Source organism: Elaeis guineensis, chromosome 4, assembly GCF_000442705.2.
Source record: "Elaeis guineensis isolate ETL-2024a chromosome 4, EG11, whole genome shotgun sequence".
Lineage (NCBI taxonomy): Eukaryota > Viridiplantae > Streptophyta > Magnoliopsida > Arecales > Arecaceae > Elaeis > Elaeis guineensis.
Genome location: NC_025996.2, coordinates 119,186,281 through 119,250,162, shown reverse-complemented (window position 1 = coordinate 119,250,162; position 63,882 = coordinate 119,186,281). Strand labels below are relative to the sequence as shown.

Below are 63,882 nucleotides of genomic sequence, written 5' to 3'. Positions count from 1 at the left end.
TCCAGATTATTGGAGTTGATGTATCACTGTATTTCAATTGAACAAAGCCTTGATCAGGGTAATCTATGAGATGAATTTGAAAGGTTGAAATATAATGCAGATCAAGTAATCTCAATTGACAGTTAACTTGAGATCATCTTAGAGCATTCAGGGTTAAAAAAATAAATTATATGGTAACCATATGTATAGATTCTAAAATATTCTTTTATGATAATTCAACCTATCTGGATGTCGGAAATCATTGCTAGATGGTATCTTGATTAGTGCAGGAATTGATTCCTGTGCTACTTAGTGTTTGAACCTATGGAGTCACGCACACAAATCAGACAAAGTAAGAAGAAATTGATCTATATTTATATGTCCAATTTAGAAGTACTTGACTTGATTGAATATATAAACTAACTTGATTAAGAATTAAGTTATGAGTCAAACGAGATTGAAGAGTTGACTATGTCTAGCTAGCACTACACGTAAGGTTCAGGTTCGATCCCGAAGATGAACAGTTTTTGATCTATAATCCATGAAGTATATGAAAGATTGAATTTAAGTTCTGATTAATTTTAGATTAAATCTGAATTAATTAGTCTTAATTGAGTTCAAAATTCAAGTTAGATTTGGTATAAAAGTTCTAAAGAGTTTGAATTGATAGTCTTTCAAAATTATTTCGAACCAGCTTCGAATTGGATTCGAATCGAATCTATTTTTGATGAGATATGAGTATTCCTACTTGCACTAAAATTTTTCTCTATTATGGGCTGACCAACATCTAGAGCTTTGCTGATTTGGGGCATCCCATGTGGGTGAGGGAGTGGGTGCAAATTGGTTGTCATATGTGATGGTAATTCTATCTCATATAGAAATTTTTTTTTATGAGTATTAGACTGATTCAAATCAAATTTAAGTTAAAACTCCTATACTTATTGGATCATAAAAATCATCTATAAATATAGAGAGACTCTACCAATGGATGCATAGAAAATAAATCAGATTGAGAGAAGAAAGAAGGAGAGAGAGGTGTGAGAAGAGAGAGAGAGGTCCTTTCTTCTCTTTTGCCCTCTCCTCTTGTTGCGGCCCCTCTTCCCTTGGATATGGAACCATCTTGGGTGTCCCACTTACTGGTGTGACACATCTCATCCCTCGATTGATTAAGTTGCAAAGGCAATTGGATTGGAGTTTATCCTACTTTTCTGTGGCATCTGACGTGCGTGCAAAGTAGAGAGTCTGCACATTCAGACCTCCATGAAGGTTTATATCAGATAATTTGAGATTTGATCTCTGATTTTACTATTAATTAGGTAAGGATTTGATCCTTAATCTTATGGATGAATAAAAAAAATTTTAGATGCAACCTGAGCTTTTCAAGGAGAAACAGTTTCTTTCCCTTCACTATCCTAGTCTTTTAAAATTTTTCATCATAAACCTTGAATGTTTACAATCAATTTGATAGGCCTAGCTCTATAGGTAAGCAGTTATTTGGATAAGATAGTATTGAGTCGAATACTTTATCCCTATATTTGTAGACTGAGGAGTGGGTCAGTGTTCACCGTACTTAAATCAATCTTTATAGAGATAAAGATTCTTCAACATGATCATCTATATATTTATAGAAAATTATATATAAAGATGTATCTATATGATTGATGTATATTCTATATCTATCGATATGTGTATTATATTTTGTTGAATTGATGTTGTTTGAATTATGATTAATTGATGCTTAACGATTACTAAGTAAGAAAAATATGATTTAACATAATTGATAGGGTGTAGGTGGCATCTGGATTGGTTGATCGTACAAGAAACATAGCGTGTATGTTGGGTCAATCTCAAACTGGGGTGCAACATTATTTTTTTCCTACCACGAGTTAGAGAATGGCTATGACTAATTTAATACCAAAAATCAGATTGTGAATTAATAATATAAATGAAGCATGGGCTATGTTTGGACTGATTGGCCATACAAGAAATGTGGTGTATGTGCTGGGTCAACTTTGAGCTAGGATGCAGCGTTGTGATTGGCATACCATGGACTAGAGCATGGTCTTAATAGTTCAATACAAAAAAGACAGACATAAATTTATATAATTATAAGAGTGGAAAAAGGAGAGCATATGGACTAGTCAGCCATGTGTGAAATATTGCGTATCTGCCATGGACTAAGATATGATTTATGGTTGTCGGATATGGGCAGAAGCATAGTGTGTATTTACCTACTATAGGCTGGAGCATAGTTGTGACTAGTCTAGTACTAAAATTAAATCAAGATGATGAATTATATCCAATTAAAAGATATTTAAACTAAATGGTATGTGTGAAATATGGTATTTGTAATATCAGCTATGGACTAAGATATGATTGCTAGCCATGGATGGAAATATGATGTGTGCTTAGCTTGCCACGAGCTGAAACATGAGTGCTCTAGTCTCATGTCAGAGTGTTAATATGGTCACGATCCAACTATATTATCATATAATAAAAAATAATTTTATTAGAATATTATTGAATAGAATTGTTGCTTAAATGATACATAAGTGGCATGTATCTTGAGATTCTATATGGTGATATATATGCAACTGAGTAGCTATACGATTAGACTTGATTTGTATATTGGCATAACTTATATGTGTGTTTATTAGCATACATATTAATATATTAAGCATTATTCAAATTATTGATGTATGAATCTTATTGTTTTCTTATCAGCTAAATATTATCGTATAGATGTTTCATCTTCATGCTAATGTGAGTGTGAGAATTCTTACTGGACTATAAAGTTTACACTCTCTTTTTTCTTTATAGTTATAGGATGCATAGCATCAGTTAGATTGGATATGGAGTTCAAACAACGGAGTCACTAATTAGTTAGTTAGTTGATTTTTTGATATCAAATAAATATTTCATTCTTATGAGTCTTACTCTATAATGATGGATTAGTTTGGTTTGATAAATATAGTTGAACTTGTATAATTCTTTCAGTATTCTTGTGAATTTATTTATTATTTAGGATTTGCATGATCTCGAGGATATTGTTCTAGGGTTCATGTGGCCGTGTCACATACTTGACCCGGATGTTGGGTTTGGAGCATGAAACCATTATTTTTTGGCAACATTCTAGTAATGAAAATCCTTGAAGATTCAAAGCAATAAAATTCATGCTATCTCATATCCATATTTAATTTCCATCCTTTCTAGGAATAGTGTCATGCATGCATACTTATCTAACTAGCTAATTCACCATTGTCCTCATTATCATTTTCAAGTAAAACAAAATGATTATACTTCAAGAAAAGTACAAACTTACCACAAATGTCTTGTAACCACCTTCATTGGTGGAAGTAGGAGGATGGAATAAAAGATAAACCAGACTCACTTCTCAATCAAGGCTTCTTATGGTCACCATCAGTTGTACCCTCAATCGAGGCTGCATCTTTCCACTTTTATAGTGTGCTAGGCCCATGAAGAGTTGGTAAATCATTCAAGTATCATACTCTACAAATATAATAAGAAGCAAGTAGTAGTTAGTGTTTAGATGAGAGAAAGGGGGAACTACATAAGGAGATCAATATAAAAGATTGGCTAGGGTCCTCCAAGAAGACTATGTCTCATGATAACTAGTAGAAGGGGAAGAGAGGAGGTTGATGTAGTGATTGGGTGGGTGGATGAAGACTAATTAAGGTATAGTGGGTGGATGACATGAGGATGAAGCTCTCTATCTACTATTGATATTACATCTTTAGATGCAATCAAGCTCCAACTCATACTAGAGGTCATGCTGGTCAATGTAGTCATACTTTAGATAGAGCATCTAGTAGATATCAATCCTCTAAGTGAGTCCAAGCTAGCATGCCCAATAGTTGGGTGCATAGATCTCCAATCCACACTTATGTAGGAGCCTGAAGGATCCAACATGGTGCCAAAGTATTGCTCCTAGCCAATGAAAAAGGTTGTCCACATTTCTTACACATGGCTTATTGTTGGAAGTAGGATTCAATGGGGAGAGCTCTTAGAAACACTTTAGGCTACAAAGTTGACATGAGAAGGGGAGGATGATTTCTATAAGATGGTTTTCCTCTAGTTTGACGAAAAGCAAGAGGCACTCCCCAAAGATCTTGGGTTCAATGGAGGAATAGGTTAGATCATGGCCAAGTCCTTGAAGGAGACAGACAAGATGGATTAAGATAAATCAGATGGATCATTAGACTTGATGTGGATCACTTAGACCATTATGGATATGCAGGAAGATCACCAAACTCAATGTGGATCATTTTCATTACTAATGAGAAATAGATATGGATTGCATCGGCCACTATGAGTAAAGCTAAATAGAATCTAAGAGGAAGATCTACTATATTAAAAAGTCAAATCGTGCATCAAACTTTAGGGGACAATAATTTGATCATATGATGCTCGATTGAAATAATTTTTTTTTTTTAAACTGGATATATTTTTAAGATCTAAAACTTTGGGATAGCCTCAAAAGGAGCTAAATCAAACTAAAATTTTATCGTTTGATCTTTAAAATGAGATAGTCGAATCAAAATTTTTCTTTTCAAAAAAGACTTTAAGTAGAAGTTATCTTCTAATTCATGAAGAATTAGACAAAATGATAAAAGATAAAGTTGATGTAAAAGTTGAGATCTATCTTTTATAAAATTTTAGTATCATTTCATGATTTTTTATCATTATCCTTTTTTTAGAGATCTAGTCCTATTTAAGCTAAGGAGAGGAGTCTAACCCAAATTGTTCAATGATGAACATTCTTCTAGAAGATAAGAAGAGAAATCCAATTCAAATTATCTAAGAATGGACCTTACTATTATAAATAGAGGCTATGTACTCAATTTATGTTATAAAGAATTAATCAACAAAAGAAGGAGGGATTTAAGTCCTACTTTCGTAATTCTTCCATCATCCTTTTTTTTTATAAAGAGATCCACGTTGAGTGGGATGAAAGAAATCTTTCTTCTCCCTAATCGAATCTTGAGATGCCAGCTATAGAGGTACCATCAAAATGATTGCCCGTCTTGCCAATGATCTTCATCTTATATTGATGATAGCAACTAAAGAAGAGGGAGGATGAAAGTGGCAAGTGCTATAGGCTTGCCCGAGGCCAAAGCTTAGCAGTATGGATGTACTCTAATTACAGCAATTCACCTAGCTATAGTATGGAAACTTAGGAGGAAGGAGCAATGCTCTCATATAGACATAGTTATATCCTAGGAAGGAGGGGTGCCATCTAAAAGAAATCATCAAAGCATGGGAGGCCTTGATGATTATCAGACCCATCATTCCATAATGAAAGTGAAAAGTGTTAGCTGATGTTGACTAGAAGAAGTATGCCACTGCTAGCAAGTACCATTAGCTAGGACCTCCTAGGGCCAAGCCTCGATAGCCTCAAAGATGAATATCCCACCATAGGCATCCTTGGCTTGCTTCACTCCAAAATATCACTTGATCCATTGGGTAGTGATGGTCGATCATGAAATAAAAAGATGATTGATCAGCTTCATGAGCTCTATTGAGCTGAGGCTCTCTACTTGCAGGAGTTTTTATTCCTTGGTAAAAAGCATAAGGAAGCAAACTTCTAAATAATAGTTGAGGCAAATAAGTCCCTGAGCATGTATAGTGGATCGAGGAGGATGACGAACTCTCCTTCACCACTGATAGGATGAAGATGTCTAGGTGGATTATGTTATGGTACTCATTGACTAGGCTCTTCAATTACTAATGAGCGGTTGAGGGTAATGAGAATCAAGCATCAGAAAAGAAGATAATTAGGAAATTATCCTTTGATAGATTAGAGGCCAATACCTTGCCTTCAACCATCAACTCATAAGAGTAGAAAGGGAGAGCTAGAGAAAGTTGAGAGTTTGAGTCATTAGGAACCTAAATATTAAGGAGCAAGGGCTCATGAAGATCAAAAGAGAAAGAGACTAGGAGAGCAGGGTTAATCTACGCCATCGAGAAGATCTTAAAAGGAAGGATGCCAAGTCAAAAATTATGTTGTATCTTGACCCATCAGAATGAGTCAGGTACATGACTAACAACCGCACTGTAGGAAAAATGTAGGGCATGTATGCTAGATCTTTAAAAAAATTTTATGCAGTGGAAGAAAACTAATCTAACATGCATCTTTTAGATCTCATCTCATGAGATTGGATCTATCATGTCCTTAAGATCTAAGCATTAAATTAATATATGAAAAGCATAAACATGAAGATCTCATCTTCATCTTTGCATGGGTAATTATTCACCATGATTTGATGATTGTGGATATCTTTTCAGATTTCTTGAAGAGCCACACAAGTGTCCGACCTCTACAGATATCCACGAAAATGATCTAAGAAGCTCCTCTTATGTTTCTTCTCCAAGAAACCAGCATGCACTTCTAAGTGAAGGAGGAAGAAGAAGAGAACTCCTTCTTTCTAATCAGTACCCCAACCCTTGGCATGTAGAAAGAGGACGCCTTGATGCCTTGAACATGGAAGCCAAAGAATGCCCAACCCTTGGGTGTGGAGGTGTGAGGAAGAGATGGAGAGAGGAGGCATGGAGAGCTTGGGAGAAGTGTGGGCTAAGGGCTTTTCATCATATTTAGAGATCACATCTCAAGACCCTTTTATAGACCTTAAAGTAGTCCTATTTGGTTTAGAACTTTGATCAAATCAAATCTTTATCTCATAAGGACTTTTGACCAAAACCAACTTCTACTCTGTTGCTCTTTAGATTGATTTTGATGATTACAAAGCAGTTGAAGGGGTACCAATGTTTTCTCACTTGAAAAAGCCTTATTGCTCTTCAGGGGTAAAATTATAATTTTATCAAAATCCTGATTTGATAGTATCAAATGATAGAATAAAAGATTTGTGATCCAATGGTGAAAATTTTATTAATTTTGGACTTGTATTTTGAAAGATATGCATGATTGAAAATCATGAGTCGACCCATGAGTCGACTCATAGCACATGAGATGACTGGCACGCTGATTTTTCTGGCCAGCACAGACTTGGTAAAACCTGTGAGTCGACCCATGAGTAGACCCCCAAGGCATGAGTCGACTCATGAGTCGACCTCTGCGGGTCTTTTTGCCAGTTTTACAGAACCATGGATCCCGTTCACTTCTGTGATGATTTTCCACAGAGGTCGACCCATGAGTCGACCCCCAGGCATGAGTCGACTCATGAGTCGACCCCTATGACGGGATTTTTCTGCAACGGCTAGTTTTTAACCCATTTTTAATACTTTTAATGCTCATTTAATGCAGTCTAATGGCTCTTTTTCAGTCTAGAATGATTTTCTCTATCTCTTAAAGCTATAAAAGGAACAAAAAGGTGGGAATCAAAGAGAAAATCCAAGAAGAGAGATTTTAAAAAAGAAATTTCAAGCCAACTTTTCAGCCCTAAGTAAGAGCTCATTCAAAGCTTTCAAGAAGCCTTCAATCCAAGCTCACCAACTCCTTAAGTGCACAATCAAGTCTCCATCCACCTTGAGGAAATCCAAAAAGGGTCTTCTTCTCTTAAGTAAAGTGTATTTAAAGTTATATTCGCTCATTGAAGGAGCTTTCTTTGTGCTTAATTGTACTATAAATTGTTATACTCAGTTTGAGTAATTGGTTTTGTTTTGGAGGGGTTCCAAAACAAGGGAAGGTTGATCCGAACCTAGAATCGGAGTGTATTGGGTCGGCTTGTACCTGAAAAATAAGTGGTCTAGCTTGGGATAGCTAGAGTCGGAGTTTTCGATGTTTGTATTCAGGTTGAATACAAGATTAGTGGATTGAAATTCTCAAGTAGGAGCTTGGGGAGTGGATGTAGGTGCAAGGTTGGCACGGAACCACTATAAATCCTTGTGTTTGGTGTGTGTCTAATTGCTCTTCTTTATCTCTTCATTATTTTCTTGCATTCTTGCTCTTGCTATTAGCCTTGAATTAATTCTACTCACTCTATCTATTTAGCTTTGTCAAATATTTCTCATAAGTCATTAGTTAAGCTTAAAATTTTTAGAAACCCAATTCACCCCCCCTCTTGGGTTGCATAGCTGGGCAACAAGTAGTATCAGAGCCCGGTGCTCTAACCCTTCTTTGATCTAAACAATCAAAGAGCAAAAGATCTATGGCAACTCATATCAGCACTTCTCTAGCCGAGGGGCAATCCACCAACCGACCTCCACTTTTCAATGGGTCTAACTACACCTATTGGAAGGCTCGGATGAAAATATTCATTCAAGCACTCGACTATGATATGTGGAGTATCATAGTGAACGGTCCTCACACATCCACTAAAATTATAGATGGTGAGGAATCAACCAAACCCGAGAAAGAATGGGATGAGGTTGATAAGAAGATGGCCCAATTAAATGCTAAAGCAATGAATGTTCTTTATTGTGCTCTTGATGCTAACGAATTTAATCGTATTTCTACTTGCTCATCTGCTAAAGAAATATGGGATAGATTAGAAGTAACCCATGAGGGAACCAATCAAGTAAAGGAGTCTAAAATCAACATGCTTGTGCATAAATATGAATTATTTAAAATGGAGCATGATGAGTCAATAACTGGAATGTTTACTCGCTTTACTGATATTATTAATGGTTTAAAGAGTCTTGGCAAGTCCTATACTAACAGTGAGCTTGTAAAAAAGATTCTCAGGTCCTTACCAAGAACTTGGGAAGCCAAAGTGACTGCCATTCAAGAAGCTAAGGACTTGAACATTCTATCCTTGGAAGAGCTTCTAGGATCATTGATGACTCATGAGCTGAGCATGAAGCAACATCAAGAGGAAGAAGTCAAAAAGAAAAGAACCATTGCCCTCAAATCCACAGCTCCACTAGATGAAGAAACTGATGACACTGAAGACGAAGAACAGGATGAAGAGATGGCACTCATTACCCGAAGATTCAAAAAATTTTTGAGAAAAAGAAAACAGGGGATGAGGAAGAGGCCATTCACAAAAGGAGAACAGAGCAAAGAAAAAGAGAAAGACCAACCCCTTATCTGTTACGAATGCAAGAAGCCGGGACACTTCAAATCTGAATGTCCTCAGCTAAAGAAGGGTTCCAAGAAGTACAAGAAGAAGGCCATGATGGCAACTTGGAGTGCGAGTGATGACTCAAGCTCCGATGAGGAAAACTCAACCGAACAAGCCAACCTGTGCCTTATGGCACACGAAAATGAGGTAATTTTTGAAACTTCTAGTGACTTTACATTTGAAGAATTACATGAAGCTTTCTATGATTTAGTTGATGAATTAAAGAAACTAGGAATGAAGAACAAAGAGCTGAAATTGAAAAATCAATCTTTATTGAAACAAACTGAAAACATTTCAATTGAGAAATCCACCCTGCTTCAAGAAAATCAAAGCTTAAAGAATGAAATTGCCAAGCTAAAACTAATAGTAGAAAAGTTAACCTTGAGTTCAAATAAACTCAATATGATTCTTGATAATCAAAAAGCCGTGTATGATAAGGCCGGACTTGGCTATAACCCCTTGAAGAAATAAAAATATCTGAAAAATATTTATGTAAACTCTTTAAGTAACAAGTCTTCTAATATTACTTGCTTCAAATGTGGTAGAGTAGGATATAAGTCATACACTTGCTTCTCTAACAAGTTTGCAAACTCAACTATAAAGAAAATATGGGTTCCAAAAGGAACCATTATGACTAACCAAAAAGGACCCAAGAAAGTTTGGGTACCTAAAACAAAAATTTGACTTTTGCTTGCAGGTGTGTCTAGCATCCCAAGGAGGAAACAGAAAATGGTATCTTGACAGTGGATGCTCGAGACACATGACTGGTGATGAATCCCAATTCATCACTCTTGATGCTAAGGATGGAGGGATGGTCACCTTTGGAGACAATGGCAAAGAGAAAATAATCGGTATAGGTAACATTGGTATCACTCCCTCCAAATACATTGAAAATATTTTGTTAGTTGATGGTTTAAAGCATAATTTACTAAGCATTAGTCAATTTTGTGATAAAGGATATAAGGTTGTTTTTGAATCATCTGTTTGCATCGTAACTAGTCCTATTAATGATGGCATTAAATTTATTGGACATAGACATGGTAATATTTATATGGTAGATTTGAATGATTTAGCCAAAATAAACATGCAATGCCTAGTATCCTTGAATGCTAAAGTTAATGAGACTAGTTGGCTTTGGCATCGCAGACTTGCACACATTAGCATGCATTCTCTTTCAAAATTAATTAAGAAAGAATTAGTTCTTGGTTTGCCAAAACTGAATTTTGAAAAGGATAGAATTTGTGATGCATGTCAACTAGGTAAACAAACAAGAGTTTCATTTAAATCCAAAAATATTGTTTCAACCTCTAGACCTTTAGAGCTTTTGCATATGGACTTATTTGGACCTACTAGAACCACTAGTCTAGGAGGAAAACGATATGATTTTGTAATTATAGATGATTACTCTCGTTTTACTTGGGTTTTCTTTTTAGCACACAAAGATGAAACTTTTCATGTTTTCACTAAATTTTATCGAAAAGTCACTAATGAGAAAGGACTTTCAATTCAAAATATTCGAAGCGATCATAGAACTGAATTTGAAAATCAAGACTTTGAAAACTTTTGTGATGAAAAGGGAATTGGCCATAACTTCTCTGCTCCTAGGACACCCCAACAAAATGGGGTAGTAGAAAGGAAAAACAGAACTTTAGAAGAAATGGCCCGTACCATGCTTTGTGAAAGCAACCTTCCAAGATATTTTTGGACGGAAGCAATTAACACAGCATGTTATATTTTAAATTGTGCTTTGATTAGATAAATTTTAAAGAAAACCCTCTATGAGCTTTGGAAAGAAAGAAAACCTAATATTGCATATTTTCATATTTTTGGTTGCCGGTGTTTTGTATTAAATAATAGTAAAGAAAGACTTGAAAAATTTGATGCAAAATCAGATGAAGCAATCTTTCTTGGTTACTCCTCCACTAGTAAAGCTTTTAGAGTTTTTAACAAAAGAACCTTAGTAGTAGAGGAGTCCATACATGTTGTCTTTGATGAATCTAACGATCTTCCTTCAAGGAAGAATGAAAGTGTTGATGATGCAGATCCTCTTATAGAAGGAATGAAGGAGATCACTCTGAAAGATTCAAAAATTCAAGAGGATAAGGAACATGAAGACAAACAAAATGAAGGAAGTGAAGAACATCAAGAACAACCTCAAGGTACAAATGACCTACCCAAAGAATGGAGGTATGTTCACAATCACCCTAAGGAGCTAATTATTGGTGATCCTATGCATGGGGTAAAAACTCATTCTTCACTTAGAGGTATATTTAATCATGGTGCTTTTGTATCTCATCTTGAACTAAAAACTATTGAAGAAGCTGAAAATGATTATAACTGGATCAATGCAATGCAAGAGGAACTTAATCAATTTGAAAGAAATAATGTTTGGACTTTAGTATCAAGACCTAAAAATTATTCAATAATTGGCACAAAATGGGTCTTTAGAAACAAATTAGATAAACATGGAAATGTAATAAGAAATAAAGTAAGATTGGTTGCTAAAGGTTATAATCAAGAAGAAGGAATTGATTTTGATGAGACCTTTGCACCTGTTGCTAGATTAAAGGCCATTAGACTTCTACTTGCATATGCTTGCTTTATGAAATTTAAATTATTTCAAATGGATGTCAAAAGTGTATTTTTGAATGGTTATATTGCTGAAGAAGTCTATGTAGAACAACCCCAGGATTTGAAAATTATGCTTTTTCTAATCATGTTTTTAAATTAAATAAAGCTCTATATAGATTAAAACAAGCACCTAGGGCTTGGTATGATAGGCTAAGCAAATTCTTACTAAATAATAGTTTTTTAAGAGGTAATGTAGACACAACCCTCTTTATTAAAAGAAATCAAAATGATATGTTAGTTATACAAATTTATGTTGATGATATAATTTTTGGGTCTACTAATGAATCTCTTTGTCAAGACTTTGCTAAGCTCATGTAGGGAGAGTTCGAGATGAGCATGATGGGAGAACTTACTTTCTTCCTCGGACTCCAAATCAAACAAACAAAAGAGGGAATCTCCATCACCCAAAGCAAGTACACCAAGGAATTACTTAAAAGATTTGGAATGGAGAACTCCAAACCAATTGGTACACCCATGAGCCCCTCATGTAAGCTTGACAAGGATGATGAAGGTAAATGTGTAGACTTAAAGTATTATAGAGGTATGATTGGCTCACTATTATATTTAACTGCAAGTAGGCCTGATATCATGTTTAGTGTTTGTTTATGTGCTAGATTTCAATCTAATCCTAAAGAGTCTCACTTGAATGCTGTTAAAAGAATCCTTAGATATTTAAATGGTACTCAAACTCTAGGATTATAGTACTCTAAGGACTCACTAATTGACTTAATAGGATATTCAGATGCTGATTTTGCTAGATGTAGATTAGACAGAAAAAGCACTAGTAGAACTTGCCAATTTCTTGGAGTTAACATAATCTCCTGGTTTAGCAAGAAACAAAATTCGGTAGCACTGTCTATGGCTGAGGCCGAATATATTACAGCCGAAAGTTGTTGTGCTCAAATCTTGTGGATTAAGCAACAACTCGAAGACTTTGATATCAAACTTAATGAAACACCCATAAGATGTGACAACACTAGCGCCATAAATCTAACTAAAAATCCAATTCAACATTCAAGGTCTAAACATATCGAAATAAGACATCATTTTATAAGAGAACATGTTCAAAACAAAAATATAATTCTTGAATATGTTTGCACTGAAAATCAATTAGCTGATATCTTTACAAAGGCCCTTAGTGAGGATAGATTCTGTGAAATTAGGAGAAATCTAGGAATTCTTGATCCTTTTGCCTAAATGTTTCTCAAATTTCAAGAAATCGATGTCAAAATTTTTTGAGCTCAATTTTCATCATCTCTCTTGAACCTAAAAGCTCAAGATTATTATTCTCACAACTTGTCATTGAGCAAAATTTCTTCTCCCAAAATTTTAATTTTTTTCAAAATTTATTCATATTTTTTTGAATTTTTGTGATTCATGAGTCGACCCCCTAAGGTCGACCCAATGGCATACTTGAAATTCTTTGCCAACTTCCCACGGGTTCTTTTCTTTTTAACTAAAAGCCCGTTCATGAGCCGACTCATTCTTCTTCTTCGTCTTCCTCCCTCCAAGACTCTTCGTCCTCATCTTCGTTCTCTCCAAAACCAAGGATTTAGCCCAAGATCATTCCCCCTTCTCATCTCCACCTCAAATCACCCCTTGGGAAAGGAGCTTCTCGCATCTTTCTTCCTTGATTAAAGCGGTTGGAGCGTGCCCTAGCTTCCACCGTTCTTCTCAAAATCGTCATTTCTCTCTGCCAAAATTCCTTTCCATCCTCTAGTAACCCTCCTTCTCCTCACCCATTTGATCTTCCGAGTCTCCCTGCCTGCTCTTGTGGTGAAAATGGCACCAAAGATGAAACTCCCTCAAAGAAGGAAATCAGTCCGTGCGCTGGAAGAAGGCATCCGCAGAAAAAGGCAAGCTTCTCAGACCTTCTCTGCTCCCATTCCAGCTTCAGTGTCTGCACCAGCGTCTGCACCAGGTCCCTCTCAGTCTCCCCTTAGCCCTAGCAAAATCCCTCTCTCTGACAGAAAGGTAGAAACCGGCAAGAATGTGGATTTTAGATTTTTTGAAAAAGAAGGTTTCTCCTTTGGGACAAAGATCAAAAACCAAGGTTGGGGATTTTACTGTTCTCTCAAGGAAGTTACATATGTAGACTTGGTTAGAGAGTTTTATCTAAATCTGCACTATGGCAATGGAACAGTAACTTCTACTGTTAAGGGAATTGATATCTGCCTAGATCCTATTATTTTGGGAGAGATTCTACATTTGCCCTGTGAGGGATATTCATACATGGAACTCCCAGTGAAGGAAGAGGGGATCAATGTAATTTTAGGGGGAACCTACTCGGGAAGTCTAAATAAATTAGAAGTCAAAATCTTGTCAATTGAAATGAGAATTCTACATCAATTAGTGACAAAGCTTTTCTTTCCGAGGAGTGGTAGGCATGACCTCCTTTCTGGCTGAGACATTTGTATGATGTTTCATGTGATCACTCAAACCCCCTTAAACCTCCCTGCTTTAATGATTGAGGCCATAAGAGAAACACTGAATAGATTCAAGGCACATCTGCCTTTTGGTATGGCCCTCACACTGGTTTTCAGAAGGTTTGGAGTCAGTTTTGAGGGGGAGGCATCTGCTAAGCTTTCTCACGCAGACACCATCAACCAACACACTCTGCACCGCATGGGATTCACTAGGATTGATGGTGGTTGGATCAAAGGTACAGAAGAGAGAGAGCTGAGGATAGAGTTGAGGACAGAGCTGAGGAAGAAGGTCCCTCATCTCCTCTCCATGACTTCAGGGCAGCATCTCCAGATATCCAGTTTGTTTCAGACCCAGAGGTTGGCCCTTCTGAGTTCACCAGGAGGCACACACCAGTTCAGCAGCCAGACAGCAGAGCACCTTCTTCAGAGTACAGATTGGCTGATGATCAGATTGAGCAGATTTCTCAGCGTGTGGCTTCCTTGCTTTCTCGTCAGTGGAGCACTTCTACATTTGCACCGGGATCCACATCATTGGATACATCTGATCAAACCTTGATCCCCCATATCTCCACTGTATTTCAGATGATCACAGATCAGTCAGTTCGGATTCAGTAGCTCGAGGATTGCATTTTGAGACTGACTGGGAGAGTACTTGACTTGCAGGGGCAAGTCTTAGCTTTGGCCCATCCTCAGTTACAGGAGTCCACTATTGAGGTCACAGACCTTACTGCGGAGGCTGGCAGGCTCAGAGGTGCATTGGAGGGTGGTTATGAGTTCTTGAGGAGAGAAATCAGAGGCTCTAGTGAGCATGCTTCTACACAGTTCACTGCACTGCTTCAGTCTGTTTCGAGAGCTCTGAACGTTTTTGATTCCATCAGGCTCTCTCTTGCAGTCCAGTCTTTGACCTCTGAACGTTCTCAGCCTTCAGGATCATCTCGCCCACCTACTCGTGCCAGCACCTCCACTCGTGGCAGAGGCAGACGGGGTAGAGGACGAGCTCTTGGTCGTGATCCATCATCTCCCCACCCCATCTCTGATACATCTGATTCTGATCCATAGAGTCATGTGTTCTACTAGATCCTTGTTGTTAGTCATGTCTGTTGTTCTTTCTAGGATCTGTCTTTTGGGCCATGTAATGATGTTAACTAGTTGACTTTTATATTATGAAATATGTATTGAAACAATTATAGTTTTAATCATCTTTTAATTATATATCTACTCTTTGTAATGGTATCAATCATCTTTTGATTATATATCTTCTCTTTGGTATCATTAATGTTGCTAATTCATATCTATGGTACTCAATGGCATATTTTGTTTTATGATTGCTGTATTCAGGGGGAGTAAATATTAATGATTAGCACAAGAAGTTTGAAGAAACACTAAAGAGAGAATGTATTCAAAAAAAGAGGGGGAGTTAACAATGTTTGATGATGTCAAAAAGGGGGAGAAATTAAAGAAAAGTATCAAAAGCAAGATTATTAAATGACTTAAAAATACAATGAGTGAATTGCTAAGCAAAAGTATCAAAAGAGAGATAAATAAGAGAGATAAATATAAAACTTAATAATAAAATGAGTGAATTGGGAGAAATTAACAAGATTGCTAACAAAATGAATGAATTGCTCTGATACCAATTGCTAAGCAAAGCAAATGAGCAACCTTTAAAATTACTTCTTAGATATGCTCTGATATGCTTTAAAATTAGATATGCTCTGATACATCTTAAAATTTGACATGCTCTGATATACTTTACAATTAATTCATAGACATGCAATAATACACTTAATTGTTAAACTTGCTCTGATACTAAAATTAAATAATCAAATGAGAATGAGCAAATTTTTAAGATGCAACTTGCTCTGATACTAAAATTAAATAATCAAATGAGAATGAGCAAATTTTCAAGATGCTAAGAAATTTGAAAAACAAGCAAATGAACAAATGAGATATTTTCAAACACGTAATTCTCAAATCATAAGGTAAATTCTGCTTTGCTCTGAAAACAAAAATAAATTTTCTACTCTGATACCAAAATCACATAATCAAATGAGCAAATTTTTAAATCATTAAGCAATAGGCAAATTATTTATGCAAATGGGCACATGTATCACATGCCAAAAGAATCAATCTTCTTTTCAAGCAAATGCACTTATAAGTTGGTAGTAAATCTCCTGTTTATCTTCAAACTGCCTATAATGCATTTCATTCCTTTGAAATTCTTGATCATTGATTCATATAAATGCTTTTATTCAAATATTTTGTCATCATCAAAAAGAGGGAGATTGTTGCTCCTTAGATTGATTTTGATGATTACAAAGCAGTTGAAGGGGTACCAATATTTTCTCACTTGAAAAAGCCTTATTGCTCTTCAGGGGCAAAATTATAATTTTACCAAAACTCTGATTTGATAGTATCAAATGATAGAACAAAAGATTTGTGATCCAATGGTGAAAATTTTATTGATTTTGGACTTGTATTTTGAAAGATATGCATGATTAAAAATCATGAGTCGACCCATGAGTCGACTCATAGCACATGAGATGACTGGCATGCTGATTTTCTTGGCCGGCACAGACTTGGTAAAACCTGTGAGTCGACCCATGAGTCGACCCCCAAGGCATGAGTCGACTCATGAGTCAACCTCTGCGGGTCTTTTTGCCAGTTTTACAGAACCATGGATCCCGTTCACTTCTGTGATAATTTTCCACAGAGGTCGACCCATGAGTCGATCCCCAGGCATGAGTCGACTCATGAGTCGACCCCTGTGATGGGATTTTTCCACAACGGCTAGTTTTTAACCTATTTTTAATGCTTTTAATGCTCATTTAATGCTGTCTAACGGCTCTTCTTCAGTCTAGAATGATTTTCTCTATCTCTTAAAGCTATAAAAGGAACAAAAAGGTGAGAATCAAAGAGAGAATCCAAGAAGAGAGATTTTGAAAAAGGGATTTCAAACCAACTTTTCAGCCCTAAGCAAGAGCTCATTCAAAGCTTTCAAGAAGCCTTCAATCCAAGCTCACCAACTCCTCAAGTGCACAATCAAGTCTCCATCCACCTTGAGGAAATCCAAAAAGGGTCTTCTTTTCTTAAGTAAAGTGTATTTAAAGTTATATTCGCTCATTGAAGGAGCTTTCTTTATGCTTAATTGTACTATAAATTGTTATACTCAGTTTGAGTGATTGGTTTTGTTTTAGAGGGGTTCCAAAACAAGGAAAGGTTGATCCGAACCTAGAATCGGAGTGTATTGGATCGGCTTGTACCCGAAAAATAAGTGGTCTAGCTTGAGATAGCTAGAGTCGGAGTTCCCGACGTTTGTATTCGGATTGAATACAAGATTAGTAGATTGAAATTCCCAAGTAGGAGCTTGGAGAGTGGATGTAGGTGCAAGGTTGGCACCGAACCACTATAAATCTTTGTGTTTGGTGTGTGTCTAATTACTCTTCTTTATCTCTTCATTATTTTCTTGCATTCTTACTCTTGCTATTAGCCTTGAATTAATTCTACTCACTCTATCTATTTAGTTTTGTCAAACATTTCTCATAAGTCATTAGTTAAGCTTAAAATTTTTAGAAACCCAATTCACCCCCCCTCTTGGGTTGCATAGCTGGGCAACATACTCCTACAAGGACTTTATGGTGCCACTTTCTTTCTCTTTTTGGCATCCAAAATTTGATGGGGCATGCACCCCATCTAGCTCTTCTAATCCTTGTCGCATAAGGCCAAGGGGGGTGCCAACCGGGATCCAATTCAATTGGGCACAAGCCCAATTTTCTTCAAGCTCAATGTTAATGGAAAACCAACTCTTGACTGCCCATATTGCATGCAATTAACTTAATCCAATCCCCATCTTATAGGAATTCAAGTTTAATGAGGATTTTAGTTTACCATGTACTAGCATGGTTTTCTTAAATCCAATAAGATTTCATAAATTCTAACCTAATTAAAACTTATGAGCCTAGTTGCACAATCTTAGACTAATTTTCTTTGTATGTGACTCCATAGGTTCAATTCTATCTGATAGTATAATATTTTATGATCTCTATCAATAATATCATTGAAATTCTTTTCAATGGATTGGAACACTTCTAATTCAGCCAATTTGAGATTATTGATCATTGAAATAATTCTCAATTGATCCTACAATCCACTAGTGACACCTAGCAGTATGTACTGACAATCCAGTAGAACTGAATGGATGAATCTCTAGGTACCGTTATCATATGATTCGATTCTTCTATCGTGAGTTTCGACAAAACAAAGGTCATGGATAACTCGTTAACCTCATCTATCATATGTAAGAGTCAATCAACCTGAGTTCTTTGTGAAACCTTATGGAAACTTCTTTCCATCATTCACACTTGCCATGGCCATAGACTTTCGAACTCATTTTCATGATCCATATAGGACTTCTCTTTTTCTACCAAGATCGATAGATACAATCTAGATGTACACTCTATTCCTATAATAAACCTACTACAGTCAATGTGTACCTCAAGACTCTGTATGGCTAGGAGATCGAGTTATAGTGTAGTTAAACTATAGCAACCTCATTGTGAATAGTCGAAGCACCACAAGTCGAAAAACTATTCACACTATTATATCATCGAGTATGTCACTGACGAGAAGATAGATATCCAAGTGACTACTCATGTTGGTCACACTCGGTACTTTTATTCTTTAATAACCACCTATACTCTCGCTTCAGTATTCTACACTGTAGACTCCAGACTCATTTATCTCTAAGAAAAGTGATCCATGCATCAATCTATCTGGATCAATTATCATCTCCGTGATGATCTTACGATCGAGAGTATTTCATAAATTAATCATTAATGAAACATATCTCAAATTCTCAATTCTTGAGAATATGTATCATCATCTTTTTAATTCATTGGATAATTCATAGACATATCACACAATATGAATAAAAAATAATCCAAATTTATTTTATTAATAAGTTAAAATTATAAGTTATGTCCTTAGAAAGATTACATATATTGGCCTAATTAGCTTCTAGGGCATACATCTAACACGCACATCAAATAGGTTTTATCCCATAACATATGCAAAGTCTGCCAAATAATTTCATGGTTTCAAAAAAATAGATTCCTTCATATAATAAAGGATAGATAATGAAAATCAGAGCATTTCTACAATCTATATAATAGTCTAAATAACCAAATTTTAATAGTAGAAAGTTATTGAAGTCAGCATCTAGGAAATTTTTTCAAACACTATCTTAAAGACACTACATAAATTTGATCAAATCATTTTGTATAAAAAAATTCAAGCAGAGATTATGACAAGCCTAATCTCTCCAACATATTGCTCGAATCCAATCTGTGCTACTCCTTCATATCTAAAAAAAGATAAAAAATGATAGGTGATCTAATAGCTTAGTAAGTTACCTCCACAACCCTAGGTTGATCTAACTATAATATACAAAAGTAAGTTCAGATAAACATAGATATCATTATTATTTGTAAAGGAAATAAATTTACAAATTCAAAAAGGAATTTCATAATTGCATTAGGCTTTTATCAATGCAATGATTCTCTTTTAAGAATACCAATCTAAAAACTAGATTTAATATATCATATTTAGAAAAATTTTTTTTATAAATTCTTGATAAATATAGTTACAATGTTGCCTTCTCTTAGTTTCTATAACTATGGCCATTATTTGTCCTATGACAAGGCTTGAAAGAGACAAGCACCTAACTTCATAAATACCAGCAATCAGCATCATTGGCTAGGCCCAAAAGAAACTAGTTTCTAAATATATTACTAATGATCAATCTTGTTGGCTAGGTCCAAATCATAGTCAAACTAAATAGTAGCCATTTAATATCAATCACACATGGATCACGAAACTTTTAATGTCTATATACTTCCAACAGTATGTATATATACAAAGTGAACGTGCACACACATGTATATGTGTGTGTGTTCAATTCATACAACTCCATCAAGTAGAATCAAACAATCATGTTCCTTTGACATGTGGAAGTTCAGCAATATGCTCATGCTTGATCCATATTTCAAATTATTTTTTATATAGGGAAAACATAATTTTTAATATAAACAGAAAGATGAATAATTTTCATAAATTCAAATTCAAATATTATAGTTATTTTTCTACATGTATATATAAAACTAAGCAATATGAATTTTAAATCATATGATATGCATGCTAAAAATTATAGAGGTAGGGATACTAATAGATCTAAAGTTGACAATATTCAAAAATCCTTCTTGATAAGGCTATATACAATCTAAAATAAAAACATCGCAACATTAGGCCTTATTTCAAAATTGTAATTATAATTTCTATAATTTGAACATCTCTAGGGATTGCAACATCCTCTTAGGACTCCTCAATCTAGGATCCTCCTAAGTCAGGGATGGTAGCCCTAGATTTGCATATTTATGACTACACCTCTGTATAAAAAGTCAAGATCTAGGCACACTCAACCTAGTCTAGCATCTAAGGATTCATTTATCCCCTGATTCAAAGCCCAAACTAGAGATTTAATCTAAAAAATACTAAGAAGAAGGTTATTAGTTTTTACCTTGGACATATGGCTTGACCACTAAGCCTGATGCTTCTTTATAGTCGAAGGCCCTAACCAAAGGTGTTCATACTATCAGCCTTCACTATAAAGATAGAAAGAGAGAAAAGAGAGAGGAGAGTGAAGAAAGAGAGCAAAGAGAAGAGGGAGATGGAGAAGGAAGTGGTTTAGAGCATATGAAGGTGTCCAGTTGAGAGTAAGAGAGCAAGATGGGTAAAAAAAGATGGAAAAGACTCAGAGCAGAGGAGGTTACTAGTCGACACGACAATTGAGATACGATGAGATAGTAGAGAACCCCCCTTGCATGATGGTGGGTGGCAACCATTCGGCCAACTGTGGAGATAGGAGAATTCAACACATCACATGTTCCATCATGAGTCCCATAGCTGGAAATGACAAGGAGGATGGAGGGAGTACATTGTTTCAATTGTTGTCAAATGGTAGCATCTAGCATTAGGAATCAAGGCAATGAAAATAGGTGATGGATCATCAAGAAACAAGAAAGATGGGATAAAAGCAAGGGAGTCTTTAATTATAGAAGCAAATAGGTAAAGGTAGATGGCAACCAAAAAAGAGAGTCGAGGTAAGGAGAGATCCATGGTCGAGTCTAATGGTAGTAGGATCAATAAAAAATTCTTGAGTAAAGAGTATTCAAAATATAGGAGGGAAAAAAAGATAAAATAGGTGGAGGTGACAATTCTAAGCTCACCTTCACTCATATTAGCTCCCTTAGGCATCCAATTTGACGATGGAGCCAGAAGTGGCACAAAAATGGCAAGCCACCCCTCTTTTAGATGGCAAACAAGGAAAGATATCTAGTAGGTTCTAACTAACTTGAGAAGAAAAGAAAGATAATGATCTTAGAGATCTTAACCTCTCCAGGTTGGGATGTCAAAAGGAAAAGTTTGCCAAGAAAAAAGAAGAAAGAGGTCAATAATGCCAACTTGTCTTCAACTTGCTAACAAAAGTGGAAGGAGGGAGAATATTGCAAGAAATAGAGAAGGGGATAAGTATTTCAGATTGACTTGAAATATTATCATGCCGAGTCTCCTCGTTGTTCCTTTGAGATATATTATATCTATTGAAGGGAAGGAAACAGTTTTCCTCCAGAATGCCCAGGTTGCATCTAAAAATTTTCTCTAATATTCTACTTGTTTAAGGATCAAATCCTTACCTGAATTGTAGTAGAACCAAAAATCAAATTCTAAATTATCTGATATAAATCTTCGTGGAGGTTTGGATATGCAGATCCTCTACTTCGTATGCACGTCAGATGCTGCAGGAAAGCAGGATGAACTCCAATCCAATTGGCTTCGCATACACAATCAATCGAGGGATGAGATGTAATGATGTGACACCTCACACCAGCAGGTAAGATATCCAAAAAGGATCCACGCCCAAGGAGAGGAGGCAGCAACAAAGGAAGACATGTAGAAGCTGAAAGACCTCTCTCTTCACACGCCCGTCTTTCTCTCTTTTTCTCTTCTCTCAATTTGATTTGTTTGCTATTCAATTCTCTTCTTTCATCCATAGGTAGAGATCCTCTCTATTTATAGATAATTCTCATGACCCAATGAGAGAAGGACTCTTTATTCAAATCTGATTTAAATTGGTCTAATACTCGTGAAAAAAGGACTCCTACATGAGATATAATTGCCATCACTTATGACATCCATTTTGCACCCACTCCCACACCCAATTGGAATGCCCCAAATAAGCACTAAACCAATTTTTGGTCATGCTTCATGAGTGGATATTTTCAGTGCAAATAGGAATACTCATATCTCATCCAAAATAGGTCCGATTCGAATCCGATTCGAAGTCGGTTCGAAATAATTTTGAAAGGCTGTCAATCCTAAACTCTTTAAGACTTTTGTACCAAGTCTAACTTAAATTTTGGACCTATTTAAGTCTAATTAATTTAAATCTAATCTGAAATTAATTAGTACTTAAATCCAATCTTTTATATGTTTTATGGATCATAGATAGAAATTGTTCATCTCCGGGATTGAATTTGAACCTCATGTGTAGTGCTAGCTAGACATAGTCAACTCTTCAATCCCATTTGACCCATAACTTAATTCTCAATCAAATTATCTTATATGTTCAATCAAGTCAAGTACTTTCAGATTGGACATATAAACATAGGTCAATTTCTTCCTACTTTGTCTGACTTGTGTGCGTGACTCCATAGGTTCAAACACTAAGTCGGTCGTATAGAAATTAATTCCTGCACTAATCGAGATATCATTTAGCAATGGTTCCCGATGTCCAGATAGGTCAAATTATCACAAAAGAATATTTCTGAACCCATACTCATGGTTACCGCATAATTCATCTTTTTGACCCTAGATGCTCTAGGATGGTCTCAGATTAACTGTCAACAGAGATTGCTTTATCTACATTATATTTCAACCTTTCAAATCTATCTCATGGATTATCCTGGCCAAGACTTTACTAAATTAAAATACAGTGATACATCAACTTTAATAATACGAAGGGGTCAATCCCATCTTGATCCACACACAGACTTCGTAAGTATTTGACTGTATGCAGTAGCCTTCCGTCACTGTATTAAAAATCCAGATAGTTCGATACCAAAGCACAGTGAGTTGCTTATAAGTCACTATGATGATCTCAAGTTTGAAGAATATTTATATCCATGTGTTTCGTGAGCAGCTCTTGACAGCAGAATGCTCAACAGGTGAGTCACTTGTTCAATGATGATGTACCCTTACATCTCACCTGTATACCATACCAGTGTCACCATACTCCTTGGTTAAGAGGACAACCAACCCATATGGCACACAACGACCTTCACTTGATAAACGTCATCATCCCGTAATGACGTATCATTTGATCGCGAACTTGTTTAAGAACTATACGATAAATCTTCTCTTTATCGTACACTAGCATAGTTCTAGGGACTTCATCACAGTACAAGAGTTCAAGGAAGATGTCACTTTGTGATGAAAAATATCAAAATAACTATTATTCAATAATTAATAATTCATATACAAGGATGAACTCAATTGTCACACGATTGGTTTTAGGACACAATTCCCAACAACTTCCACTTGGACTAAAGCCAATCGGGGTAGTATCTTATACCCATCTTCCATTTGAAGTCATCAAACTCTTTGATTTCGAGAGCTTTAGTGAAGGGGTCGGTTAGGTTCTCTTTTTCGTCGATCTTCTGAAGCTCGACGTCACCTCGATTCACGATCTCTCGCACTAGGTGATAGTAGCACAGAATATGTTTAGTGCGATGGTGCGACTTAGGTTCTTTCGTCTGAGTTATGGCACTGGAGCTGTCACAATACAGCAGGATAGGACCATCAATGGAAGGTACAACTCCCAGCTCGATAATGAACTTTCACAACCACACCACCTCCTTTGCAGTATCCGATGCAGCAATGTATTCCGCTTCGCATACAGAATCGGTCACAGTATGTTGCTTGGGACTTTTGCAGCAAACAACTCCTCCATTCAAGTTAAATACGTAGCCCGACACACTTTTGCTATCATTACAATCTGACTGAAAATTAGAATCAGTATATCCCATAAGTTTCAGATCAGAGTCTCCATAGATAAACCATTGGTCTTTAGTATTTCTCAAATACTTAAGAATTGCTTTTGCAATCTTCTAATGCTTCTTACTTGGATCTGACTGGTACCTACTCACTACCCCTAGTGAATAGACCACATCCGACCTCGTACATGTCATAGCGTACATGATAGATCTCACTACCGAAGTATATGGTATTCTACTCATGCGCTCTCTCTCCTCAGAAGTTGTCAGACAATCCTTCTTGAAAAGAGTAATTTCATGATGTATCGGAAGATAGCTTTTCTTGAAATTATCCATGTTGAATCGCTTCAACAAGGTGTCAATGTACATGGATTGTGACAGTCCAAGTAATCTTCTAGATCTATCCCTATAGATCTTTATCCCTAGGATATAGGATGCTTTTTCCAAGTCCTTTATGGAGAACTGTGATGATAACCATAGCTTCACACTCTGCAAAGTCGGGATGTCATTTTCTAATAACAGTATGTCTCCACATACAGCTCAAGAAAAATAATTACAGAATCGAAAGCCTATTTGTAGATGCAAGGCTCTTCTCTATTTCTATCGAAGCCATACATTTTGATTATTTTATCAAAATGCATGTTCCAACTCCTCGATGCCTACTTAAGTCCATAAATTGACTTTTTCAGCTTGCACACTTTCGACTCATCTGTGGATGTGAACCCTTCAGATTGTATCATATATACCTTTTCTTCCAGCTCTCTATTAAGAAAAGCGATTTTGACATCTATCTGCCAGATCTCATAATCTAAGTGTGCAGCGACAGCAAGCATAATCCGGATAGACTTGAGCATTGCCACAAGAGAGAACGTTTCGTTATAGTCAATATCATAATGCTGATGGTAACTTTTAGCAACTAAACAGGCTTTATAGGTCTCTACCTTCCCGTCCGCTCCTCTTTTTCTCTTGAAAATATATTTACACCCTATGGGTTTTATCCCTTCGGATGGATCAACTAGTGTCTAGATACTATTGATCTCCATGGACTCCATCTCGAACTTCATGGCCTCAAGCCATTTTTGAGAGTTGGGCCTTTGCATGGCCTTCATATAGGTGATCGGATCCTCATCATTCTTATCAGGTTGAATAGGATCACCGTCCCAGATCAGAAAACTGTAGTATCTGTCTGGTTGATGCGGTACTCTATCGGATCTCCTTAATGGTATCTCTACTGGCTCCAAATTCGATTCACCAATCGAACCCAATTCTGTATGTGTCAGTCCTTCCACCTCATGAACTTCATCAAGTTTAATTTTACAGGCATTAGCTCCTTCACCAAGGAACTCCTTTTCCAAAAAGACTGTCTGGCTGCTGACAAATACTTTTTATTCTGCAGCGAGATAAAAGTAGTACCCTTTAGTTTCTTTGGGTACCCTACGAGCAAGCATCTATCAGATTTCGGTCCAAGCTTATCTGTCTTTAAATGCTTGAGATAAGCTGGATACCTCCAGACCCTAAGATGTGAGAGCATCAGCTTACGCCCAGTCCATATCTCATATAGAGTTTTATCGACAGACTTGCTGGGCACCTTATTCAAAATATAACAGGCAGTCTCTAGAGCATATCCCTAAAAAGATATTGACAGACTGAAAAAGTCCATTATGGATCGGACTATATCTAATAAGGTTTGATTCCTCCTCTCGAACACACCATTATGTTGTGGTATTTCAGGAGGGGTCTATTGTGAGAGAATCACATTCTCTTCTAGATATGTCAGAAACTCACTGGTAAGATATTCACCTCCTCGGTCTGATCGAAGGATCTTAATACTCTTTTCAGTTTATTTCTCTACTTCAGTATGAAATCGTTTGAATATTTCAAATGATTCTGACTTATGCTTTATAAGATAGACATATCCATACCTCGATAGGTTGTTTGTGAACGTAATGAAGTAGTATCCTCCTCTGGCACTTATGTTCATAGGCCCACATACATCAGTATGTATTAGACCTAGGACATCACTGGCTCTTTCACCTTTTCCTTTAAAAGGTGACTTAGTCATCTTACCAAGTAGACAGGATTCATAGGTAGGCAATAATTCACAATCATCTATCTCAAGAACACATTCCTTGATCAACCTGTCAATCCTATTCTTGTTCACATGACCAAGCCTACAATGTCAAAGGTAGGATTCACTAACATTATCTATTTTGGAGTATTTTCTAGGTGTGTACATTACACTAACAGACCGTGATATTATATATATGCCATGTTTTAATTGTCCATGCACAATTGTAGTATCATTCATAATGATATCATAAAAATCATCCTTTATTATAAACTTGTAACCAAGTTTAGCCAAAAGGCCTACAGAGATGACATTCATCATAAAGGTGGGACAATAATGACAATCATCTAATATGACACTATTGGACTCGAAGACAAGCTGCAAAGTTCTCAAGGTCAAAACTGGAACAAGGCTTCCATCTCCAATATTAAAGAACTGCTCGCCCTCTCAAAATTTTCTTCTTACCTACAGTTCCTGCAACGAACTGCATATATTAATAGGACTTCTGGTATCCAATACCCAGATAGCAGTATCACAAACAGAGAAATTACAAGGTGTTATCATATAAATACCTTATGAAGCAACCACTTGCCTCTTTCTCTTGTTCTCAGGCCTGTTTGGATCAAGGGTGGCTATATAAATAGGACAATTCCATTTTCAATGACCCAACTTCTTATAGAAGAAGCACTCTGCCTGGCTCTTATCAACTTTTGATGGTTTGCTCTGCTTAGGATCGACGGCATGGGATTTTTGCACCTTTCTCTTCTTTCCTCTCCTAGAGGATCGACGCCCTGTAGATGAACCTCCCATTAAATTTACTGGCTCCTTTTGGAGCTGGTTATCCTTCTCAAAAGTCTGCAGTAACCCTAGCAAACCATAGTAGTTTACTGCAGGCTTCGTTATTCTATAATGACTGAGAAAGGGTAGGTAGGATTTTGGTAGCGAATTGAGGATAGCATTCTTGCCTAACTGTTCATGCAACAGAAAGCCAAGTTTGCTAAGACGTTCAATCTGCTCAATCATATATAATACATGATCGGTGATTGAAGCTCCCTCTCACATACGGGCATTGAATACTGTGCAGGAGGTTTTATGTCTCTCTGCATCCTCAGGGGTGCCGAAGGACTCATTCAATATTTGAATCATCTCCTCAGGCTGCGCATCCTCGAACTTACAACTAAGTTCATCGTTCATAGTTGCCCTCATCATACAACGCACAGTCGTGCGATCATTGAGCCACTTCATGTAAGTGTCTCTCACAGCACGAGGAGTATTAGCTGTAGATTCTTCAGGTGCCTGATTCATAAGGACAAACAAAATCTTCTCGTGCTCCAATACGATCTTCAACTTTCGATACCAGCTATCGAAGTTGGGTCCGGTGAGCTTGTCGCTGTCCAACAACGAACGGAGGGATAGTGTGTTGGCCATAATTGAAAGAAAAAAATATTAGCATATTAGTATATGAATTATTATTATTATTTTTTTAATCCTGAAAATATGGACTTTAGTCTAAAGGTCCTCCCATTATTTTTTGTGAATTGGTAGCTTCTACCTCCAACTCGAAAAATTACATTAATTCCTTAGCAGGTACTAGAATCTACATGGACTGCATTCGGGCTTGAGTGTGGCTCGGCCAACCTTAGTGCATCCATGGGTAGGTTCATAACCAATTGTTTCTCTAAACAACTTCTAGCATTGGGTTTTGCCCCAGACTTCCCTTCAGCGGGCATGTGGCTCCTTCACTGAAAATTTTGATTAGATCCAACCATTAACATGACACATCAAGTGCATCCAACAAATGGATGTCCAGGTTCGAGTATGGCTCGGCCAACCTGAGCATTGATCTGAAGGTACATCATGATGGTCATATAATGAATGACAATTCCAATACGTAATAGACACCAGGCGTGTAACGCCTCCAATGTCCATTTGGAATATTAGACTCATTATCACATACCTTAATGGGAGGCAATGATCAAGTTATCTCATAACTTTATCACTTTATGGACCTAATAATTTTAAAGATTTGATTTTATTAACCTGAGAATAAGAGAAGAAGTCGACCTGTAAGCTACAAATCCTTTCACTGACTTCACCAAGTCATGTAAAGGATTAAAGACAAGCTGGTCTAAAGATACCTAAATCAGTCACACTGATTCATCTTAATGGCATGGGTCTATACGAATCGACTAGTGATCTAATCAAAACATAATCTATCATGTTGGTCAGATAAGTGAGATCAGTGGGAGGGATCTGCCCTTAACTCACCGTAGATGCATCTAGGTGAATAGCTCTCAATTAAAAATCACTTGATTGAATCTGTCAAACTTATCTTAGACACCAACTGGTTAATTAGTTTTGATTTGGCACACTAGAAAATTCAGGCTCAACCACGGAGCCATGATCATGGTCTATTTATTAGGATCAAACATATGGACTTGATCAAACTTCAACTATTGAGATTGATTTAGAGAAATACTGACCTAATCTAATTTAACACTTGATTAGATTTAATTAATTTTTCTACTTGGTCTATATGTATTTCTAACCCTAGGTCTAACCCATTAAAAGGACCTAATTCATGCTAACCCTTTGCTCATCATATTATGTGGTGTCTTAATGATCTTTAATTCTCAATTCTAGATCATTCAAACTTAATTCAAAATTAAGTGTGTGAAATGTGTATTTCGGTTTGTAGAACTATTCTACAAGGGTTTCAAGTAAAGCATACCATATATTTCAATACATAAAAATAAATTTTTATAACATGTTTAATAATTAAACATACATGGGTATGATCTAAACTTCATTCATACATCTCATGTATCATGATAATTTTTAGATCAATACCAATTACATCATATGTAACATGTAATTCAGATCTAAAATAATTTTATATCTGAATTTTATCTTATTATAATAAATCATAAATCACTTTAGATCTAATCTAAATATATTTATGATCAAAATAATACATAAAAGTCTGTTCATTTTTTTCTTCATGAAACTGGATCACAACGACACCCCTACACGTCATAAGAGAACTCATCGAATAGACAAAAGAGAGATTAATCTCTTCAATCTCTTATGATCAGACGGTCTGGTGATCTCATCAATCTGAGTACTAAGCTACTAAGATCTGAAATCTAATTTTATATATAATTACATCAACATACAATTATTGATAAAACTATTTTATGTCATGAACATATTCTTGATCTCATCAATTATGTTCTTCATCTAATCCAATTAGATTTGATGTATCATATACATCATATCAAATCTAAAACTTATCTTATACTGATTATAAAATATCAATTTTAGATTTGATATCAAATAAAATAATAATTAGATGTAAATATGAATGCATAAGAAATTAATTTCTGATAAAATCTGTTTTCACGCAGTGCTGAATTATGATATGATTCATATCTAAATAGCCATCGAAATAGATTCAATTTAAATCTGAAATAATCCTCACTTCATAAGAAAACCAACAAAATTAAAATTTTATTAAAATAGATTTAAAATAAAATTTTAATTTATGTTGTTTTTTATCAAAAATTCAGCAACAGCAGAATTCTGTTATAACAGATTTATAACAACCTCAATCAATCATTGATTAGATACCTCTAATCCAATCAAAATTAGATTAAAAATTTTATATAAATAGATTTAAATGAGATTTAATGTCATATAAAAAATATCAATTATATCTTATATAAATAATCACAAAAAATTTTATTTTACATATATATATTTTAGGCCTGCTCTGATACCAGTTGAAGGGAAGGGAACAGTTTCCCTCCAAAATATTTAGGTTGCATCTAAAAATTTTTTTTAATATTCTACTTATTTAAGGATCAAATCTTTACCTGAATCATAGTAGAATCAGGGATCAAATCTTAAATTATCTGATATAAACTTTCGCGGAGGCCTGGATATACAGACCCTTTACTTCGCATGCACGTCAAATGCTGCAGAAAAGCAGGATAAACTCTAATCCAATTGGCTTCACATACACAATCAATCGAGGGATGAGATATGATGATGTGACATCTCACACCAGCAGGTAGGATGCCCAAGAAGGATCCACGTCCAAGGAGAGGAGGCAGCAACAAAGGGAGAGATGTAGAAGATGAAGGACCTCTCTCTTCATACGCTTGTCTCTCTCTCTTTTTCTCTTCTCTCAATTTGATTTGTTTGCTATTCTATTCTCTTCTTGCATCCATAGGTAGAGATCCTCTCTATTTATAGATGATTCTCATGACCCAATGAGAGGATGACTCTTTATTCAAATCTGATTTGAATTGATCCAATACTCATGAAAGAAGGACTCCTACATGAGATATTATTGCCATTACTTATGACGTCCATTTTGCACCCACTCCTACACCCACTTGGCATGCCCCAAATAAGCACCAAACTAATTTTTGATCGTGCTTCATGAGTAGGTATTCTCAGTACAAGTAGGAATACTTATATCTCATCCAAAACAGGTCCAATTCGAATCCGATTCGAAGCCGGTTCGAAACAATTTTGAAAGACTATCAATCCTAAACTCTTTAGGACTTTTGTACCAAGTCTAACTTAGATTTTGGATCTATTTAAGTTTAATTAATTTAAATCTAATCTAAAATTAATTAGTACTTAAATCCAATCTTTTATATATTCCATGGATCATAGATAGAAATTGTTCATCTCCAAGATTGAACCTGAACTTCATGTGTAGTGCTAGCTAGACATAGTCAACTCTTCAATCTCATTTGACCCATAACTCAATTCTCAATCAAGTTAGCTTATATATTCAATCAAGTCAAGTACTTTCAAATTAGATATATAAACATAGGTCAATTCCTTCCTACTTTGTCTGACTTGTGTGCGTGACTCCATAGGTTCAAACACTAAGCCGGTAGCATAGGAACTAATTCCTACACTAATCGAGATACCATCTAGCAATGATTTTCAACGTCTAGATAGGTCAAATTATTGCAAAGGAATATTTCAGAACTCATACTCATGGTTACCGCATAATTCATCCTTTTGACCCTAGATGCTCTAGGATGGTCTCAGGTTAACTGTCAACCAAGATTGCCTCATCCACATTGTATTTCAATATTTCAAATCCATCTCATGGATTATCCTGGCCAAGGCTTTACTAAATTGAAATAATTCGAAGGGATCAATCCCATCTTGATCCACATACAGACTTCGCAAGTACTTGACTGTACCCAGTAGCCTTCCGTCACTGCATTAAAATTCAGGTAGTTCGGTACCAAAGCACAGTGAATTGCTTGCAAGTCACTATAGTAATCTCAGGTCTGAAGGACATTTATATCCATGTGTTTCGCGAGCAGCTCTTGACAGTAGAATGCTCAGCAGGTGAGTCACTTGTTTAGTGACGATGTATCCTTACATCTCACCTGTATGCTATACCAGTGTCACCACACTCCTTGGTTAAGAGGACAACTAATCCATATGGCACACAACGACCTTCACTTGATAAACGTCATCGTCCCATAATGACATATCATTTGGTCACGAATTTGTTTAAGAACTATACGATAAATTCTCTCTTTATCGTACACTAGCATAGTTCTAGAGACTTCATCACAGTACAAGAGTTCAAGGAAGATGTCACTTTGTGATGAAAAATATCAGAATAACTATTATTTAATAATCAATAATTCACATATAAGGATGAACTCAATCATCACACGATTGATTTTAGGACACAATTTCCAACATCTATTGGTTGTGAAGGTTAAGGCATCAATTGATTCAACTAATTATATCAAACTTAATGAGTGAGGACAGATATTGATGGGTTATTAGAGCATAGCTATTTGTCAAGATAGTATGTTGCTGTGTGGCCATTACGTGCTAAGAGCAGATCAATGCAGCCAAAAAAATAGATGGATACAAGATCAAGCAACAATGATGCAGGACACATGATTCTCAAAGCACCTATCAGTCGATAGAGGAAGAGACACAGTGGTGATTCTCTGGGCACAAATTCAAAGCAAAAGGTTCATGATGGCGAATATGGGAATGAGAAGATAATTGGTGTAACCATGAACTCACTCATCTCCACATCTTAACTAAAAATCCTAGGATTCATTTTATAAAAGGAGTCGGAGATATGCGCAAACTCTTTTTTGATCAACTCAACAGCAACAACAACCACTTATCAAAAAGTCTCAATCCTCTTTATTTTAGGATTAGTTTAATATTTGCAATCTATCACTATATGCCAACAATCGAGAGATTTGTCCTATCTGACTAGATAAATAGCTATTCTATTGATTTGACCATGAAGGATAATGAAGATATTTCTATTTATTCATCTCTTTATTTATCATTCTAATTACAACTCTACCATTAATCCTAAATGAAATATGAATTCCTCGACTACGAGACAACTGAAGAATTCCATGGTGGCCTACCTAATTCCATATCCCCACTCATTGCCATACGCCTTCAATGGCCTCTCTATGTTATATGAGCAAGCCTTGATCCTTAATGTTAGCCTGCCCCATAATAGTATAGAGTGTCAACAGCTATAAAAGCCACAAAAGATTTGAGTCATAAGGGATTGCCCTTTTGAACAATGCAATCCAATGCTAATTAGTTGAATCCAACCCTAAAGAGTAGATATCCGACCAGCTTTTTAGTCCAAAATTGATGAACTACTTGATTTAAGAGTAGAGGTCCATCCAACACTCACATGACATTATTGTCCATAAGAAACAACTCTTTACAATGCAGGTACAACCTATTGTAAGATGTTTATTCCTGATTATCTTTTTCTTGACGAATTCATCTTGATGGATATGGTATTATTATATTTTTTTAATCTCATATATTTAAAAATATAGAAAAATATCTCTTTGCCTGTGGCATGTAACCTAACATAGATTCTTGTTTTTGAGGCTATCTCATCTTACTAGAAATTTTGAAGTTCTCTTCATTGAGGCAATAGAACTCATGCCTTCTTATTTACTAAGAAAGCAATCAACTGCTAGTGCCAATGTGATCCATTGGGAGAACTTGACCTAGCATATGATGCATACAATTGATTATCTTCTGGTGAGTTCAAGGGTCCTGATAAGGAGAATAAGCATCCAATTCTCTTGTAATCTGACCAAAAATACAAATCATAGACAACAAAAACTTAATAAATTTTGCCAAATTACAAATCATTCTCACATTGAATATTATACAAAATGAACCTACGTATTAGAGCTTATCCTTGTTTTGAATATGTCCTTCTTTCCTTCAAGCTTTTCCTAAACTAGGTTGTTTTCTAGATGATGGGCTAACTAATGATCGCCCGAATGCAATGGGCAATGCCATTAGCTTCTTAGCTTTGCTAACATATGCCCTCTTTGTGAAGTTATCATAATCATTTGCTTCGATCTCATCAAGGATTTGGCGATATAATAAAAGTGAAGCCCATACCTGTTCATATATTAATTTGAATGATTACGAGAGTCCAACTGATGCTAATACATGCTAGCAAAAAATAAATAAAAAAAAATAGAAATCTTAATCTTACCGGCCATCGACTAGCTTGATTGAGCTCAGTCACAGCATTCTCTGCTTTACTGAAGAACATCCTTGCCCTCTTAATCTGGCTCTTCATGAAGTTTCTCCACTTGTCAGTGACCTTACCATTGAATACATCTTGATCTGAAAGACCAGCTTGTGCAAGCTCATCTTGTGGTAGGTAAATTCTGCCTCTTCTTGCACTGATCATACAGTAAGTCATAAATTACCAAAATTATTATGACTTAGCTATAAAGAAAATAGAAACTTTTTTATGGTAATTTACTAATTATATTAAGCCAATACTAAGTTGGAGATTGGTAAATGTTCTCTTACTCGTCTCTAACATCCCGAAGTATGTTGGTCAGTTGATTTGCAATTCCTAAAGCCAAAGCTGCATTATAGACACTCTCTGTCGTTGCCTTGGACTCCGGCGAGATGCCCATAACTGGAACACTCATTAATCCAACAGTTCCAGCTACATAGTAACAGTAGAGATAGAGTTCATCAAAGTTCCTATATCTTGATTTCTTGAGGTCCATCCTCATTCCTTCAATCATGTCTTTCAATGGCTGGAAAAAATAAAAGCAAATAAAACCCATTATCAAATGATGTATCAAAGTGACTTTTATAAAAGAAATGATGCATCTAGATGCAACCTAATACTTGTACCATGCTCGAAAATTTTTCATGGATATCTATGAAAAGTTCAATTTCTGATTCATCATCATTACAGGCTAAAATTAATGTTTCCAAATAAAAAAGTAACAAGACTCCAATGAAACCTATATATAATTTCTTAGTCTTCAATTTGTTACAAATATCTAATTGATTTTTTTATCTCTTTTATCTAGTTCATTAGCAAGTGGACAAATAGTATAAATTTTTAGGCTAAATACTATGTGTAGGAACTAGTGGTGCAATCGAGCCGAGTCGAGTAGAGTGGAATAGTTAGAAGTTCGAACTTGACTCTACTTAAAATACTTGAACTCAAAACTCAATTGAAGATTGAGCCGGCCTTAATATCTCAAGCTCAAACTTGGCTTGATAAAAAATAGGTAAAATTCGAGATCTATTCGACTCAACTTGAATATCAATCGAGTCATACTCGAACTCAAAATCGAACTTTAATCTACTAATAATATATATATTATAAATAAAAATAATATTATTAAAAATATATATAAATTCGAATAGGTTCATGAGCTTTTGAGCTGAGTATCCTACTACTTGAGCTCGACTCAAAAAACTATTTGAGCTCGAATTCGAGTCGAGCTTGAATAGCTCGCGAGCAATTCAGCTCATTTGTACCCTTAATAAGAACTAAGAGGTAGAATTTGTTGCTTTATCTTAAGCAGTAAGGGGAATATATTAAAAAGAAATAAAGATTTATCTATTTGGTAGAGAACAACGTGCCTGAATGTCAACTGGGAACTTTGAGATGGTATCAGATAATGCAGCATCAAACAGGTCATATGGACGAGCTGCAAAAAGATTCTCCAACCTCGACTCCCACCGGTCCAAAGCTGATGGCGTTATGTGAAAAGCGTTGGGACCATCCACAAGCTCATCTGTCCTCCTACACCACACTACAAGCATATCATACATGTGAGTCCTGCAAGCCATAAGATGAAGTGTAACACTAAAGTACTCCTGTCAGCATACCAAATTGTAGTACAATAACCGTGAGACAGAAAAATTTAGAATTATGAGTACAATTTTATCCAGCAAATTTCTGCGGCTTGTCTAGCATCGTGTGTCTTTTATTGTATATAAGAAACAGAACTAACTGAACTCAAGAATCCATGGTTTCCGTGATTTATGTGATGTGTGCAATCCTTGATAATGGTTATATTTTGCTATACTACTGTTGGGATTTACCGACCGACGACCCCGACGGACGACCCCAACCCCGACCGACTCCGACGGATGACCCCGACGGACGACCTCGACCGACTCCGACGGACGACTCCGACGGACGACCCCGACCGACGACTCTGACGGATGAGTCCGACGGACGACCCCGACGGACGACCCCGACGACCGACCGACTGGCCGACCGACCGACCGACCGACTGGCCGATCGACCGACCGACCGGCCTACCGACTGGCCGACCGACCGACCGACCGACTGGCCGACCGACCGATCGACCGAACGCCATCACCGACCGATTAACGGCCCTTTACCGACGGAGGATATGTCGGTCGGACAGACCTTTTCCACTCTCCTGACCGACTGAACCAGGAAGTCTGATGGCCGACTCTCGCAACATGCCCGGCTGACCATCGGAGGGGCCCGAATCTCCACCCGGCGCCACACAGCTGGCCACCGACCTAGGGTCGGTCGACTCCTCCGATCGCCGTACAGCCGCCAGAGCCTGTCAGTCCTGACAACGGCATGCGGCACTGCCGTCTAGGGGCATTATCCCACCTAGGGCATTGTCAACCCTAGCGATTAGACAGCCCCACGGCGATGTGATACTTTCATGGCGACTCTGACAGTCTACGGTGAGTTGACAATTCCTCAATTGTCCACGCCATTAATGACGGCGCCATACCACGCTCCACTATAAATATCGGGGAAGGCAACAGTGCAGGGGGACCCCTGGAAAACCACAGGCTTGCTCCCCCCCTCTCTCTCTCTCTCGATTGAGCTCTCTGTCTTCATTTCACTGTTGCCCAGTCTTCTCTCTGACTTGACCGTCGGAGGGTCCCCGCCGGAGCCGCCTCCGATCAGTGTGGACTTTCTTTTTTGCAGGCGCTCGTTTCCCGGCGATCAGGCGACGAGGGGATTGGCCGCAACAGATTGGCGCGCCAGGTAGGGGGGACACGGCACCAAGCCTTCCCAAGCGGAAGATACTGATGACAAAGACAAGAGCCCAACGATCGAGGGTCATCGGGTCGGCGAGGCGCTCTTCCCGCTGGGAAGAGGCCTCCCCGCCACCCTCAGCGGCGGAGCCCAGCTCTCCACACCCCGCGGTGACCATGGAGGCGCAGATCGCGGCCATCGTTCGGCAGATGACCGTACTGACGGACGCGGTCAAAAGCCTCCAGCAACAATCGGCGGCCCGTCCGATGCCCTCAAGGAGCAGCCGCCGACGCCCGCGCCGATCCCCGTCGCCTCCGCGCGAGCGCCCGCAACAGCGCTCCCGCGGAGAGGAGGAGGGGCGGCCACGGCGCGATGCCCGTCGATCCCAGCAGCTCTCTCCTTCCCTGCTGGAGTGGGCGAGGAAGGAGAAGCGACCGCGAACGCCGTCCGCCTCCCTGTCGGAGTCTTCCAGAGACTCCACTCTTGGGGTCTCCCAGCACCGACGGACGGACGACTATGAGCGCAGGTTTGAGGAAATCGACCGTCGGCTTGCGCAGTTGCAGGTAGACGGCCAGAAGTCTTCAAACGACGTCGACTTCCAGACTGCTCAACCTCTCTCCCGACTCATCCTCGACGAACCGATCCCCAGTCGGTTCAAGATGCCGCACGTGGAGCGATACGACGGCTCCACCGACCCAATCGACCAGCTTGAGAGCTACAAAGCTCTCATGACGATTCAAGGGGCAACCGACGCTCTCCTTTGCATCGGCTTCCCCGCCACGCTCCGCAAAGCTACCAGGGCCTGGTACTCCGATCTTCGATCGGGAAGTATCCACTCCTTCGGGCAGCTCGAGCATTCCTTCGTGGTCCATTTCAGCACCAGTCGGAAGCCGCCACGAACCTCGGACAGTCTTTTCTCCCTCAAGCAGAGAGAAAATGAGACTCTACGACACTTCGTGACGTGATTCAACGCGGCCACGCTTGAGGTCCGGGACCTCAATGGAGACATGGCCATCTCGGCCATGAAACGGGGGCTAAGGACATCCCGGTTCACCTACTCCCTGGACAAAACCCTCCCCCGAACATACACCGAACTGCTGGAGCGCGCGTACAAGTACATGCGCGCGGACGAAAGAGCTTCCGACCGGCGCCTGACTTAAGGCACGGGCCGAAAAGAAAAATGGAAGAAAGGTCGGGTCCATGCTGAACCCAGCAGGCCCTCCACCGATAGATGGGTCTTGCCTCGACAATGGAGTCCGAGACCGACGCATCGCAGGTATGACTCCTACACCCCTCTCCCCACTCCTCGTGCGCAGATCCTGATAGAGATCGAAGGAGCGGAGAATCTACGACGGCCTCAACCTCTGAAGGCAAAAGGCCCCGACCAACACGGTCGATCATCGATCGCCGAATCAACGGCTCGATCACCGATCGCCGAACCGACGGCCTCGGCCTCTGAAGGCAAAAGGCCCCGACCAACACGGTCGATCATCGATCGTCGAATCAACAGCTCGATCACCGATCGCCGAACCGACGGTCTCGGCCTCTGAAGGCAAAAGGCCCCGACCAACATGACTCGATCATCGATCGTCGAACCGACGGCCTCGGCCTCTGAAGGCAAAAGGCCCCGACCAACATGGCTCGATTGTCGATCGTCGAATCAACGGCTCGATCGTTGATCGCCGAATCAACGGTTCGATCATCGATCGCTGAAATCGATGGCCTCAGCCTCTGAAGGCAAAAGGCCCCGACCAACACGGTCGATCGTCGATCGCCGAATCAACGGCTCGATCACCGATCGCCGAATCGACGGCCTCGGCCTCTGAAGGCAAAAGGCCCCGACCAACATGACTCGATCATCGATCGTCGAACCGACGGCCTCGGCCTCTGAAGGCAAAAGGCCCCGACCAACATGGCTCGATTGTCGATCGCCGAATCAACGGCTCGATCGTCGATCGCCGAATCAACGGCTCGATCACCGATCACCGAAATCGACGGCCTCAGCCTTTGAAGGCAAAAGGCCCCGACCAACATGGCTCGATTGTCGATCGCCGAATCTATGACTCCGTCGTCGGCCTGATCGACGAATCGCCGAACCAATTGCTCAATCTACGTCTCGATCGTCAAGGACATATCGGATTCTACGATGGAGATCGAAGGAGCGGAATATCTACGATGGCCCCCACCTCTGAAGGCAAAGGGCTTCGACTAATGCGGCTGGCTAACTTGCCGACTTAGCTTCGACTAGGAAAGGCAAAATGCCAAGACGACCGCAGTCGTATTCGCGACATACCGATCTGCTCACGATCGATCGAAGGATCTTCGGCTTGCCACCGTTTATCATACATCCCGACGCATACGTCCGACCAAGGGCCGGACAATGGATATTCGACTTGCCATCGTTATCCTATCCGAATACGTCGGATGCTACTCGACTATCAGATTCTGCGGAATGATCGTGTCGACGAGCAACGTTCGGAGGTTGGCTGACCTCCGACCCGACGTGCATGCTCGACCTACAGTCGGGACGATCGATATTGGATCGTTCGTTGATGTGATCGCCAGAGTCGGGGCAAGAAAAGACGGAAAACCACTCCTTTCGTCTGAAGCCGTCGCCCACGTGTTCACGCGAGCCAACACGACATCGGGCTCAGGAGTGGGGGGGGCAACTGTTGGGATATACCGACCGACGACCCCGACGGACGACCCCAACCCCGACCGACTCCGACGGACGACCCCGACGGACGACCCCGACGGACAACCCCGACCGACTCCGACGGACGACTCCGACGAACGACCCCGACCGACGACTCTGACGGATGAGTCCGACGGACGACCCCGACGGACGACCCCGACGACCGACCGACTGGCCGACCGACCGACCGATCGACCGGCCGACCGACCGACCGACCGGCCTACTGACTGGCCGACCGACCGACCGACTGGCCGATCGACCGACCGACCGACCGACCGGCCTACCGACTGGCCGACCGACCGACCGACTGGCCGACCGACCGACCGACTGACTGGCCGACCGACCGATCGATCGAACGCCATCACCGACCGATTAACGGCCCTTTACCGACGGAGGATATGTCGGTCGGACAGACCTTTTCCACTCTCCCGACCGACTGAACCAGGAAGTCTGATGGCCGACTCTCGCAACATGCCCGGCTGACCATCGGAGGGGTCCGAATCTCCACCCGGTGCCACACAGCTGGCCACCGACCTAGGGTCGGTCGACTCCTCCGATCGCCGTACAGCCGCCAGAGCCTGTCAGTCCTGACAACGGCATGCGGCACTGCCGTCTAGGGGCATTATCCCACCTAGGGCATTGTCAACCCTAGCGATTAGACAGCCCCACGGCGATGTGATACTTTCACGGCGACTCTGACAGTCTACAGTGAGTTGACAATTCCTCAATTGTCTGCGCCATTAATGACGGCGCCATACCACGCTCCACTATAAATATCGGGGAAGGCAACAGTGCAGGGGGACCCCTGGAAAACCACAGGCTTGCTCCCCCCCTCTCTCTCTCTCTCTCGATTGAGCTCTCTGTCTTCATTTCACTGTTGCCCAGTCTCCTCTCTGACTTGACCGTCGGAGGGTCCCGCCGGAGCCGCCTCCGATCAGTGTGGACTTCCTTTTTTGTAGGTGCTCGTTTTCCGACGATCAGGTGACGAGGGGATTGGCCGCAACAACTACCATGGACAATAACTCAATAGAGCTATGTTATTTAGTTTACCATACTTGGGAGTTGGGCCTCCAATATTGATGTTCCATTTAATTGCACTACTTGCAAGATTGTCCCCATGATTACAGATAATGAAAGCTCGTTCATGCTGCTTCAACATGCCTATAAGCAAAACTAGGAACTTCTAATTTCACTAAAAATGTGTGGTGAGCTATCAAAGGGTGAATTTGTCGTACACAAGTGGGGTGACTGTCCTAAAGTATTTTGTTCCCTTTGTAGTAGACTACCCTTTGATATTAGGTTATCCGATTCTTCCAAAATTTTCCATAGTTAATTATTACACCGATATCTTGTTCCTTGATTGTTTCCATATAACTACCACCCTTTGTTTTGGGAATGTAAAAAAAAAAAAAAAAAAAAAAGGGTATCCAAATATTTGCTTAAAAGCATAAGATTTCCTATAATTATTAGCATAGCAAATATGCAAGGGGGTGTTTAATTGAAGAAAGTTGGGGTTTGAAATCGGAATAGAAATGGATGACTCTCATTTCAACAATTTAGTTGGAAAGAGTTTAATTTTTATTCCGATTTCAAGATGGAATGAGAATGGCCCAATTTACCTGCAACTTAATCCCTATTCTCCTCTAAAGATTCAAATTTCTATTCTGATTTCGATTACGATTCCAGTTACGAACCAAATGCTTCGAGGGATTTCGCTATTTCAATTTCTATTTTGATTTCGATTCCGATTCCGGTTGCAAACCAAACACCCCAAGATGATTTGTAGATAAACTTGAGAGCTAAGACCTAATTGAGGAGGCTTAATGCTTTTGTTAGGGATTCTGATAAGTTACCGTAGATTGCCCAAATGGCCCTTCTTCTCTCAGGGGTCATAAGCAGAGTTCCTGTAAGAAGAAGGGAAAAAACTTGAGCGCGTGATGCCATCATCTCTGGTCTCATTAAAATGAACATATATGAACACCATAACAAAAACTAATGAGACAAGTATTGAATACATTACAAGAGATCTAACCTAAATAAAAGGTTTTGGCATACTCTGCACAAACTTCTCCACATCGATCATAGGCTTCCTTCAACAAATTTTGTGTTCTTGGAGCAACCAACTTAGGCTTCACATCAAGCAGTACATTAGAACTAAGTTGCTTCTTCACCAAAGCTGCCTGCTTAAGGACAATATCATAGACCTTTTTCTCTGAAGATATCACCACCTCCCCTGCTGGACTTGCTGCTAAGCTGCATAAAACAGTGGAATTTCCTCTGCTTTTACTTGGAATCAGACTCCACTTCCCCTTCTTCCTCTGAAGTCTATCACCATCGTACCTGGAGCGTAAAACTTTATTGACAGACCTCCAACTGCAAGACAGTTGAACTCCTTGAGTCACCTCTGGAAGCTTGAGGCTGGTAGAGATTTTAGGGGAAAAAGTACAGTGCAGTGAGGCCACTGCCATGCCAAAGAATACAATTCAGTAGCTCCTTCGAAATCCCACTTTCTTGCACTTCCAATCTGTCCTATCTCATTGTCTACTGATATTGAAAAAGAAAGAATCCAGGTGTCTTTTTGTCAGACTAGAAAGCTATAGCACACTTTAGTGATCATATTGATGAAAACTTAAAGATTAGAATGATTTGTCAAAAATATAAACAAACCAAGCAAGAATTTAGTTCCCCGATACAAAAATAAGACGTAACTAATTCAGAAATTTCTCATCCAAACCAGCTTTCTACTTCCTATAGGTACTTGAAGGGAATTGAAAACAAGAAAGAATTAAAGCATTTCGAAAGCAAAATCTAATAAGGAGGAACACTAAGAAATGCTAAGATGATTTCATGAACCTATCAAATTGAACAAAAACAATTCACTTGATGAAACCTTCAGCATTATTTACCTCTCCAACAGCAGGATTCACAAAAGTATCATAAAAGGCAGCGGCAAAAAGAGCTAGCTAAAATGAGTGTCTTTTCTCCAAGAAACAGATATAAAGTTGCCACTCCCACGACCATATGTATTATACCCAGATAACCTCCTAAGAAAGGCCTAGTTTAGTTCTACCTACAATCGTTAGAAGCCGGGGGGAAAAAAATAAAATAAAGGAATGGAACCAACCAGCCACCTCAAAAGCTCCATTTGTCTATTGCCAAAACCATTAACCCCCCCCCATCACACGTGGCCTGGAAACATGCCAAAACTCACTCCACCATAAACCGTGGATCTCTCCATTCTTCCAGAGTCCCCCCTCTCTCTCTCCTGCTTGTCTGTAGAAAGGACGGAGCCCTCCCGAGGAAGATAGGGTTATCGCGTGCTGCCCTACTGACGAGTGCCATGAACACACGTGGCAGGGAGATCGAGTGACGTGGTAGGGAGATCCAGCGGGTGGTGGCGGTGGTGGAGACGGCGGTCGATGTGGGCCCCGCCAAAAAGGTGACAGTAGCCAGTAACTTGTCTTACGGGCTCTCAGTGGGCCTAGCGGCACTTTTCGTGTGCTTTCGCTGTGGGGTCCACGGCCTGATAAGGAAGTCAAAGGATGCGTGGCAATGGGTGAGAGATGTGGTGCGGGGAGCTGTTAAAATAGGCCGGCTCAGTTCATGAGAATCTAAAAGATGATGGACTGGATTAAACTAGATCCAGTTAAAAAATGAGACAGTATATATATAATTAGTCCAATCTAATTTTTTAAAGATCATGGGTTAGATTGGACTGGATTAGACCCGGTCAAAAAATGAGATAGCATATAGCTAGCCCAACCCACGGCCCTTCCCAACCCCTTAAGAGCCGTGGGTTAGGTCGGACCAGCCGACTAAAATTTGAAAGAAAATATAATCTAATAAAAAAATTAATATATATTGTATGCTAACAAATTTGCATATCTTCAATTGAAACATCATCAATTCAAATATCTAAAATTTAAAAATTTAACTCAAACATTAATAAAGTACAAATTCAGAGTTTCAAATATCACTAATTCAATAATTTATCACACTAAATCATGTAAAATTCAATGTCCATAATAAATCACATTTCATTATCTTCATTTGCCTCTTCCTCAAGCTGCATAATATTTGAATCTACTTTTGACACACATATCTCAAGACTGTCTTCTTCATCTAAAATTAACAATAATAAAAGAATTAGGCAATCAATCCCATCGAAAATCAATCATTAGTCAAGATATTAAAATAAATCTAAAGAACATAAAAAAAAAAAGAATTACCATTTGGAACAAAGCCATGCAACCAATTTCATGTGCAAATAAGAGTTTGGACCTTTTTAAGAAGGATAGAGCTTCTATACTTATTCAGAACATGACCTCCAATACTAAAAGTAGATTCAGATGCTACTGTAGTAATTAAAATGTTTAGTATATCACGTGCCATAACTGAAAGATCAAGATATCGTATAGCATCCTTCCAATACTTGAATATATTTAAATCACTAAAGTGGTCATAATCAAATATTCGCTCTTCCAAATAAAGATCCAATTCAGATTTGCCAGTATTAGATTTAGTTACACTCCTATATTTCTTGAATTTCTAAAAAATTTTAAACACATTCACAACAAAAAAATAAAAAAGATGAGATATTAAATAATATATAGTTGAAAAGAAAATAAAATTTCGAAACAACAAATTTTAAAGAATGTTCAAAACTTATAGTAAAAACTTTTATATCTTTGGTTTTAGCTCCTCCACTTGGTCTCGGTAAAATATTGGATTGAGAAGCACTTGCACTTACATTTGATGATGCGTTGGACTTGCTTACATATTGTTCATAGAGCTTGTATAATTTTATTTCATAAAATCTATTTTTTCTTCAGCAGTAGAAGGATCAATCTTTGAGTAATAAAATTTTAAAAATTCAAGCTTCATATATGAGTTAAGAATAGTTCCAAATACAAGCACTACACTATACTCTTTTCAATATTTGTCAAATTTTTCTTTCATTCTTTGAGCTATGTCTCTGATAACTTTATCTTCACAATACAAATTATCATTCAACATACATTTAATTTTTAAAACTTGTAAAAAATATAAGTTGGAAGTCGGATAAGATGAGCCAGAGATCTTATTAGTAATCTCATAAAATAGTTTCAAAAATTTATATATTTTTTTTCTCTCCTCCATTCATCATCTGTTGGATAATATTTAAAATTTCTATCAATCAACTGAAGACTAGCAAAAGTCTTTTCATATGTAAGTGCACTATTAAATATCAAATATGTTGAATTCCATCTGATTGATACATCTAACATTAAATCAGTCCCTACATCAAGACCCACTTGCTTAACACATCTTAAAACTTTTTCATCTTCCCATCTGATCCTCTCAGATATTTGACACTCTCTTTGATTTTATACAAGGATTCATTAGCTACCTTCAAGCCTTCTTGAATAATAAAATTCAGTATGTGAGCAGAATAATGCACATGAATAAATTTTCCATCACACAACAAGCTATTTTGCAAACAAAGATGATCTTTCAAAATATCTACCATGTTGTCGTTAGATGAAGCATTATCTAAGGTAATAGAAAAAAAATTTCTCTATATCCCATTCTTTCAAACAATCAAATATAGTTGAAGCCAATTCAACTCCAATATGGGGACGTTTCATATGAGCAAAATTGAAGATTTTATTATTTAGTTTCTAATTTTCATCAAAAAAGTGAGCAGTTAAACAAATATAACCCTCAGTAGTGTATGTTGTTCATGCATCAGAAGTCAAACATACTCTATTAGGAATCTTAGCAATGGCTTGTTTAAGCTTCTCTTTTTCTCTCAAATAAATTTTTTGAACATCAACCACAGCAATGTTCTTAGAATTCATCACTATATCTAGATTCATACACTTTGTCCAAGCTCTAATCTTATCATATTCAACAAAATTATAAGGCAAGTCATGCTTAATGATAGCTTCTGTAAGCATTTCACGAAAAACCATTTGATCTATTTTTCTAGACCTTATTTTTTCTACTTGATTAATGATCATTTCGCCCACATTATGATATTCAATCATTTCATAACTTTGCAAATGATGATGCAAATGTGAAGTTTCATAGTTTGAACTACCAGGTTTTGGACCAACTTTATACTCATACTTACAACCATTACATGTTGCTCTTTCTATTCCATCTTTTACTATTGATCTCAAAAATAATTTTGACGATGACTAAATATTAAAGCATAAAAATATACTAATATCTTTCAAATTTTCTTAAGAATATTTTTGTAGATGCAAAGTACCATTGAAATAGGATTGAAATCAATTGAGAACACTTTGAGCTAATGAGACATGAGTTGGAGTCAAATCCCATACAAAAGGACCGTTTGAAGAAGTTTGAGTCGACTCAAGATGGAATAGAGTCGACTCTGATACATTCTGAAGCTGGCACGTAGGAATGGCATGGCATCGAGCTGACTCGAAACTAAACCATGTCGACTTTGTTTTAGAGAATAGAAGACTAGTTTCTGTAGACTGTGACCGAGTCAACTCTAAGCAAAATCGAGTCATCTCTATCTCAGAGGATTAAAAATTACAGAGAGCTAAGTTTCTATCGACTAAAAATGAATCAACTTGAAGACTAGCTGAGTCGACTCACAATCAATCCGAGTTGACTCGTGAAGCTCTAACAGCTATAACAGCTAGTTCTGCAACAGTCTAGATTTTGTTTAGAATTTTTTCTAACGGCTATATTTCATCTTTAATAGATAAAAATAGTTATTTCTAGCTTCAAACTGCATCAAACTTACTAGAAATCAAAGGATAATATATAAGACATAAAGGGACAAAAGGAAAACACTGTTAAAAGGAAAGAGAGAGAGAGACTATGCTCCATTTGAATTGATTCGAAAGCAAATCCTATCACTTCTGAAGCTATCCGATCTTGCACCAATCTTGAAGTAATAAGGACCATTGATTAACAGGATAATGGAAGTTGTTAAGGAATAAAAAAAATAATAAGGAGATACAACCTCCACTCTCTCTTATAGACTTGCCACTTCATTAATTTCTAAGAGAAAATGCAGACCAGACATACCGACAAATAGAAATACCATAGAAATAAATAAAAACTTGATCCCCCATCTTTGGTTCAGGTAAATCTTATTTATGATAAATAGTAAGGACATGGGATAAACATAAAGTTTGAATATAATAAACATAAAGTAGTATAAAATAAACACAAACCCCATGGCAGTAAACAGAAACCTATGACATATTCACTACCTTCTTGTTCTCCTTTTCTAAAATAAGCAGAAATATTTTAAGAATCAATACTAACCCCTTATCAATAAACATTAACTTTTCAAGATAAACATCTAGTTTATGGTGATAAATAGAAATATCATAGAATAAATATTTTATCAATAAAATATTTTTTGAAACATGATACTGCATCCTAACAATTAATGAAGTGTTATTTTTGAAATGTTGCTCTATTGTAGTAGAGAGCAAGGGGGAGAGTATATGAATGACTCATTGATGTTTCTTTTTTTCTTAACAGTTCTCATTAATCTATTAACTAGGATCCTTGTTACTTTGAATTTTGTACAAAATCAAACAGCTTTAGAAGCATCTAAATTTGCTTTGGAATCTATTCACACGTTGTTTATATGTATATATGTATATGTGTATTTGTATAATTTTTTGGAGAAATATTTGTATACTTTTATACTTATAAATATGATCAGATTTATTTTGGTACACAAAAGCAAAAGACATTTGTGACACACATGGAGGAACTAAGATTAAAAAAAATTAAAATTAAAAAATAAAAGGAGTAACTACTACCACTTATAAATGCATACTTTAGAAGATTTGAAACCTGTATCTAAAGCATCTAATATTTAACCAAAAAGGATTGATATTTTGTTTGAATTTTAACTTTTAAAAGTATTATGTCATTTCTTATTTTGCCTTATAAAATATAGAATAGCACTATTAATAGATTTACAATTTTTTAGTTCGATTAGAATGAGAATGGTTATCATTTTTATTTTAAATAATTGATATGACTATATGAATATTAACTTGTCTTCTATAACAAGGTAGTGAAATTTATGAAGCACAAAAAGAAATCCTTGATAAATATAGATAAAAAATAAAGTATGTAGATATAGTATAAATAAGGATAAAAAATAAAGGATGTGAGTGAATACAGATAAAATTGAATAAATCATAAGTAAAATTTTGGAATGTAAACTTTGTGCTAATAATATTAACCTCTTCTTTCAAAATAATAGTTACCTTTTGAATATTTTAGAATCATATTTCTAATCTTGAACTTTCAAAAAAATAAAATAAAATATATGTCAAAAAAAATATAGATTATTATAACCAAATATATATTCACTTTATGGATTGGAAACTCAAAATATTAGGCCAAAAAATTTATCAATATATAATCGTAGTCTATCATAAGGATAAGTTCTTATATAATCAATATATTGTTAGTCCTAATTAAGTAATGTTAAAAAAATCATAAAACAAATTCTTCAAATATTTTTTAAAAATATTTCTAATCTTTATGAATTTCTAATCAAAAGAAATGTATCTAATTGGTGGAATAGAATTATTAATTTTTATGTATATTTGCATCTCTTATGCAATATTCAATGTTTTAGTTACCAAAGAATATACTTAATAAAATATAGTAATTCTTTTTGATTTTTTTTTTAATATCTTTTAACATCTCAAACATTATGTTGGACCATAAAGTCAGCCAACCATTATAGTTTAGCATATTGCAAATACTGTATATCATTAGAGTTGTCAAATAGGACTTCTATATATAGAAGTATAAAAATATAAATATTATTTTTTTATTTTTTTCTCATTGTTTGTGTAAAATGCAAATAAAGGATGCATATATATCAAAACAAATATACAAATCTCATGCCAAAAGAATCATACAAAGAAAAGACATGTTATTTACTATTCATGAATATTTAGATGATCATGATGGCACTAATCAATAGATCATGATTATGATTGATGTGAAATTAAATTAATGAATTAATTATAAAACAACAACTAGAAAATTATAACAAAACATATATGATAAAAATATTAATGCTTGTGCATTGTTTGCATGCATGCATTTGGATGTTTTCTACAAATAAAATGAGATTTGTTTTTTTACCTTTTTCATCTATGATATAGAAGCAAAAAAATATATCCAGTGACCACAATCAAAGAGGAAAAACTTAAAAAGAACATTAAAAATAAAAAGGAAAAAACTTATAAAGAGATAGTAGAAGACTTGAAACTCACATTGACTTTCTTCTCTTGGTTTATAGAACTTCTAGCATTTGGAAAAGAAGAAACTAGGGTTTGTAGGATTTTAAATCATAAATTCTTAAAACTATTCTTTTTCTTATTCCATAATAGCATAGAATGATATCAGAAGCAGGCTTAGATGCAAGTTTTACATGTTTAGTTGGTATGGGAAATGTTGTAGTTCATTAGTTTTTTAAAGTCTTGAAAGCATGAATTCTTTGGTCGAAAAACATCCCAATTATAAGAGGTTGGTGGATCTAAAGAAAATAGAGTATCTCTTCATTCAAAATCTTGTATTATGTTATAATAGATTAATTTTTGACCGATCATAATTAGAAACCAGATTTCTTTATAATTTAAGTTAAGAAGTACTGGAATAAAAATTTCTACTTGCAATTGTCATGCAAAACAACTAAAATCATGAGATAGACAAATATTTTGATTAGTGAAATCATGGATACAACTAGACTAGTTGTTCATTAGGTATAATAAAGAACCTCTTATGAAAAATAGACTAAGTTATTCTAAAAGTTGATGTACATAATGTTTTCATATACCCAAATTTACATTCACTAATATTATTTGATACATGCTATGATTTGACCCCAAAAAAAAATGCAGGTTAGATATAGGTTCTATACATAAGTTTTGTACTCTAAAATAATAATATTACTAAAACTTATTTGCATATTTAATTGAGCCAAGCTAGAAAGAGCTTGGATTTGGAGGTCAAATTTGATTTATTAATTATTTCATAATACTTTCATGAAAAAAATATTTCATAGAACTTATTCTAGTTAGTTTGAAAAGAGTTTAAGATGATTAATTTAAGAGTTTAATATGAGTCTAGTTAATCATCTTCATTATAAAAAATTGAGTTGAAATTGATTCAACTTAGTATCCCATTTTAGGCTTGAATTGGACATTTGTTTAAGCTTTAATAACATTTAATTGCTTTAAAAAAATTTAAAAATAAATCATATGCAATTATAAAATATAATTCTAAAAATTACTAAAAACATTATGAAGCATATTATGATGCCATAAAATATAAGATTCTAAATAAGCCATAAATTGAAGCTTCTATGTGATAGCATATATTGTATATACATTATATATAATATAAATATATTTATATAGATTAGATTTATGGAGAAATTTCATATTTAATTATAATTTAATTTTAGCATAAAAATCAAGTTGAATTTTTGTTGATTAAATCTAGGTTGAGCTTCATTCGAGCATAATTTAGAGCAAGCCTTACACTCCATGCACCACATGGCGTGTATGAAGATAATTATAGTCGAGATGAATATTTGATAAATAGAATTTATTGGAATGAGTGGTTATGATTGGTTATGCTACAATGCCCCATAATTCCTGTTCGATTAGCGGCCTTAATTACGTCTATCAAAAAAGCCATAATTTGTCACCGCTTCACATCTATTCATAATTTCCTCATGTGCCTCCACATGCTCACCACTTGTTGAATGCTCCCTAGAGAAACCCCATGTAGAAAAGGAAAAATCTCAAAGAAGATGGCAACCCTTCATCCATCTCTCTTATCAAATATCTCCACATGCACTCCTTGTTTCTCCCAAATGTTAACCCCACATGCCCGCTCTTTCTCTTATTAGGAATCTCGTTTCTCACAAGAGCCGATTGCAATCTAATTTAAACTAACAAATAGATGCAAATATAAAATTAATATCAAATCAAATATAAATTGATCTAAAGCTTACAGATTGGAGGTGTTAGTGTACTATCCTAAGATGATTTTTGACCCTGTGCGGGATCAGACTCGAAAACTCCGCACCAAGATACAACCAGAGACCTTTCCTGTGGGCACGACCATGAAAAGATGATAGAGCTTTTGTCCAATAATAGATGTAAAGATCAGAAGATGAAAAAAGAAAATTGAGATCAAAAAGAGGTGGAGGCAGTATTTTTTCTACTGTAAAACCCCTCTGCCATAGGGCCATTTTATAGGCCCACGGACTCGCTAGTCGAATGATAATTCATAACCAATCAAGATAGATGAAAATAGCTTAACAAATCTTAGTTATGCAAAATGGATGGAAAAGCTTAACAAATCTCAATCTCGGTTAGGCAAAATCGACGAAAATAACTTAACAAATCTCATTCTCATCGATTGAGAATAAAATAACTAACATCAATGAACAAAACATTTTCAAGGAGAGGTAAAATGTAGGCCCCACCATGTCGTAGATGCGAGCATGGCATGATTATGTGCGAGCCGAGCTGGGTTGGCCCGCATGTGTGTGTTCATAGACCAAGAAAAGAGACTTCAAAAAAAGCCCTTTTCCATTTTTCTTTTTTCCAATATGGGATTAAATATTATGAATGCTAGAGGTTAGTTGGAAAATAGATGGAGAAATTTTGAGTTTTCAATTCCCTCCAGAATTAACAATCCCCCTCAAAACTCAAAATTTTTAAAATTAATTAATAATGTAGATAATTTTTTGCTGGGTATAAATATTGTGCAATAGGTGAAGTGTCTTTCATGACTTAACTTAGTATTAATGTATTAACTTGAAGGAAGCGGAGTGAATCAGATCTTGAACTATATTTTTTTGGCTTAGATTTTACTATTCACACACAATATAGAAGCTCATATCGCAGATTTGCACATTAATAACGTATGCAGGTATTTTGATTATTTCATGAGAGTTTTTAGAGATTGCCTATGTCTGAGTCGTAGCCAAGTACAGATACTCTTATATAGGTGAGCTCCTTTTGAGATATGTGTAGTATCATATCTCTAAAAATACCTCTTGGATTTATTCAAAGATAAACTCTTTCTGCCCACTACATAGGAGACTAATCACTATATGGATGGGTTGGAGTCTATGACTCCTATATCACATAAATACATGTGCTCCCTAACCAATCAATCAGCTTGTTATTATACATTGAACCTCTTTCAAGAGATTTTCTATTACAGAGGTTGGGTTTTCACTGCTAAAAGTCCTTTATAGGCTAAGTCCCATCCCCTTGATGACTTTAGGACCTTAGTCCTATTTAAGCCTTTAGTAAGACAAACTGTCAGGTTAAAGTTAGTTGCAACATGATTCAAAAAAATTATTTGAAATTTTTTTTTATTTTATAAATTTTTATCTTAGTTTAATATGTCTATTTATTTTAGTATTTATAAGTTTCTTTTTACAAAAATCTATTACAGCTCTTGAATCACAATAAACTGATATTGAGAGAATAGGAGAAGATATTAAATGAATCTCAAATAGAAGTTCTTTTAGCCATTCAATTTTAGAATAGGTAGAATCAAGGGCAACAAATTTAGCTTCCATATTACTTCTAATTAAAATTATTTGTTTGAAAGATTGCCAAGAGATAGCATTCCTCTACTTGATCCTAATATGATGAAATACAAGGTCTATCAGAACATACATAGATGTTGACTTCGGTATCTAACCACCACTCTGAATCTGAGTAGGTTAAATTGACAGATAGAGTAAAAGAGACTGACCTAAAGGAAGATGGTCTCCTTCTATCATATTGACATGAGGTATAGGTTGATTTTGATTCTTCATATTCTTCTTTTTATAGAAAATCTTCTTCTTTTTCGGTAGAAGCATTTGGATGCAAGATGGTTGTCTCGACCACAGACAAAGCAGAACCTCTCATTACCTTTTCCTTGGATTTTTGGGATTGATTGTTAGACTTAGACTTTTAATTTTGAAACCTAGCATTACCCATTCCTTTAAACTTCTTTCTTTTGGCTTTGAAATTTGGGTTTTGACCTCTATAAATTTGACTTATAGGATCTAGTTTTGGATTTTGAGATTCAGTTAGATTAACCTTAGTTTGAAGTAGATTTTCTTGATTTTTCTGAATATCTCTAATTCTAAACTGATCTTCTATCCTAATAGATTAAAGAACAGTCCTAAGTTTAAGGGAAGACAGTGATTTTCTAAGCTTACAGGCAAATTGAGACTAAGAGGGTGGAAGCTTCTCTATCAAGCATGATACCTAATAGTTTTCATCCAGAGTAGATCCCTCTCTATGAATCTCTTAGACTAGATTTTGAAATTGATGAATTTGATCATTGAAAGGTATATTGTCTACTATTTTAAAACAATGAAAGTCAAAAATGGTAAATCTTATAGTCCCCTCATTATCTCGGATGTAGGTTTCTTCTAAAGCTTGCCACAGATCTTTAGAGGTCTTATATTTTTTATAAGTTTCATACAGTTCATCAGATAGACACTTAGAATTCTAAACCTATAGTGATAATCTATCTCTTCAAAGGATTTAGAATCTTTGCTAGAGGAGGATGATTCAAATGATAGTAATTTTTCAGAGCAGACAACAAACCTAAGGATATCAACCACACTTCTAATTGTTCAAGCCATCTAAGAAAATCTTTTCTATTGAATCTATCAGGTTTGAGACTAGATAAATTTTCAAAACCCATAGGAATAAATCTAAGGAACAAGGCTATAAGAGAAAAAGCTGCAGAATATATATCAAAATATTTTAGTGATTCTATACCACTAATTTATCTATATTTTTTTTTTGATAGTAAGAAATAAATTTTAAAGTAGAATAGAATTAATAAATACAAACAAATTTTAATATAGAACAGAATTGATAAATAGAAATTTTAATACAGAACAGACTTGATAAACAGAAATCTAAATAAATTTTGAGGCAAAATAGAATTGATAAATAAAAGTTTAAATGCTGAATAAAAAGTTAAATATAGAATAGATCTGATAAATAGTAATTTAAATAAATTTTAACTTAAAATTGAACTGATCATATGCTATTGATAGAAAGGTAAACACTAGTTATAGTAGATGAAATAACTGATTATTTAAAATAATTTTTTTTATACCAAGGTATTTGTTAGCAATTAAACTACAATTGGAACAGATCATTAGCCTTAGATTATTAGGAATCTCATTTCCCATAAAAGCTAATGGCAATCTAATTCAAACTAACAAACAGATGCTAATATAAAATTAATATCAAATTAAATGTAAATCAATCTAAAGCTTATAGATCAGAGGCATGCAATGCACTATCCTAAGATAATTTCGATCCTCATGTGGATCAGACTCGAGAACTCTGCCCCAGGATATAATCGGAGACCTTCCCTACGGGCACGACTGTAGAAAGAATGATAGAGCTTCTACCCAATAATAGATGTAAAGATCAGAAGATGAAGAAAGAAAATTGAGATTGAAAGAGAGATGGAGGCAGTATGTTTTCTGCTATAAAACTCCTCCACCACAGGACCATTTTATAGGCCCATGGACTAGCTAGTCGAACGATAATCTTATAACTAATCGAGATAGGTGAAAATAGCTTAACAAATCTTGGTTATGCAAAACGGACAGAAACAACTAAACAAATTTCAATCTTGGTTAGGCAAAATCTCAATCTCGATTAGGCAAATCTCGTGCTAATTGATTGGGAACAAAATAACTAACATTAACAGGCAAAACAAAAAATTCAAAAATTTAATAAGAAATAATTTAAAAAATAAATCAAGGAGAGATAAAATGTAGGCCCCTGTCATGCCGCAGACGTGGGTGCGACATGATCATGTGCGAGCCAAGCTGGATCAGGCTGCACGTGCGTGTTCATAGGCCCAAGAAAAGAGACTTCAAAATAAAGCCCCTTTTCATTTTTCTCTTTTTCAATATGGGACTAAACATCATGAATGCTAGAGATTAGATTGAAAATAGATGGAGAAAATTTTGAGTTTTCAAGTTCCCTCTAAAACCAACAATCCTCCTCAAAACTCAAAATTTTCAAAATTAATTAATAATATAGATAATTTTTTACTTGGTATAAATATAGTGCAATAGGTGAAGTGTCTTTCATGACTTCACTTACTGTTAATAGTATTAACCTGAAGGAAGTGGAGTGAATCAGATCTTGAACTATATTTCTTTAACTCAAATTTTTACTATTACACATACAATACAGAAGCTCTTGCTGTAGGTTTGTACATTAATATCCGTGTGCAGGTATCTTGATTATTTCATGAGAGTTTCTAGAGATTATCTATGTCTCTAGCCGCAGCTATGTATAGATACTCTTATATAGGATAGCCCCTTCGGAGATATGTGTAGTGTCATATCTCGAGGAATATCTCTTGGATCTCATTTAGAGATAAACTCTTCCTAATCACTACATAGGAGCACTAATCACTATAGGGATGGGCTAGAGTCTATGACTTCTATATCATATAAATCACATGTGCTCCTTAACCAACCAATCAGCTTGTTATTATCATATTGAATATTCTTCAAGGGATCTCCTATCACAGAGGTTGGGTCTTCACTGCTGGAAGGTCCTTTATAGGCTAAGCCCCATCCCCTTAATGACTCTAGGACCTTAGTCCCATTTAAGCTTTTAGTAAGATAATCTACTAGGTTAAAGTTAGTTGCAACATGATTCAAAAAAGTTATTTGAAGTTTTTTCCTTCCTTTTATAGACTTTTATCTTAATTTCATATGTTTGTTTATTTTAGTATTCTCAAGTTTTTTTTTATAAAAATCTATTGCAGCTCTTGAATCATAGTAAACTGATATTGGAGGAATAGGAGAAGATACTAAAGGAATCTCAGATAGAAGTTCTTTTAGCCATTCAGCTTTAGAACAAGTAGAATCAAGGGCAACAAGTTCAGTTTCCATAGTACTTGAAGCCAAAATTGTTTGTTTGGAAGATTGAGACAGCACTTCCTCCACTTGATCCCTGATATGCTGAAAAATAAGACCTATCAGAACATACATGGATGTTGGCTCCGGTATCTAACCACCATTTGAATCTGAGTATGTTAAATTGATAGGAGTAAAAAAGACTGACCTAAAGGAAGATGATTCTCCTTCTATCATATTCACCTGAGGTTTGGGTTGATTTTGATTCTTCATATTCTTCATTTTATAGAAAATCTTCTCCTTTTTCAATAGAAGCATTTGGATGCTAAATGGTTGTCCTGACCATAGGAAAAGTAGGACCTCTCATTACCTTGTTCCTTTGGCTTTTGGGATTGATTGTTAGACTTAGACTTTTGATTTTGAAACCTAACATTACCCTTTCCTTTAAACTTCTTTCCTTTGGCTTTGAAATTTAGATTTTGATCTCTAGAAGTTTGACCTATAGGTCCTGGATTTGGACTTTGAGATTTAGCTAGATTAACATTAGCTTGAAGTTAATTTTTTTGATTTTTCTAAATCTCTTTAATTCTAAACTAATTTTCTACCCTAATAAATTGAAGAATAGTCCCAAGGTTAAGGGAAGACTGTGATCTTCTAAGCTCATGGGCAAATTAAGACCAAGAGGGTGGAAGTTTGTCTATCAAGCATGATATATGATAGTTTTCATCTAGAGTAGATCCCCCTCTATGAATCTCTTAGACTAAGTTTTGAAATTGATGAATTTGATCATTGATAGGTAAATTGTCTACCATTTTAAAACTATGAAAGTCAGAAATGGTAAACCTTATAGCCCCCTCATTAGCTCGGATGTAGGTTTCTTCTAAAGCTTGCCAAAGATCTTTAGAGGTTTATATTTTCTATAAGTTTCATACAGTTCATCAGATAGGCAACTTAAAATTTTAAACCTACAGTGATAATCTATCTCTTCAAAGGACTTAGAATTTTTGCTAGAGGAGGACAATTCAAATGGTAGTGATATTCATAGAGAAGACAACAAACCTAAGGATATCAACCACGCTTCTAATTATTCTGGCCATCTAAGAAATTTTTTTCATTGAATCTATCATGTTTGAGACTAGATGAATCTTTAAAACTCATATAAATAAATCTAAGGAACAAAGCTATAAGAGAAAATGCTGAAAAATATGTATCTAAATATTTTAGTGATTCTATGTCACTGATTTATCTATAATTTTTTTTTGACAGTAAGAAATAAATTTTAAAGTAGAACATAATTAATAAATAGAAATAAATTTTAATGTAGAGCAGAATTGATAAATAGAAATTTTAATATAGAACAGACTTGATAAACAGAAATCTAAATAAATTTTGAGGTGGAACGTAATTGATGAACAGATGTTTAAATGTTGAATAGAAATTTAAATGCAGAACATAATTGGTAAACAGTAATTTAAATAAATTTTAGTATGGAACTGAACTGATCATATGCTATTGACAGAAAGGTAAACACTAGTTATAGCAGAAGAAATTACTAATTATTTAATATATTTTTTTATATCAAGATATTTGTTAGCAATTAAATTACAATCAGAATGGGTCATTCGCCTTAGATTGTTAGGAATCTCGTTTCCCCGAAGTGCTGATTGCACACTAATTTAAACAAACAAATAGATGCAAATATAAAATTAATATCAAATCAAATGTAAATCAATCTAAAGCTTACATACTAGAGGTATGCAATGCACTATCCTAAGATGATTCTCGATCCTCGTATCAGATCAGACTCGAGAACTCCGCCATAAGATACAACCAAAAATCTTTCCTACAGGCATGATTGTGAAAAGGATGACAGAGCTTCTACCTAGCAAAAGATGTAAAGATCAAAAGATGAAGAAAGAAAATTGAGATCGGAAGAGAGGTGGAGGTAGTATTTTTTTTACTGTAAAACCCCTCCGCCACTGGTTCATTTTTTAGGCCCATGGACTAGCTAGTCGAACGGTAATCTCATAACCAATCAAGATAGGTGGAAATAGCTTAACAAATCTTGGTTATGCAAAATGAACAAAAATGGCTTAACAAATCTCAATCACGGTTAGGCAAAATCGACGAAAACAACTTAACAAATCTCATGCTTATCAATTGGGAACAAAATAACTAACATCAATGGACAAAACAAAACATTCAAAAATTTAATGGAGAACAGTTTAAAAAATAAATCAAGGAGCAATAAAATGTAGGCCCCACCATGTCGCATGCGAGCCAAGTTGGGTCAGACCGCATGCATGTTCATAGGCCCAAGAAAAGATACTTCAAAACAAAGCCCTTTCCTATTTTTCTTTTTCTAATGTGGGACTAAACATCATGAATGCTAGAGGTTAGGTTGGAAAATAGATGGAGAAAATTTTGAGTTTTCAAGTTTCCTTCAAAACCAACAATCTCCCTCAAAATTCAAAATTTTCAAAATTAATTAATAATGTAGATATTTTTCTGCTGGGTATAAATATTGTGCAATAGGTAAAGTATCTTTCTTGACTTAAATTCACTTTATGTTAATAGTATTAATCTGAAGGAAGCGGATTAAATTAGGTCTTGAACTATATTCCTTTGACTCAGATTTTTACTATTACACACACAATATAGAAACTCATGTCGCAGGTTTACATATTAATGGCCATGTGTAGATATCATGATTATTTCATGAGAATTTCTAGAGGTTGCTTATGTCTCTAGTCACGATCTAGTACATATACTCTCACATAGATGAGCCCCTCCAGGGATATGTGCAATGTCATATCTCGAGGAATATCTCTTGAATCTCATTTAGAGAAAAATTCTTCCTAACCACTATATAGGAGCACTAATCACGATAGAGATGGGCTAGAGTCTATGACTCTTATATCACATAAATCACATGTGCTCCCTGACCAACTAATCAGCTTGTTATTACTATATTAAATCTTCTTCAAGGGATCTCCTATTATAGAGATTGGATTTCCACTATTGAAAGATTCTTTATAGGCTAAGCTCCATCTCCCTTGATGACTCTAGGACCTTGTCCTATTTAAGCCTTTAGTAAGACAATCTGCTAGGTTAAAGTTAGTTGCAACATGATTCAAAAAAATTATTTGAAGTTTTTTCTTTCTTTTTATATACTTTTGTCTTAGTTTAATATGTCTGTTTATTTTAGTATTCACAAGTTTCTTTTTACAAAAATCTTTTGCAGCTCTTGAATCACAACAAAGTGATATTGGAGGAATAGGAGAAGATACTAAAGGAACCTCATATACAAGTTCTTTTAGCCATTTAGTTTCAAAACGGGTAGAATCAAGGGCAACAAATTTCGCTTTCATAGTACTTCTAGCTAAAATTGTTTGTTTGGAAGCTTGCTAAAAGACAGCACTTCATCCACTTGAACCCTAATATGATGAAAAATAAGACCTATCAGAACATAAATGGATGTTGGCTCTAGTATCTTACCACCACTCTAAATCTGAGTAGGTTAAATTGACAGATGGAGTAAACGAGACGGACTAAAGGAAGATGGTTCTCCTTCTATCATATTGACCTAAGGTTTAGGTTGATTTTGATTCTTCATATTCTTCTTTTTATAGAAAATCTTCTTCTTTTTTTGGTAGAAGCATTTAGATGCAAGATACTTGTCCTGATCACAGACAAAGCAGAACCTCTCATTACCTTGTTCTTTGGGTTTTTGGGATTGATTGTCAGACTTTGACCTTTGATTTTGAAACCTAGCATTACCCTTTCCTTTAAACTTCTTTCCTTTGGCTTTGAAATTTGGATTTTGACCTCTATATGTTGACCTATAGACTGAATTTGAATTTTGAGATTCAGTTAGAATAACCTTAGTTTGAAGTTGATTTTCTTGATTTTTCTAAATCTCTCTAATTCTAAACTGATCTTCTACCCTAATAGATTGAAGAACAATCCTAAGGTTAAGGGAAAACTATGATCTTCTATGCTCATGGGCAAATTGAGATTAAGAGGGTGGAAGCTTGTCTATCAATCTATAAATCTCTTGGACTAGATTTTGAAATTGATGAATTTGATTATTGATAAGTATATTGTCTACCATTTTAAAATTATGAAAGTCAGAAATAGTAAACCTTATAGGCCCCTCACTATCTCGGATGTAGGTTTTTCTAAAGCTTGCCAAAGATCTTTAGAGGTCTTTTATTTCCTATAAGTTTCATACAGTTCATCAGATAGATAACTTAGAATTTTAAGCCTACAGTGATAATCTATCTCTTCAAAGGCTTTAGAATTTTTGTTAGAGGAGGATGATTCAAATGGTAGTGATTTTTCTAGAGTAGATAGCAAACCTAAGGATATCAACCATGCTTCTAATTGTTCTTGCCATCTAAGAAAATTTTTTCTATTAAATCTATCAGATTTGAGATTAGATGAATCTTTAGAATCCATAGGAATAAATCTAAGGAACAAGGCTACAAGAGAAAAAGCTACAAAATATATATCTAAATATTTTAGTGATTCTATATCACTCATTTATCTATAATTTTTTTTGATAGCAAGAAATAAATTTTAAAGCAGAATAGAATAATAAACAAAAATAAATTTTAATGTAGAATAGAATTGATAAACAAAAATTTTAATGCAGAACAAATTTGATAAAAAGAATCTAAATAAATTTTCAGGCAAAGCAGAATTGATAAACAGAAGTTTAAATACTAAATAGAGATTTAAATGTAGAATAAAATTGATAAACAATAATTTAAATAAATAACATGAAATTGAACTGATCATATGCTATTGACAGAAAGGTAAACACTAGTTATAGTAGATGAAATAACTGATTATTTAAAATATTTTTTTTATACCAAGATATTTGTTAGCAATTAAACTACAATCGGAATAGGTCATTCACCTTAGATTGTTAGGAATCTCGTTTCCCACAAGAGCCGATTGCAATCTAATTTAAACAAACAAACAAATGCAAATATAAAATTAATATCACATAAAATATAAATCTATCTAAAGCTTATAGATTGGAGGTGTGTAGTGCGCTGTCCTAAGATGATTCCTGACCCTCGTGCAAGATCAAACTCGAGAACTCCATCCCACGATACAACCAGAGACCTTCCATGCAGGCACGATCGTGGAAATGATGACAGAGCTTCTACCCAGCAATAGATGTAAAGATTAGAAGATGAAGAAAGAAAATTAAGATCAGAAGAGAGGTGGAAGCAGTATTTTTTCTACTATAAAACCCCTTCGCCACAGGGCCATTTTATAGGCCCACGAACTAGCTAGTCAAATGATAATCTCGTAACCAATCCAGATAGGTGGAAATAGCTTAACAAATCTTGGTTACGCAAAATAGATGGAAATGGCTTAATAAATCTCAATCTCGATTAGGCAAAATCGATGAAAACAACTAAACAAATCTCATGCTTATCGAATGGGAACAAAATAACTAACATCAATGGGCAAAATAAAATATTCAAAACTTAACAGAGAATAATTTAAAAAATAAATCAAGGAGAGATAAAATGTAGGCCCCACCATGCTTAGATGTGGGGCAGTGCGATCGCGTGCAGCTGAGCCGAGCTCGACCGGGCCACACATGCATATTCATGGGCCCAAGAAAAGAGACTTCAAATAAAGTCCTTTCCCATTTTTTTCTTTTTCCAATATGGGACTAAACATCATGATGCTAGAGGTTAGGTTAGAAAATAGATGGAGAGAATTTTGAGTTTTCAAGTTCCCTCCAAAACCAACAATCCCCCTCAAAACTTAAAATTTTTAAAATTAATTAATAATGTAGATAATTTTCTATTGGATATAAATATTGTGCAATAGGTGAAGTATCTTTTATGACCTAACTTCACTTAGTGTTAATAGTATTAATCTGAAGGAAGCAAAGTGAATCAGATCTTGAACTATGTTTCTTTGACTCAGATTTTTGCTATTACATGCACAATACAGAAGCTCATGTCGTAGGTTTGCACATTAATGGCCATGTGTAGGTATCTTAATTATTTCATAAGAGTTTCTAGAGATTGCGTATATCTCTAGCTATGGTGAAGTACAGATACTCTCATATACGTGAGCCCCTTCGAGGATATGTGTAGTGTCATATCTCGAGGAATATCTCTGGGTCTTATTCAGAGAAAACTCTTCCTAACCACTACATAGGAGTACTTATGACCATAGGGATGGACTGGAGCCTATGACTCCTATATCATATAAATCATATGTGTTCTCTAACTAACCAATCAACTTGTTATTATCATATTGAATCTCTTTCAAGAGATTTCCTATCACAAAGGTTGGGTTTTCACTGCTGGAAAATCCTTTATAGGCTAAGCTCCATCCCCCTCAATGATTTTAAGATCTTAGTCCTATTTAAGTCTTTAGTAAGACAATCTGCCAAGTTAGAGTTAGTTTCAATATGATTCAAAAAAAATATTTGAATTTTTTCTTTCTTTTTATAGACTTTTGTCTTAATTTAATATGTTTATTTATTTTAGTATTCACAGGTTTTTTTACAAAAATCTATTGCAGCTCTTGAATCACAGTAAACTGATATTGGAGGAATAGGAGAAGATACTAAAGGAATCTCAGATAGAAGTTCTTTTAATCATTCAGCTTCAGAACAGGTAGAATCAAGGGCAACAAGTTCAGCTTCCATAGTACTTCTAGCTAAGATTGTTGTTTGGAAGATTGCCAAGAGATAGACTTCCTTTACTTGATCCTCCATATGATAAAAACATGATCTATCAAACATACATGGATGCTGGCTCTAGTATCTTACTGTCACTCTGAATCTGACTAGGTTAAATTGATAGATGGAGTAAAAGAGACTATCCTAAAGGAAGATGGTTCTCCTTCTATCATATTGACCTGAGGTTTAGGTTGATTTTGATTCTTCATATTCTTCTTTTTATAGAATTTTTTTTTTTTGGTAGAAGCATTTGGATACATGATGGTTGTCCCGACCACAGACAAAGCAGAACCTCTCATTACCTTGTTTCTTGGGTTTTTGGGATTGATTGTTAGACTTAGACTTTTGATTTTGAAACCTAGCATTATCTTTTCCTTTAAACTTTTTTCCTTTGGCTTTGAAATTTGGATTGGATCTCTATAAGTTTGACCTATAGGATTGGATTTGGATTTTGAGATTCAGTTAGATTAACCTTAATTTGAAGTTGATTTTTTTGATTTTTTTGAATCTCTCTAATTCTAAACTGATCTTCTACCCTCATAGATTGAAGAACAGTCTAAGGTTAAGAGAAGAATATGATCTTTTAGGTTCATGGGCAAATTGAGACCAAGAGGGTGGGAGCTTGTCTATCAAGCATGATACATGATAGTTTTCATCCAGAATAGATGCCCTCTATGAATCCCTTGGACTAGGTTTTGAAATTGATAATTTGATCATTGATATGTATATTTTCTACCATTTTAAAACTATGAAAGTCAGAAATAGTAAACCTTATAGCCCCCTCATTATCTCAGATATAGGTTTCTTCTAAAACTTGCCAAAGATCTTTAGAGGTCTTATATTTTTTATAAGTTTCATACAATTCATCAGATAGGCAACTTAAAATTCTAAACCTACAGTGATAATCTATCTCTTCAAAGAATTTAGAATCTTTGCTAAAGGAGGATGATTCAAATGGTAGTGATTTTTTTAGAGCAGATAGCAAATTTAAGGATATCAACTACACTTCTAATTGTTCTTGCCATCTAAGAAAACTTTTTCTATTAAATCTATTAGGTTTGAGACTAGATGAATCTTCAAAACCCATAGGAATAAATCTAAGGAACAAAGCTATAAGAGAAAAAGCTACAAAATATATATCTAAATATTTTAGTGATTCTATATCACTGATTTATCTGTAATTTTTTTTGACAGTAAGAAATAAATTTTAAAGCAGAATAGAATTAATAAAGAGAAATAAATTTTAATATAGAATAGATTGATAAACAAAAATTTTAATATAGAACAGACTTAATAAACAGAAATCTAAATAAGTTTTGAGGCAGAATAAAATTGATAAACAGAAGTTAAATGCTAAATAGAAATTTAAATGCAAAACAGAATTGATAAATAGTAATTTAAATAAATTTTAATATGAGACTGAACTGATCATATGCTATTGATAGAAAGGTAAACACTAGTTATAGTAGATGAAATAACTGATTATTTACAATATTTTTTTTTTACCAAGATATTTGTTAACAATTAAACTACAATCGGAATGGGTCATTCGCCTTAGATTGCTAGGAATTTTATTTCCATAAGAGCCAATTATAATCTAATTTAAACTAACAAACATATGCAAATATAAAATTAATATCAAATCAAATGTAAATCAATCTAAAGCTTATAGACCAAAGGCATGCAGTGCATTGTCCTAAGAAGATTTTCGACCTTGTGCAGGTTCAGACTCGAGAACTCTATCCCAAGATATAATCGAAGACCTTCCCTACAGGCACGATCGTGGAAAGAATGATAGAGCTTCACCAGCAACAGATGTAAAGATCAAAAGTTGAAGAAAGAAAATAGAGATCGGAAGAGAGGTGGAGGCAGTATTTTTCTGTTGTACGAACCCTCCGCCACAGGACCATTT

The 63,882-nt window shown here is 36.1% G+C and overlaps 1 protein-coding gene across 4 annotated transcripts; it reads right to left on the bottom strand.

Annotated features, from left to right (window-relative positions):
• Window positions 1-3,163: 3,163 nt before the first annotated feature.
• On the bottom strand, window positions 3,164-42,448 carry LOC140857565 (phytoene synthase 2, chloroplastic-like). 4 transcript variants are annotated; one of them, XM_073256748.1, is made up of 7 exons: window positions 42,210-42,395; window positions 41,336-41,847; window positions 41,157-41,207; window positions 35,216-35,388; window positions 34,136-34,371; window positions 33,810-34,002; window positions 3,164-3,489 (listed from the first exon to the last, which is right to left on the bottom strand). In XM_073256748.1, the coding sequence occupies exons 2-7, from the start codon at window positions 41,769-41,771 to the stop codon at window positions 3,472-3,474; spliced, it is 1,107 nt and encodes a 368-aa protein (XP_073112849.1). In that variant the 5' UTR covers window positions 41,772-41,847; window positions 42,210-42,395; the 3' UTR covers window positions 3,164-3,471. The 4 variants fall into 4 exon arrangements, with proteins under 4 accessions (XP_073112849.1, XP_073112848.1, XP_073112847.1 ...); XM_073256747.1 differs by lacking the exons at window positions 3,164-3,489; window positions 42,210-42,395 and adding exons at window positions 33,412-33,712; window positions 42,428-42,448; XM_073256746.1 differs by lacking the exon at window positions 3,164-3,489 and adding an exon at window positions 33,412-33,712 and having other exon boundaries at window positions 41,336-41,844; window positions 42,210-42,394.
• Between the last annotated feature and the right edge of the window lie 21,434 nt (window positions 42,449-63,882).

What these genes read in the sequence shown, in the direction of transcription:
- LOC140857565 (XM_073256747.1), bottom strand. Translation starts at nt 41,771, where the DNA reads ATGGCAGTGGCCTCACTGCACTGTACTTTTTCCCCTAAAATCTCTACC. An exon ending in TGCCAAAACCTTTTATTTAG is followed by an intron (nt 41,208 to 41,335) that starts GTTAGATCTCTT and finishes TTCTTCTTACAG; the next exon opens with GAACTCTGCTTATGACCCCT. An exon ending in AGTTCCCAGTTGACATTCAG is followed by an intron (nt 34,372 to 35,215) that starts GCACGTTGTTCT and finishes TATTTTTTCCAG; the next exon opens with CCATTGAAAGACATGATTGA.